Source organism: Mustela nigripes, chromosome 10, assembly GCF_022355385.1.
Source record: "Mustela nigripes isolate SB6536 chromosome 10, MUSNIG.SB6536, whole genome shotgun sequence".
Lineage (NCBI taxonomy): Eukaryota > Metazoa > Chordata > Mammalia > Carnivora > Mustelidae > Mustela > Mustela nigripes.
In genome coordinates, this window is record NC_081566.1 from 39,114,553 (window position 1) to 39,185,037 (window position 70,485).

General features: G+C 52.8%; 1 protein-coding gene across 1 annotated transcript; it reads left to right on the plus strand.

The window, feature by feature from the left end:
• Positions 1–8,619: 8,619 nt before the first annotated feature.
• On the plus strand, positions 8,620–58,980 carry PKP1 (plakophilin 1). The gene is made up of 14 exons (XM_059413077.1): positions 8,620–9,241; positions 19,287–19,393; positions 39,410–39,804; positions 42,198–42,342; positions 43,247–43,454; positions 44,279–44,456; positions 45,733–45,847; positions 47,488–47,643; positions 48,470–48,646; positions 49,915–50,068; positions 50,446–50,632; positions 51,247–51,331; positions 54,780–54,886; positions 56,073–58,980. The coding sequence occupies exons 1-13, from the start codon at positions 9,040–9,042 to the stop codon at positions 54,852–54,854; spliced, it is 2,184 nt and encodes a 727-aa protein (XP_059269060.1). The 5' UTR covers positions 8,620–9,039; the 3' UTR covers positions 54,855–54,886; positions 56,073–58,980.
• Positions 58,981–70,485: the final 11,505 nt, after the last annotated feature.

A 70,485-nucleotide genomic window follows, 5' to 3' on the forward strand; every position in this document is an offset into this window, starting at 1 on the left:
ATCTCGTGATTTCTCTTCGCTGCACTAAGAGCAAAAACTCTTTGTCCTGGACTACAAAGTTGGTTTCCACAGTTCCGTGCTGTCCATTATTGCCTGTTTTCCAGAAGGTCTCCGAATCTTGCCTCTGCTTTCACATTGCCCACCCTCTCCAGGCCTAGCCTCACCCCTAGCCGCAGTGCTGGAACGTGAACGGGAGTCCAGAAGTCACCGGGGGAGTCCTGCACTGAACCCTCTTGCCAACCCAATCCCAGTGATGCCTGCTTGGCTCACTGATTTCCCAGACGGTGGGGGGTGGGATGTGGAAGAAATAAACCTCTGCCATAGAGGCCCCCCAGAGTCTTTCTTGGGGCAGGAGGGCCTCGCAGGGCAGCCTGTCAAGGTCCAGGACTGACAGGTGCAAAGCATGTCTACAGGCCCCTTGGAAAGTAGTAAGGGGTACAGATTCCCCATCCTGACCACCCTGCCCCTTCACCTTCGGCACCTGTGGCAGCCAGTGGACAGCTAAGACCCGAGACAGTTGGAGGGTCCAGGTGTCATGTGACCGACCCCATAATTCCTCAAGAGTGCTTTGCCAAATGGGCCCAGATCCAGGCCCAACACCAGCAGGACCCAAAGTCAAGGCCTCTGGTATGATACAACCTAGAATGAGGACAGGGGTAGGTGGGAGCAAAAGAGTGCTGAAAGGGGAGTCTGGTCACAGGGATGTTAACAGAGCACACAGATGGAATGTAGACCAACAGGACAAATGTTTACTGAGCCATTGCAGTATTCAGGGCCCTGCAGGAGGCTTGCAGGTGATGCAAAGAGTTTACAGCGGGGTTGGGGGCTGCACTAAGTAGCACAAGAGAGGTACAAATTATACCTCTTGGGGGACAGATGGGAGGACTTTCAGCTCAGAAGCTCCGGGGAGCCAGTGGGGGGAAAGTGGGAACATCTGAGATGGGCTAGGTAGGCAGGATCACGATAGGACTGAATGCACAGAGATGAGACAGCAGCCTGCCAGGCAGAGAGAGCCAGCCTAAGTGACCAGTCATGGCTCCTAACTCAGATCCAGATGGTGGCAGCCTACAGATCTGGCAGCAGCCAGAAGCCCAGGGCTCTACTGAGCACAGATCTGGGAGGCACCTGGCCCATGGCTTGTGATTGGTTGCTCCTTATAAGAAGGAAGCTGGGCTGGACTGTTCTCAGGAGGCCTTGGCCATGGCGATGGGGCATTGCAGACAGGAGGCTCTGCCACTCAGGAGGCTCTCAGCTTGGCCCAAGGCCCCGGAGCGTCACGGCTCCCCATCAGCGCCCATCCACGGCCTGGCAGGCTGCCGGAGCAGCAGCTCGGAGCAGAAGCACCGTCGGGGGGCCAGCTGCTCTGGGTGTGGCTGCCCTGTCTGCAGGCGCGGGCGGGTGACTCATCAAATTACCATCAAGGCTGTGCGGGGCTGGGGTTGGGGCTGGGCAGGTGACACTGAGGCAGAGATGGGGAGAGCACGGCTACCCAGCACTTGGGGCACATACCCCATGCAGCTGCCAGCTTCGGGGCTCCCACAGCCTTTCCCTGGGCTGCTGCCCTGCCCCCCCCCCCCCACAAAGGCTAGCCATTCTTCCAGCACAGAGCAGCAGAAGGGGCAGCTCCAGGAACCACCGCCTACTGGGCTCCTCTCCTGTTTTGGCTTCCCTTCAGGCCTATCGCCCAACCACCTACCCCCATCCTCCCCCAAAGGGAGGAGGGGACTGTGCCCCCCATGGTGGGAGAAGCAAGACCCAGACACCCAGGCCTTCAAAGGGCATGTCACCGTGCCTCTCTGTGCTCAGCTGCCTCTTCTGACAAATCGAGTCCCTTCCACCTCTGAGGTTCTGATGTTTCCAAGGGCAATCATGGCAGAGCCACATTGTAGACAGCAGTACTGGGCCAGGAGGGGAGGAGAGATGGGGGCGATGGGAGAGAGGTCGAGCAGAGCCTGGCAGGAGGTATGGCCCAGCTCCCAAGAGAGGGAGGAATGTGTGAGGCTCTGAAGTTAAGGAGGAGAGGCGCACACTGGGAACCAGATAGTGTCAAGTGGAGGGCAGAAGAGAGGGCAGTCCGATAAAAGACCAGAGGCACTACAGGAGGATGGAAGGAAATTCTGTTTACCATTAAGCCCCTGCAGCGTACAAAGCACTGGGTAAGATATTTTATACAGGTTTATGGTCCCAAGAGCTCTGGGAGGTCAGTGTGACTAACCTAATGTTACAAATGAAGAAACTGAGGTACCGAGAGAGGTAAAGTGTCTTGTTCCAGGTAGCAGCATGGCAGTAGGAGCAACACTGGGTGCAACATTTGCTCTGCTGGCTCCAAAGCCCCATCCTTGCTTTCCCACGGTGCCTCCCTGGAAGGGCCTTGGGGTCTGCGCTCCAGGGGCTTCTGCTCCTGCGGAGAGCGGAGGGCTTCCCGTTGTCCTGAGGCTGGGACTCAAGCCCAGAGCCTCAGTCCTGCCAAGGGTTTGCAAAACAGCACTGCTGGCCTGGGGGGAGAGGACAGATGGAAAGGCAGGTCCCGGGATGCTCGTGTCAGGAGCACACAGCTGGAATTTGGGGTTGGCCGAGGGGTGGGAAGTGGAGCCCGTCTAGTGCTGACAGCAGACGGTTGGGACACGGCTGTGTTATTCATCACCTTCCCTCCCGCTCTCGCCGCAGCTCCACCCACCCCGCCCAGAGAGACCAGAATGGCAGCTCTGAGACAGTGGGTTCTGCCCTGTCGGGGAGCTCTAGGTGCACACCCTGCCTCTCCCCTTAGCTGGCCAGCCCTGCCTGCCTTGGACTCATCCAGGCCTGGCTCGGCCAGCCTCTGCACCAGACCCCCTGCTTTCTCATCTTCTCAGCAGGGCTGCCTGCCCTCCCTCCTCCTCTCCCTCCAGAGCAGAGCGGCCCTAGTGTGAACGTGCACAGGCCACACCCCTTGCCCAGGCCTCTGTGGATGGGAAGATCCAGAGTCACATGCTCTCGTTGTCCAATCAGGGCGCTTGCCAAAGGGCTTGGGGGCGTGGCCTCCGCTGTTCCCATCCCTCCATTTTCCCCATATTCCTGTCCAGGGCTGGGAGGCTCTCTCGGAGCACCCTCTGGGCCTTCCAGGCACAATGGTCTTGCGCCACGGACCTACTGCAGGCACCCACAGTCTGGTCCATTCGTGCCCCGGTACCCTGAGGGCAGCAAGGGTCCCGGATTCAGAACGTGTTTACTACAGAGCTTCATCCATTCAGATGCTTGGGAAGATGGCTTCCTGGGTGGGTTTCTCCCGCCATGACAGGGACAAGGCAAAGGCGTGTACATATCCTTACTTCCTGAAGTAAACGTCCCTTAGGAGGTGAGAAAGGCAGTTTCCCCGCACTCTCACGGAGCTCAGCACCACGGTCCAGGGGCTGCGCGTGCCTTCCCGAGAGAACCCCCAGCTGTGGAAGACGAGGACGGAGGTCGTCAGAGAAACTGGCCTCCGGAAAAAGCCAAAGGCTTGACCTGGGTGCGTTGCGTCTAAATCATCCAAGAGGCCCCATGAAGAACTTGCTCTGGAGCAAGAAGGGAAATTCAGTTCAACAAAACCCACGTGTCCCAGCAACGGGGACAGCAGGGAAAGGGAGCGGAATAGCACGCACGTGCCTTCCCTCGGGCCGCCCAGGCAGGTGAAGACTCAGGCAGGTGAGGACAGTGACGTGGGGACAAGAGCTTTAGCACAGGTAGGCACCAGGTACGAAGGGCCCCGGAGGAGGGTATTGATTATAGTCTGGGAATTCCTCAGCGGGGACCAATAGGAGAGACATGTTGACAAGCGGCAGGAAAGCAGGAGCTGGGAGTGTCTTGTCACCTCCGTGCTTAAGGCCTCTCAATGGCCTCTCATCCTTCTCAGAAAAAAGTTCAAACCCAGACAGCGGTCTGGAAGCTCCAGCATGATCCGGTGCCGTCCCCACACAGTGGCTGCTAGTGACACGCGGCTATCAAGCATGTTGAGACACGGCTGGTGTGTCTGAAGAACTGAATTTCTCATTTCCTTTCATTTTAATGGATTTAAATAACCTACTCAGAGGCAGAACGTTTCCCTCATCCCCACAATTTGTAAGGGACAGTGAGCCCACCTGCCTCTGTGTCCCTCTTGTGCACACCTCCTCTCCCTCCGCATATTGGGCCTCACTGGTCTGTCAGATCCAGAATGTGCCAGGCTCATGGCCTTCACACCACCGTTCCCTCTGCCTGGAGCACCATCCCCTGCTCCCGAGATGGGCAGCTCCTGTCATGCAACAGGGCTCTGTTCTGCACCAGCCTCTCTCTCTTTCGTGTCCCTCACAACACTTCATATCATCCGTAAGCATTTTGCCAGCTCATTTATAACTTTACTCTTTGTCTTCCCCCTTAGAATGGAAGCCCGGAGAGAGCAGGCCCCAGGCCCCAGATTGTGTCCCCAGGGACTGGCACGGTGCGTAGCCCATTTGGGCGCTCAGGACCTACGTAAGTGATTGGCTGAGAGGGCCCCATGCAGAGGAAGTCGCATGTGTGCAAAGGCAGAGGCAGGCATCTGCACGGGGCATGTAGGTGAAGGGTTGGTGGGGAAACAAAATGATAAGGGAGATGATTTAAGGATTGGGGAGGTGGCAGTGTGGTTCATCAGGGAGGGTTATAAGGTGCCTGAGTTAAGCCCCTGGGGAGCCTGCTAGCTGACCAAAGGACTGTTAGCTGTCCAACCAAAAAGGCTGGACACAGGCAGCTGGCCCCTTGGCCACCGTGGCTGTCCATGAAGTCAAAGGTCAGGAACACAGGTCAGTTACAGAAGAACTGTGGCTCTGTGATGGCAAGCTTAGGGATCCATAAAGGAAGGTTAAGGCTTCCAACTCCCTAGGGCTATCTGCAACAGTCTGAGATAGAGGGGGAAGCGGTCCAGTCACCTGTGGGGACTAGAACCAGAACAAGGAGAAGCTTCAGTCCAATCATTCGGAAGCAGTAGGGGCCCCAGAGGCCTCCTCTCAGCCTTCACCGGGCCCAGCCAGCCCCTCCTCCTGCCATCTCTAGATCGTAAGCTCTCTAAAGGCAGGACTTTGTCTTCTTCACCACTGGAGTCCCCATGCCAGGACAAGCCCTGTCACATAGTAGATGTTCAATAAACATTTACTAAGGGGGGTCTGGGTGGCTCAGGGGGCTTAGCTGACTCTTGATATCAGCTCAGGTCTGGAGCTCAAAGTCATGAGTTCGAGCCAGGATGGGCCTGGGACCTACTTAAAAATGCATCTGTAAATACATACACACACACATACATACTTGTTGAATATATAAATCCATACCACATTTTTTAATGAATGAAACCTGAGGTCACAGTGTGTCTTACTTCCAAGGGCACTGGAAGCCCTGCGTGTCAAAAGTGAAATCTGGGTCACGGGTAATGGAGGGAAGGTAGCAAAGAGAATCAGAACCCCATTCATGCTCATTCATTCTAACACCTTTGAGAATGAAAATGTCCTCATCTTGTTCCAGAATCCAATCAAAATTTACTGGCTTTAAGATGCTTTTCCCAAATCACCCCACACCTTCTAAACTCAAATTAACTCCTACCCCTTAGAAATTTTTAGTCATCTAAAAACATGGTCTGAAGGTCACCTGAAAGCATTTCAGAGCTCAGTTGATGTGACACGGTCTCACTGACATCCATCCTTCACCTTAGGACTGTTACCCTCGTCTCTGGCCTGGTTCTGAGGCAGGGTCCCACACGGGGTGAGGTTCAGGCAGGCAGAGGAGAGAGGTGATGGGAGAAGCTCTGGCCTGCTGGCTCAAAACCATGCACTTGGACCCCAACCCAATCCTTCCAGCCTGAATATACCTTGCGCGTCTCAGACCAGACAGTGTGACCAACCCTCTTCCATTCTTTCTCCCAGACAGGAAGTCAGACCTTGGTCCAAAGCAAGGCTTCACCACTGACTTAACATTTATAAGTGTGTTTCCACTTCTGCAAAATACTATCTCTTCAGGGGTTATTGGAGGATTATAACAAATAACAAAATGCCAAGCGAACCTGCTCTCAGCTTTGCAGATATTAGCCCTTCTCTGTCCACCACCGGGTTTCCCTTCTCTCTGGTGTGGAGTGGTAGGGATAAAGGAAACTTTGTTCAGAGGAGCTGGATTCTCCTGGAGTTCAAGATTCTCCTGCCTTACAGAGCCCCATGATTGACATCAGAACCCCGGAGTGTTAGGGCAAGGGCCGATTGGGTGAGCTATCAATGTATCCCCACTCTTTACAGACTTGGTGCCAGCCCAGAGGCAGGGACTTGTCCACCTTCATGAAGCTAGTTAGTGACCCAGCTGGAACCTGCTGCCAGGCAGCCTGACTTTCATGCCACGTGATGGAAATCGATCCTGTTAAAAGATTGGTCCGTGGAAGGCTTTTGAGCCCGCTACTTGTCACAGGGAAATCACCACCATGGGGTGCCCAGACTCTGGATCCTGGATGCCTGGGTTTGGCCCCATCTCTGCCACTTACCAGCTTGGTGGCCCCGCCCCCACCAAGCCTCAGTTTCCTCACCTGAAAAAGACAAATGATGGCCCTGACAGTGATTCCCACCATGTAGGATCACTATAAGGATTCAGATGAGATGGTCCCTGCAAAGGGCCCAGAACGATGCCTGGTTTATAGGCTTGCTGCTTGTGGAGCACAGCGAATGTTTGATATTACTATCAATATATCAAAATAATGTCAATATCAAAATAATAGAGAAGTATTCAGAAAAATCTGAACTTCATATCTGGAAACAATTTTAGAGGTGATCGGTTTTAACTTCCAGGGATAAGTATGGCCTTTCATAACAATATAGGCTGTGTCAATCACCTCCTTCTGGGCCCTTCCACATGACAGAGGTAGCAAAATTATCATTATTTAAAGACATAATTAACATTTATTATAGCTAGCATATTAGGTTTTAGATAGGCTAAATGCGTGATACAATGGAGTTGTATTTTTATGTGCTGTCATGCATACTTTATAGTACATTGGGGCCCTTATATAATCTGTGAGCACTGTACTTTAATGCTCATTTTATAGGACTTTTATAAGGGAGGTCAGATAGTGTGGAGGGAAGAGCAGTGGCCCAGGAGTCACCAGGCCTGATTAGAATGAAGGCTTTGCCGCACTTTAACTGGGTGACCCTGGGCAAGTTACTCCATCTCCTCATCAGAAAAATTTGGAGACTGGGCTGGATGATGTCCAAGGATCCATCCATCCCTATGGAGAGCCTATGGCTGGAAGCAGAATCTTAAAATTTTAAGGGATGATAGAGGTGTAAAGGTGTTGAACCTTTGTATCTATGACATATTGTTGGTCACCTCTCTGACTGATTTGATGCTAAGTTCTTATGAACAACAAACCCTCAATTATAAAACTATTTCTATTGGAAACTATGATCTGCTTTACAACATTCTGCTCGGCACGTGGCTACCCCATGCATTATGGGGAGAAGGAGGGACTCCCTGCGTGTAACACCCACTTCCCAGGGAATGAGCAAGTGACCTTCATGAGGTCCCTGAGACTGTCAATCTAGCTTTGCGATCCTTCATCCCATAATTCCCAGGAAGCGTAGCCTCTGACCGCTCCCTCCTCTGCAGATCGGAGACAAACTAAAAAATGAAGTATGTAAGCTGTGAGTGGCAAATACAAAAGACAGCTCAAGGGACAGCTGTGAGAGGGTAACACCGCAGGAGGACTCCCCAAAACTAAGGAGCTGATGGGCTGCTCTGCTACACAGTTCAGAAATGATGTCCAGAAGGAGACTCCTGAGTCATTAAGAAGTGTGTGAATTCTGTGACTGTCTTTTGCTTAAGGAGGAAAGGCAGGGTATGATGTCTTTTAGGAAGCGTTCCATCAACGTGGTTTTTTAAATTCTCAACTCCTGGTGGGGCTACCTGCTTGCCTGGGACCTCGCTCTGTGAACGTCACTATACACGTGCTCCCAGGGGTTTGTGTGTCTAGGAGAATGCACACAGAAGTCCCAGAATAGTAAGTCCGCATAGTGGGGTAGTTTTATGGGCAGGCAGCCTTCCAGGTTTCCAGGAAGGATCTGAGTAGGATACAAGGTACTTAAATTTACCTTAAGTTGGCTAGCTCTCATTCATCCATTCAAAAGTACTTTTTATTGAGCTCCTAATGTGTGCCAGCACCATTTTACAGGCTAAGTCTGGAGTTTCAAAGAGGACCCACTGTTCACATGGCGTTTTCCTCTGGCATGCCCACGCATGACAGGTGTACTTCTGTGGTTTTCTATCTCCAGTCTGGTCCTTGGGATTACATGCCTCTGCCCCCCCCCCTCCCACCCTCCCCCCTACACACACACACACACACACACACACACACACACACACACCATTCCTTCAGGTAGAAGCTGCCTAAGACTAGAATACCCCTTTGGACAGGGTCTGTACCTCATCCCTCGGCCTGGGAGTTCTCCCCACCCCAGGCCATGACCTCAGGACAGAAGAAGGTGGATTTCTGGCTCTCCCGGGGACCTGGTCAAGAAAGACTCCTTTTTCCTGGAGAGAAGTCTCCCTGGGTTCCTGAGCTGAGCACATACTTTCTCCATGAGCGAGCAGGGACAGGATAGAGGGGCGTCTCCCTGGGGGCCTCACCTCCTGCACGTCACAGGGGAGGGAAGCGAGAGAAAGGAGTGGAGGGCCCGGAGACGCCGAGGTTCCATAATCGGGACTCGCAGCCCTGCCCCTCAAGAGCGCTCGCTCCCGCAGCGGCAGCGCCCTGCAGCTCGGCCCCGGCGGCGCGCAGCCAGTGGAGTGGGTGGTGCAGGGCAGGGGCGGTATATCCAGTCTGACCGAGGGCGGGCCTCGCCAGTGCCAGCAGAGGGACAAGCCGGGGCGGAGGCGCCAAGAGCCGCCGCCGGGAGCCTCACCAGGACCACTCACTCTATGGCCCTCGGGAGCCGCTGAGCGCAGCAGAGCCGCGCCCGCCCGCTCGCCCGCCGCCCGCCTGCCGCCCGCCGCCCCTCGCCTCCCCTCTCGGCTCTCTCGCAGGCCCGGCCCGCGCCTCCCGACGCCATGAACCACTCGCCGCTCAAGACCGCCTTGGCGTACGAATGCTTCCCGGACCAGGACAACTCCACGCTGGCTTTGCCGTCGGACCAGAAGATGAAGACCGGCACGTCGGGCAGGCAGCGCGTGCAGGAGCAGGTGATGATGACCGTCAAGCGGCAGAAGTCCAAGTCTTCCCAGTCGTCCACCCTGAGCCACTCCAACCGAGGTAAAGGTTCGGCGCCCGCGCAACCTGGGCGCCCTGGCCCCGCGCCCCGCGCCCGCGCGGCGGGGACCCAAGGTGGCGCGCCTCCCGGGACTGCCGGGAGGCGAGGGACCGCGGGGTCTGCGCGGCCGGTCCGACGGGGTGCGGCGGCGGCGGGGGCGGGCGAGCGGCTGGCGCAAGCCCCAGGCTGGGGGCGGGAAGGCGGTTCGCGCGGCGAGGGGAGGGTCACGGCCAAGGCCGTCTCTCCAGCGCGCCGAGGCTGAGGACGGCCTGCGGGCCGGTACACCCGGGCCCAGAGTCGGGGAGGCTTTCTTACCCCAGGCTGTTCCGGGAACAGCACCCCCCGCCCCTCAGCTCGGTCTCCCCCGACCCCTCACTCCCCGCCCCTCCTTTGCGCTTCGAGTTACGCGGCGCCATCGGCAGGTAGCCAGGTAGCCGGCGCCCGGGCCGGCAGGTCTCCCGTCCAGGTGGGACCAGTGCGTGGCCGCCGGTCCGGGCGAGGGAGTCACGGTGGCGGGAGCAGGGGCTCAGGAGAGCGCAGCGGGACGGGGAGGTGCCGCAGGGAGCGAGGACCAGCGCTCGGAACGCGCAGCGCGTTAGCGGGAGCCTCACGCCTGGAAGAGGCGAATCTGGTTCGAAGGTCACGTCAAGACTAGTGCGCTCCGGAGGCTCCCCGAGGCCCGGAAGGGTGGCTGCGGATGCCCTCTTTGCTCAGTAGCTAGTGCAGAGGCTTTCTTTCCCACCGGATTCTCCCTGCCTCACTTGGCTTAAGTAGAAAGGAACAAGTGTCTAGAGGAGGGTAGGAAATGAGGTTGGCCAGGCTGGAAATCCCAGAAGGCGCCCAGCGCTGAGACCTCATGGTGAGCGCTTTTCCAGTTCAGGTGCTCAACCTGACCAGCCATCAATGCCCTGGTCCCCACTCTCGGTGGAGAGGTCCCCCACACCGGGAGGTTAGGAGAAAGGGACAGGACTCCTGAAACTCAAGGAGGAAGGTACAATATCTGGCAGGGAGGGTTGTGGAAAATTTATAGACCACATACGTTAATACAAAGGATTCCCATAAGAATTCCACTCAAACTAGCAAACTTTCTGCTTATTGGTGTGTTTAGGTAAATTTAGTAAATGCTAATAGAGATTCTACAGACTGCAAACCAGCACCGGTCAGCCAACACTTGTTTATGGAGCCAGGCCTCTAAGAGAGAGTAAGGGGAGTGGGGGGTAGTAAAGAGGAAGGAGGCAAAAGAGACAGACAGACCCCTGCCCATCCCTCACACACACACACACACACACACAAACACAAACCAGCTCACGTGTCCTACTCCGGCTTGGTCTCTCTTCCTCTCTCTCTCACTCCCGAGAGGCCCCTGTGTAAAGCTGAGGGAGAGAAAATGGCTGGCCAAGGATTTCCCTGCATCCCGAACCTAAAAGGTCTTTGCGGCTGTGTGTGCCCTTTGCCCTGGCCTGGACTCCTGGTTGCTCTCCTGCCACACTTCTGCTCAATGTCATCCAGACTCCGGAGTATTTGCTTCCTCTTTTAATTAGTGCTTTGGTAGCTGCTGACCAACCTTTTTTGGAAGTAGGTTTGGGATTAAAAAAAAAAAATGTCCCCATTTCTGGCCACAGCGCAGTCACAGCTCAAGACAACCTACTCTCTTCTTGGCACAAGACTTAGCTGTCCCTCTCCCACTCCCATGCCATCCCCCGCCACAGCTCCATAAAGATCTCAAAAATCCCGGATGCTCCAAACACCCCTTCTCCTTCCCACCTATGGGGATGCGGGGCGTGTGCTCTGTTTCTGACCTTGCCCTTTGATGGTAACACCTACTCGATGGGCTCTCCTTCTCACCATCCCAAGGTCCTCCAGGGGACTCCAGCCAGGTGAGCTTCGACTTCCTCAGCTAATGCCTCCCTCTCCAGAAACAGGCCTCTCCAAGGACTGACCCTGTAGGTGTGTCCCCTCTGCCCTCAGCTCTGGCGAGCTTCCCACAGGGGCAGTTTCCCCAGAGGCATCCTATGTGGAAGAGGCGGTTGGGTCACTTGGAGCTGGTGTTTCTGGTTTATCTGGCTTTGTTTTCATCAGATTTCCCTCCTCTCTTCATCAGAACCGCCCAGGCATTCCCTATTTGCTCAGTGGCCATTCCTGTTAACTTTTCTCTCTTTTTTTGTGTTGGTTTATTTAGCACGCATCTGCTCTGGTTGCTGGGAGGGGTGAGCTGGGAGTTGTGGAAGGACCATACCTGGGGGTCATTGCTTTAACCAACTCCCCAACCCCATCCCGGGCACACTAGAATTCTCCTTCAAGAGAGAAGAGTCTAATTCTCTAGGGGATTTGGTTCTCTTGGGACCCCAGAATCCCACCAGGGCTCCTCGGGTTGAGAACATCCACCCCGGAGAAGGCAAGTCACACCTCACAGGTTCCCTGGCAGGTTGAAACCTCTCCTTGTACCCCGTAAAGAACAGTAAGGAATCGGCCACTGGTGGTCCCAGCAATAGAACCTGCTTTTCTCCAGAGTCTGTCCCCAAGAGGGTTCTCTTCTGTCTTGTTGGCAAGACAGAAGTCCCCAAGTCCCAGTCCCCAAGGGCTGCGAGAGGAGCCCCTTGAAAGGAGCCTGACTCTCAACACCTATTTCCACCCATGCCTTCCCCAAAACCAGCAGATGTGATAAAGGCCTCGCCCTGGTCAGGACGTCCCCAGGGAGGGAGGAGGGGGCTCGGTTTGGGAGACCTGCAGAAGGAGGCTGTTCTGAACCTGCCTGCCCATCTGGGCCTTTTTCTGAACTGGCCGCTAAGTATTGCTGTCCTGTGTTTCCAGAGTGTCCTTGCGTCTGCACAGCAGGGCGTCTTCTCAGACTATGGGAGGCGGAGAAAACCGAGGCGATGATGGAGCTGTTCAGCCAAAGATTTTTTTTGCTAGGGTTTTCCCTTTGCTAGGGAAGATTTTCCCTTTGCTAGGGAGACTTGACCAGCCTGGGACGGGAAAGTCCCCACAGGTGTTTATCCTGAGCTGCCCTGGTGGGGGGGGGGGGGGGTCAAGGGTTAGTGCATCAGTTAGGCAACCCACACGGAAATATTTTCCCACATTCCGGTTCTTTAGAACATCACTCGGAACCTCTTCCTAAAGCTTAACCTGAATCTCACTTGGTCCAACTTCAGCGTCACCATGAATACACATCCCACAGACAGTCTAACGACACCGCCTTTCTTTTTTGTATCACTTCTTATTCCAAAGAAATCTCAACAGGAGCAGAGCAGAGTCATTGTCCTTGCTTGTTTCACTCCATGCTGAGACATCTGTGATTGCTCACTTTCAACCTTCTCCTTTCTTCTCTCTGACATGGCCAAACCTGTATTTCCCCCTCATCGGAGATAGGGTTGGGGCCACTCTGAGCCTATCCCCCACTTCGTCATGCTCCATCTGTCCCTCATAGGGCAGTTACTATTTAAGGCTGTCCTAGGGGGCAGGCTTGTGCTGGCTTGGTGGCCGTGGTGTGCACAGGTGAAGGTCCCTGCCTCGGGACCCGCCTTTGTTGGCCTTTCTGTATCCGCTTTTGGCTGTGTCTCGGCAGGAACCTCTGCCCGTGTGAGGTTCTGCTCATTCTACTGTCTTGAAAGTTGCCCGTTCCTGACCACAGACCATGAACGGACATCACTCCTGGGGTTGTTTTCTCGGGACCAAAGCTGGCATGGGAGAGGGTAAAGGGTGTCTGAGCTTTAACTTGTCCCAGCAGCGAAACGGCCTCATTAAACTGCAGATGAACCAATTCCTATTTCTTTACAATATATCTTGGCTCGAAGCTGAGGTTTTACCAGAATTTCCGTTCGCCTGTTACAACACATACAAAAATGCCAGGTATTCCAGAATGTTGTACAGCAAATGCTGTTTACCTGGACCCTGCTCCTTAGTTAAACTCATTGGCAGAAGTTTAAAAAAAAGAAAAAGAAAAAGAAACAAATGTTTCTCCCCATACGCCAGATTGTAAATATCAACAAGCCAATCATTTCAGGTCTACAAATCTGAAAACTATTTCTATCACGGGGATGGCCCCGAGAAGGTGTGTGATGTTTGGACAAAATAAGATGGAAGCATGTTAGCTATCCTCAGGTGATGTTCTTTGCAGATGCGCACTGCACATGCACACACACTTACATGCATATATACTCATAGCCATGCACATACGTGCATGTAGGCACATTCTTACACACACACAGACCCCACCTTGCAGTCTGTGCGAGGGCAGGAGTCCAGGCTGGTGTCAGGAAACCTGAGTTCTACCTGGACGGATTGCTAACTGGTGTTTGACCTTGGACAAGTCATTGCCTCTCTCTGGGTCTCTACAACTGTACGAGATCGGATTAGATCATCTCAAAAGTGTGCTATGATGGTAGCCATCTCTGGAAATAGATCCCATTACTCCCTCCCTTGGCAGACTGTGCCTCCACACTGTCTGTAGCTGTCCTACAAAAAAACTCGTCCCCTCAGTGATAATCCCATGGTTTCTTTCTTGTAAACATCCTAATATACCAGAAGCCATCCACTCTGCTGCTCTCAAACCTGACTATATGCTGAAACCATCTGGGAATTTTTAAAAAGGCAAATGCCTCCATCCCACCTCAGAGATTCTGATTTCACACACGTACACAGAGACAGGCATAAAGACGGATAGTCATCTAAGGTGGTGATTGCTGATGACCGTGTTTTAGTCTGGATCCCCAGCAGGGGAGCTGTGTCCTCTTCTGACCTTTGTCCACACGAATCCACCACCCTGCCCCCATGCCAGCCCTGTCCCCACGAGATGCTCCCACTCCCTGCCCAGGCCTTGGGTTTCGTGGTGGCCAGGAACAGAGGATCAGAAAGAGAAAGGGGGGCTGCAGCAGAGCTGGGCTCGAACGCGTCCCAGCAGAGCTTGGGGGAGAGCCCTGTGGCAGCATCCCTCTTCCATACACGTGCCCAGGAGAAGGGCAAGAACCACACCAAAGTGCCTGGTGAGGTTGCGCTGAACTCCTTGCCCTTCTTAGGCGTGGAAGCTTCCAGACAGGAATGTCGACAACACTCCCAGCTGGCCTGAGCAGAAGGAAATGGGAGGACATCTGGCCATTCCCCTCCCTTGGGCACCTGAACATTCCCACGGGCACCCTTTGTGCCCAATCTTGAACCTCCCAGAGGTATATCCTCCCAGAAATGTCTTCAGGCAGCTCTTCCTAGTACCTCATTTAAATTCTTCTGGTGATGGGTTTAGCCTTACTGAGCACCATGAGTAGAAGAAATTTCCAGGGGTGAAATAAGAGCATTTTCAGCGCTGAAAGATAATGAGCTTCCTTTCCCAAGTGTTCTGCGTCGAGGAGCAGATGGGCTTTACATCAGCGTAGAAGCCAGAAGAGCTTATGGGACATGGGCCTTATGGGACACAGACCAAACAAGAGACTCACATGCAGTGCGGCCTGTGCTGTGGCAAGGCCACCTGACCAGCAAGGGAGAGGGATCAGGGGAAGGAGGAAGTGGAGGAAAGCGGTTTCAGATGAACTCTGTCCCTGTGGGCAGCCTGTTGGTCAGGCAGGCAGAAGTCACGAGTGCCTTGTCCAGGCAGACCCTGGTCCTGGGGTCAGGAGTAGGGGGCAAGCAGAAGATCTCTTGCTCCAGGGAGTTCTCAGCCTCCTTGCTTTCTGGGAGAAGGGCCCATAAGCACATGTGCATGTACACACACACACACACCTGTGTACAGAAACCACACTGAGGAACACACAGGCCAGCACAGAGTGAGTGGAGCAGCTGGCCAGAAAGCCGACCTGGTTACGCTAGAGGGTTTGGAGTGCCCAGAGCTGGGTGGGGTCACCTCTAGAAGAAGCTGATTTTGGTGCAGGGTGTTGAATGCAGGGAGAGGGTTTGGCTGAGAAGAAGAGAAAGAATGTTTCAGGTGCGGTGGGTGTGACCCATTTGAGGGCTTGGAAGGTAGAAGAGGATGAGTCATTCCTGCAAGGGTTGGCCCATCCCCGCCAGAGAGAGAAGCCCGTGTATCCCAAAAAAGAAGTGGCCTTCCGTAAAGCTTTGGTAGCCAAGAAAGCTTGCACTGCCCCCTGGGACACCAGAGAGAACCAGACCCTCGTCATAGGCAACAAAGGCAAGCGGCATCCAGGGACACTGACGATCTGAGTGGTGGGTTTTTTGAGATGGCTTTTCACCCTGGAACGCTGACCCAGATGAGACAAGCTGTGTGGACAGAGCAGCTGGAACTGATGGTACGCTGGAGAAAGCAATACGTTCTCTGAGACCTTTGCTCTTTGACCTTGGGGTTCTGAGGGTAAGCAGATGCCTCCTAGGGTCAAGGCACAAGTTTGTCTGGCAGGCAGCTCCGCTGAGAAGCCGCCACCCTTTGCTTCTGGCGTGCGCACCCTTATGGAGGAAACAGTGGGAATGCGGGCGCTCGGCTACAAGAGTCCGGGGTGATTCTGTGGGGTGAGCTGGGTGCTGGGATCACCTCCCTTTACCCACCCCCCCCGACACCAAGACTCCTCCTCAAGGACGTAGATGTGCGTCTTCTCAGCTCCTCTCAGATCCTCCATCTTCCTGGATTACCCCACCCAGCAGGATGTCTTTGGGTGGGAGAAGGGCCTGATTGAGTAGCCTTCAAGGACCCCAGTCCCATGCTACAATCTGGGGGACATGGAGCCTCCAGGCATCAGGCACCGAAGCCCCTCGGCCATGAGGTGTGAACTGGTTGACAAAAAGGACCCACTTAGTCCAGGTTTGGCCCGGCCCCAGCCAGAGCCATGCCCTGTGCCCAAGATCCCAGGGAAAGGAGAGACATGATGCCTGCTTCAGTGAGTGCCCGAAGTACATGATGGTGGGTACTGTCACAGTCATGAGATGGAGAACCAACTACACCTGACAGTACCTCTGTTATAAGGAGGCGGTCAGCCAGGGGTGATGGGACCAGGTGGAGTTAATCTGGAAAGGCTACCTAGAAATGAGTTGTGAAGAAGTCAGCAGACTTGATAGAGAAGGAAATGCTGTCAGAGCTATTACCATCACTGTCATGGAGAACCCCCATGTTCTTGCTGTTGAACCTGAGTTTCCAAGGGTAATGTGTACCATGCAGACACCCTAGGGTCAGGAGAGGGGAGCAGCACTCTTATTAATAGAGCTTACCTCACCTCCTACCTGCATGTCTTTGGTCATCGGGCACAATGCAAAGTGTGAATCAAGTAGGTCACTTCTCTGGACTCCTCTTAGGCCTTACCAGAACCTTTGCCAGAGAAGCAGTGCTGGCTGGTGTGATGGCAGCCTCTTTATCACGAGGAAGCCAAGCAAAGCATCTTAAGGTGGTGATCTTACCCCCAGTTGCAGATGGATCTTAGGGATTGCCTTCAGAAGCCACGTGGAAGGGCCTGGAGGCCTTGGTCCCACCAGAAGTAAATGCCATAGCCCACACCTGTTATCACTAAAGTCACCACTCTGACACAAGGTCTGGCTTTTGGAAGCATAGAGCATTCCAGAGGTCTTATTCACCCCTGCCTCCATGGCAGAGAACTCTCTGCCTCCCACATGGAGGAGCGAGGGAGGCGGGCAGGCACAGGGCATGGAGGAGGTACTTCATCTGATGACCAAGAGAGTCAGTGATGTCACTGCTGACAGATTCCCTTTTGAGAAGAAGTGGAGATCCCATGGGAGCCTGCCTTCCACTGAGCCTCCTGGGTTATGCCTCCCCTAGCAGAAGGCCTCCCTGGGGCTCCATAGAACTCTTTGTCTGTCACCATCCCGGATTTTCCTTCTAAAAGCTGCTGGCTGACCCGCAGCTGTCCTTGGGTGAGACATCCCTGCTCCCGGGCCAACAGCCAAGTGACCTCTGGCCCGTGAAACCCTGGAAGGGATGATAGAAGTAGGCTGTATGGAGGGGAGTCAGACAAGACCAGCTGTCAGCTGCCTCAGGGCCCGACTGTGCGTGCCTAGGGTCCTGCCTATAGCCCCTTCCCTGGAGTAAGCTGGGTCTGGATCTCAGCCCATGAGACTGCTTCTAGACTCCTCCTGACAAAGTGCAGCCTTTCCTGGGCGGGCAGCTTCCCAAGAAAGGAAGAGGAACCAGCTGCCTGCACTTAGTAGGGAGCTCGGATGAAGTCAGAGGCTCAGGGAGAGTCCCCTCAGGAGCCAGGCCTGGGCCCGCAGGATACCTCAGGGAGGACCCTGAGGCAGGCAGCAAAGGAAGTGGTGGTGTAGGCTTTGATGTCTCCTCATCCTCCTTGCAAGCTTCTATGGATGCCATGGGGCACGCACGGGTCCCTGTAATCACACAGCCATGGAACGCTGGCGCTGTATGGGGCCTTCGGGGCATAGAGAGGCCAACCCCTTCTTTCTACAGAAGCAGCTGAGGCCCAGAGAGAACAAGTGACTTGCCCAAATGTCAGAGCCAAGACCAATGTCAACAGCTCTGCGCTCCCAGGGCAAGTTATCTCTGCCACAGCCGATAACACTAATGGCCTGTTGATCCTCCATGATGGCAGGGGAGGGGATGGGAATCAGGGCCGCTCACCCCTCCTGTGTGCAATGGGGCAGTCCTCTAGGTGGCTTCAGACAGAAGAAATGGCACCGAGCAGAGACACCTGGCACATTCCAAAGCTGCCGCCCTCCCCACCCCTGGTATTCCCTCTCCCAGTACTCCCCCCCCCCCCCCCCCCGCCACCCATTACCCTAAAAAGGCTTAGGAATCTGAGTGGGTGTGGCAGAAGGGAAGGAGCTAATTTGGCCAGGTAAGATCACTGTCAAACCCTTCCCACTAGACGGGGCTTCTGACCCTGGAGTCTGACCACCACTTCTGAAAAGAAGTGCCCATTCCCCTTAGGAGGCTCTCACTGGATCCCACTTTCCGTTTTTCCCCAGAAAGCTCATCATGTAAAAAAGTGTAGGGCAAGCCTTGCTCTGGATGCCTAGGCCACAGAGCCCTGGCTTCCCCCTCATGCCGATCCCAGTGTAGGGAATGGTGGGACAGCAGGCAGGATGTGACTCAGGGTCCAGACAGCAGAGAAGGACGTGTTTAGAGGTAGAAGAGATCACCCTGGGCAAGGCTGGACAGAAGAGGCTTCCCCAAAGGGATGAGATCCCGAGCTTGGCCTTGGAAGATAGGTGAGATCTGAATGTTGTGGCCGAGAAGGGAAGGCAGACTCGGCCAGGGGCATGTGTGAGCAAAGTCATGGCTCTGTCCCAGTCAGCTGTGTTTCAAGGACAGTAAAGCAGCCAACAGACCAACTTTTGCAGAATTGGGGGACTGTCCTTTAGGGCCCACCTGGTGAAGGGGAGAAGGGAAGGCAGCCCCACCAGGAGCCCAAAACCCAGTTCGGATTTCTATGATTCAAAGCCATTTTGCCGCTAATAACCCTAATGACACTCTGTCCTCTTACTGAGCCTGTCATTTGTGGGTCTCCAAACACTCTGAAAACATTAATTAATCCTCACTGGGGCCTTTGAGGTTGGTGGCCACCCCCCTTCCCCATCTGGAGCATGTAGGAGATGAAGGAAGGGACAAGAGACCGTGTCATCACTAGCAGCGGTGGACTGAGATTTGGAACCAGAGTCTTGCCCTGAATTGGCTTCTCATCAGCTCTCACTGGTCTGTGGCTCTGACCCCAGAGCTCTGGACCTGGAATGCTGAGATCCTGCCAGTCCTACCCCAGTGGGGAGCTTATCCTTGTGGAATGTGGATTCGTGATTCCCCAGAACCGAATGGCGGTGCTCCATGGCCCTCCCGGCCAACTCCTGGCTTGTAGGTGTCAACGACCCCCAGCAGCAAGGAGACATTCAGTCGGCCCAGGAAGGGCTCGGCCAAGATTTGCAGAGCTGTCCCTGCAACAGTCGGCCTGGGCCCTTTCTTGGCCCTGACCGTGGAGGAGGTAGAGTAGAGAGACAGAGACAGCAAGCAGATGATGTATTCGTTATTCTCTTCCTTCAGGAGCTCAGCCCTGGTCTCTTCCATGGGGCATGGTGGACCCAGATACTGTGGGGAGGAGAGGCGAGTGAAGAGCATGGCCACCCCTGTCCTAACCCCCTGCCTTTGTCCTCAAGGTTCCATGTACGATGGCTTGGCCGACAATTACAACAACTATGGGACCACCAGCCGGAGCAGCTACTACTCCAAGTTCCAGGCGGGGAATGGCTCATGGGGATATCCGGTAAGGAGCTACTTCCATTCAAAAAGACCCAGAATGTTCGTGGGGATGGTTTAGGGTTTGTGGCAGAGCAAACCTGTATTGGTTGCTGAGAAAAGTGACATGGGGTGGGAAGGGGCTGTGCTGGTCCCTGAGGTGAGGCCCAGCAGCCCCTACCAGGTCCGTTTGCTTGCCCATTACTTCGTGGATGGCTCTCAGTATAGTTTGCTGTTTGGGCTGATTGGATATTTCTAGATGTCTCTAATGGGAACATTTTAGAAAAAGCATTTTTAAAAGGGCATGTGTTTTAAGTCCATTTTCTAGAATGTCTGCTATGATATAGATTTGAGAGGGGTTTGAATTCTTAAGTTCCATTTATGGATTAACTTCGAGATCTTGAGGAAAATCCTAGAGGGGTCCTTCTGCTCAGTATGTGCCAATGACCAAGGACGCTGCTCTAGAAGTCCCCTGGAGCTGAGAGAGCTTGTCCCCTGTAGTACATGCTGGAGTGGAGTGTTGAGTTTGTAAGTTGGACAGGGGCACCTGGCCAGCTCAGTTGGTAGAACATGCAATGCTTAATCTCGGGGTCCTGAGTTTGAGCCCTATGTTGGAAAAATGAAATAATGTGCATGAAAAAAAAATTGATGATCATCAGTCTTAAGGTTATTATTATTATTTTTTTTTTAACTAACAAAGGTAGAGTTATTCTAGATCTTTTAATCCTGGCCCTGTCAGTTTCTTTCTGTGTGATTTCCAGCTACTATGCCCACCCATCCATTACTGAACAAATATTTATTTAGCCCTACCCCTGCACCAAGGTCAATGGTAAATGTTCTGGTTTAAATATACAAGCCACTGTAGGAGTTTTCCTCTTCTTCAATATCAGAGGTATTGGGCTAAATGACACCTTCTTTTTCTCTCTGTCTCCAAAATCTGTGACTTTCACTTATTTTGCTAATTCCAACATCAGCCTGTATTGTTCTTGGGAATTCTTTTGTGAGACGTTATGCAGATGGAGCAAAAGGCTGCTTTTCCATAGGAATCTGGGGCACTGTCTTCTTGGGGCTCCAGGCTTCAGTGGCATTTGCTTTGAGTTCACATTGTTTACAAGTGTCACCCCTGAGTTTTGGGGTCCTGAGCAAGGGAGAGGGTGGGTGGTTTAGGAGTCAAGGGTTCTTTTTGTTGTCAATTTGATCCTTCCTTTCTAAGTTCTTGCTGGGGCTAATTGGGGAGTATTCGTTTTTCTTGTATGCTCCAGGTTAGGGACCAAGGGAAAGAGTTAACCAGGTTTCCTGCAAATTTATTTCCCTCCCATTTTTCTAATTTTTGATGTCAGTTGATATCCTCACTACAACATATAGACAGTTGGCTGAGCCCAGAAGCTGACAGATCAAGCACAGATGTAGATAAAGTGCTTTGACATCAAGAATGATGACCAGACCAAATCTGACTTAGAGAAAATGACTTAGTAGAAAGGCTTATATGAGACCCTGGACTGCACCAGCAGTATGAATGAATAATCCTGGATGGTACAGGTCTTTACATATATATTTCGTTACAAATCAGAGCCTCTAAAGCTTAGTTGGGTTAGTCCAGTTTCTACCACTCCATGGCTCTGTGACTTTAGATAAACTTCTTAACTTCTCTGAGTCTCAGTCTTCTCATCTGTAAAATGGGAATGAGGATATCTGTGTGTATACTTCACCCACAGGTTGATGTTACGTTAACAGGGAAGTGTTATCAGATGGGCAGTGTGAGGTCATTATACGTGGAAATTTGTAATCAAGAGCTGCAAAGGAATTCCTTCAGAGGTCTTTCTCTAGAAAAAAAATCTCCACATGATCCACGTTTGGCATTTCTTCTAGTTAATCAACTCTGTCTTCAATAATCTCAACAGCCTCTGATGCTCCCAAACTGCCCCCACCCCTCCCTGCGCCTGTTTTCTGACAATCCACGAAAATTCCTTCCCTTTCCCGCGCCCTAAGGCCCAGCCCTCCTTGCTCCTTCTTCGCTGGCGGGACTTCAGACATGACTCATGTCAGGGTAGCTGCTGAGGCACGTCCTGTCTCCTCTCAGCTCAGGAGAGGCTATGGGAACGGTGAAGAGCTGAGCACACACGAGGATTTGGCAGAGGGAGGGGGCGAGGTAGGGAGGAAATGGAATAATTGATATTGGAGCCAGGCATATAATCAGCCAAGGACGGGGCAAAACCAAGTGGGGCCAGGACTTAGGGAGAAGGAGAGGGGGACAAAAGGTAATAGAGCTCAGTGGCGGTGAGATAATCTACATCTGAGGGATTTTCCCATGGCTGGTACAACTGGCACAGGACCATTTCCTCCCCCTCCCTTCTGGTGAAACCAATATGGCGGCACAAGTCAGGGAATGAGAGGAGCAGGCTGTGCTTCGTCTGCACAAGCCTCGTCAGCAGGTTTCAGAAGTTGCTGAAAGCTGCTGAAGAACCGTTTTCCCTCAGATACTTCATGTCCACGCCGTCAGCCAACTTGCATTGAGCAACTCCGGGGTAGGGCAGGGAGCGAGACGCGCACTGTGGACGCCCAGCTGAGGAGACTTGCTCTTTGCCCTCAGTGAACTTGTAGTCAAGTTGGGAGAAGCGTGGAGGTCGGAGGATAAGTCGAATGCAGGCAGGAGTTTCTCTCCTGGACTACTGCAGCAGTTCTGCAGTTGCTCAAAATATTTCCAGACCCTCTAAGAAAAAAATTTTTAAACACAACCATCAGTGTCATTTTAGGAGCCGTATAATATAAGAAAACCAGCCTCATTTCTTTACTGGCATGACCTGTGTTTCACCAGAAACAATATTAGCCACTTTGAGCCTCTCACTCCCCAGATTTAGCTCCAGTTCCAAATATCAAATGAACTTCAAATAACAAAGATCGGTCACCATGAAGTATATATGTTATTTAAATATGCAAAGGATCTGCGGGCAGTTCCCAAACAAAAGTTCTAAAAATCTTTAAAAAGTAATGGTGTTACCTTATGATTTGATCTTATATTTTATATCAGCAATAGTCTTCTAATTTAAATAGATGTATAACTTTACCTTTATAGTTGATGATCACTTATATCAAAAATTAAGAAAACTGAACAGAGAGAGTCTTTTTTTTTAAAGATTTTATTTATTTATTTGACAGAGATCACAAGTAGACAGAGAGGCAGGCAGAGAGAGAGGAAGTAGGCTCCCTGCTGAGCAGAGAGCCCAATGCAGGGCTCGATCCCTGGACCCTGAGATCATGACCCGAGCCGAAGGCAGAGGCTTTAACCCATTGAGTCACCCAGGTGCCCCAGAGAGAGTCTTATCATAAAATAAAACTTAAAGTTAGTCTGATACACAAAAAGCATCAAGGACTTTAAAGAAAGGGGAAGATTGATACAAAGAAAGTCATCGACCCAGTCAACTCTCTATCAGCCATTCCAACCTCCTCCTCCTTCAGAGACGTGACAGGAGCCCCAGGATGGCACAGACCTCAGGGAGAGGGAGGATTTAGGGGAGGTGGAGCAAAGGATGGGGCAGTTTTTTAACCCCGCTGCTCAGTATCTCGGATCAACAGACTGTGCCGTGCTCTGGTTCTCAGAACCAGACTAGTGAAATATTAGGGCCCCAGGGAAGCTGACACTTTACAGCGGAGGATATCCAGGTCCGGAGAGGGTATATTAGCAAGAGTCACATAGCCACTTAATAGGACAGCAGACTAGACCCCTGGCTTCCTAACTCCTAATCTAATGGAGTTTTGCTCTCATTACTCCAGACTTCCGATAGTCTCTTTATCTGAGGTTTTTGTTTTGGTTTGGTTTTGGTTTTCGCAACTCAATATTTTAATACCACAACCACGTTTTAGGGACCTACAAGAAACCTACAAGTTTAGATCCCTTCATTTCCTCCCTCTCCTGTCCCCCAGTCAAGCCTACTGTTTCCCTGAGCAGCCAGTCTCACTCAAAAGCAGGAGAGCAGCCATTTTTAGCTTCCTAAACTCAAGCTGGAATCACTCAGCTCTAGGGCCTAATGGGGGTCAGGGCAGAGGCGCCAAATAAAATGCAATAAAATACAATACTTGGGACATATTTACACTAAAATGTTACTTGTTGTTTACCTGAAATTCAGATCTGGTATTTTTATTTGCCAAATCTGGCAACCCTAGGTCAGGGTATCTTCCCACACATCCCCCATATTAAAAACAGGACTTCCTTAAGTGGTCCTCTCCTAGGCCAGAGACGCAAACAGAATTACTTCAGGCCATAGCCACTGGTGAGAAAGTAGAAGCTGTTTGACTCCTATTAGGGGATCTTGTAATGGATCCCTTGAATACCTTCCTCTGGGTCAGCTGAGACCAAGTTGAGGGGAGTAGAGAGCTCGAGGCCCTGGAAGGCATAGCCCTTCCATTCCAAAGCTGAAAGTGGGTTCCTACAACAGGGCTTTGTCCTAGCTGAGGCAAGTGGACAATTTTGATTTACAGGGAATGTTTCTGGATTAAGATAATTATCTCCTTTCCTACCATCTCCAGCTTGAAAAGGTTTTCCTACTTACAAATCAGGCATTCAGGTCTTCTGGGAGGTCACATCAAGTAAAATGTTCTCCGGTTAGGAACTGAACTAGCCCCTCCCGCCCAGGACCTGATTTCTAGGAGAGGGAACCCATGTGGGCATCGTCAGCCAGGAGGTCTGGACTAGGGCACACCTGGGGTGCTGCCATATTGAACCATTCATCCATGCTCAGTTACATTCAGCCCCATGCTCCTCAGGGTGAGAAACCCCAGGAGTATAACCAGGGAAAATTCTGCTTTTGTCCTGTTTATGGTCCCTATTACTCTACTTTAATCCAGGATTCACTGGCAGATCTTTCTCCTGAACCATTCTTAACTGAACTTGCCTAACTGACGTGCCAGTATTTGATGATCTACCCATGACAGCGTTTTGTGGACATGTTAGAGACCCTGACCCTGAGAAGAAGTGATCCTGCCCAACCCATACCTAAAGCCACCTGGGTGACCCGCTTTTACAGACAGAGGGTTGAAACTGCATGAAGCTTCCATAGGGGATGGGAAACCCAATCACAGTGTTCTCCAGTTAGCCATGTGGTTGGAGTGTCCACAAAAGCAGGGCCCTGAGCCAAGTACTCTTACAGAGGAGCTGCCAGAAAGAAACATGACAGGATCCTTGCCCTTGAAGTAGAAAAAGAGACCATCTTCACCAATCCACAGTTAACACGGTCTGTCCCCCACCCCCCCAAAAAAAAGCTTGGTGTAGAGGAATAAGCCTTGCCCTTTGGCTAGGAACTTCAGATCTAAATCTTGGCTTTGCCCCTTAACTAGCTATGTGGTCTGGACCGGTTCTTAACCTGACTGAGACTCAGCTTGCCCATCTCTAAAATGGGTAGAAATTCCTGTTCCAAAAGGCAGCATGGGGATATGGCTCTGGCATGTCCGAACTTTAAGGGGAGGCCTAGATTCTCATCTCAGCTGGGCTGCGACCAGCTAAGGGATCTGGGGTGGTCTTCACCTCTCCAGACCCTGGCTTTCCCATCTAGGGAGGAAGGCACATTGGGATTAGATCCGAGACAAGGACGCATTCAGCTCCAGCTTCTCAGATGTGACTGGAGAGCTGAGTAGCCACAGGTCTCCATAGCCAAAGCCTACATGGAGGTCTCCCCGAGAGCAGGGGCAGGTCCTCCCGCTAAGACCCCCACCTCAGGCCCCTGGAAGGATACTGGCTTCTGCACTTCCTCCCCGCTTTCATCTGAGCATCTCCAAGCACCAGGAGAACAGCAGTTAATTAACCCTTGCAACAGGACGGAAAGGTGATAGGACCTCATTTACTTCAGCTTCACAGAGAGGAAACAGACACAGACAATGGCTCTACCTCATAAGGACCCTGATGTAAAACTCAGTCTCTACCTCCTCCCCTGCTCCCATTTCTCAGCTCTGAATGTCACCTGAGCCACCTGGGTTCCTTTGGCTGTGCCTGCCGGGCCTCTGTTCTTGAAAAGTCCAGGGGAAGAAAGATAGAGGGGATACAGTCTCCTTCTCCCAAGCGGGCATGGCTCCTGCCCCAAAAGGGAGTGATTGATGTGTTTGCCAACTCAGTGTCCCTGCTGCCAGCCCGTGACTCACTCCCACTCGGCCCTAGGAGATAGGAGGGTCCCACGGGGCCCCAGGCTCTCACCCAACAAGAAGAGACAATGATCCTACTTGCTGAGGGACAGAATGTGCCCGAGAGAATAAGGCGCGGGAGCAAGAGCGGGCAGGGCCGGATCCCGGGCCACCCCTCCCTGTGGAAAGCAGTAGCTTGGCTTGTAGTGTGTTTTCACAGACACCTTGCTGAGGCTAGAGACACTCCTATGGAAGAAGCCTGTGGCCCACACCTACATCTGGAGTGTCCCTCAGGGAGGGGCCCTCCTTCCTAAACTATAGTCTACCAGAAGGGCTCTGCTTTCCATGTGAGGAGTTCCGCTGCCTTAGAGTTGGAACTTAAAGGGAGGGGGAGGGGCAGAGGGAAGGAAGAAGCCCCATCCTGGCCGTGGGCTTCTCAGAACATCACTGCCCTGGGGACTGTTGCTAAGATTCGGGGACTCCCTGGCCGGGCCTCAGGCTGACCGTCAACAGACAGCATCTCTTCACAGCTCTGATGTCACAGAGCCCATGGCCTTCCTTGGGAGAGAGGAATCGAGGAATGCCTCGCATGTACACACCATGGGCTTGCAAAGAGAGGGGACCGTGGTTCCAGCAAGTACATGCCAGCGGTGTCCAAGGGTGGGCTCCAAGTGGAGAAAACCAGGCCAGGCGCCAGAGGAGCTAAGCTGAGCTTGGAGTGGGTTGTGAAAGGAGAGGGGGCTGCCCCTCACAGAGAGAATGTGGGCGGAGGACAAACTCTCCTAGGCCTGGGGCTCGGTCTGACAGTAGCGTCTGGGCCCTCTTTTCTGACTGACCGCCCCCAAGGAGGGCAGCTGTATGCATGTTGCCAGCTCCAGGGGTCTCGTAAGCCTCCCTGGCCTCCTGCCACCGATTCCTGGGGGTGTAGGAGCTGCCATGCCCCCTAAGCTCAGCAAGGCTGCTGCCCACCCCTGCCTTGTGCCCCTGAGGAGCACCAGACCCAGAATAAGGCAGTGAGGATCCTCATGGGGGATGGGAGGCCAGACAATTTGGCCAGAATGCTCAGGGACAGAGGTCAGGGTCAGGGTCAGGGACTCAGTGGGGCAGCCAAAGAGGTGGTGGGCAGCATCGGGCTTTGCCAGCCCTGGACACGGTCAGCCGCTGGCCCTCCTCAGACGGTGCCTCTCTCCTCAGGAGAGACGGCAGAGCCTGGTTTACATCTTCCTCCAGCTCAGTCTGTCAGCGAGCCCCCGGAAGTACTTCCATTCGGTTCACGGAGAGCTCTGAGGTGGGGGTGAGACGCCGCAGTGGGCACTGTGAGGCCCCTGACCCCCTGGCCCCGTAGAACGGAAATGGCTTCTCCGGAGAAGGAAAGCTGCATGAGTTGGTCACTATTCTCACCCTCTCACACTTAAAGGAGACCCTCTGGGACTTTAGAGGGAAGATCAGAAGAACCAAGGATAATTGTAAACTTCTTTATTTTTTTCCAGAAAAAAAAAAAAATTAGCAGAGTTTTGTTTGGGTCCTGGTGTTTTGTGTGGCTTGATTGTTTTTTTTTTTTTTTGTCCTGGCAAGAACTAATGTACTCAACCAACAACAAGTCTTTAAAGTCCTGACACTATAGTTAACAACAACTCAAGGAGGAAGCAAGAGCGTCAGAGAGGATAGCATTCAGAGTGAGCTTGAACCCCTGCAGGCCTGCATTCCCTCAGCTGGAAGTGGGTGGGGGTCTCCTTCCCCACCTCCAGCCCCTGCAAGATGGGGCCCCAGTCCCAGAAGGAGCAGGAGGTCTGGGCAGGACCCCCCCACCCAGGTTCTGGGGTGAGCGGGCAGGTGACACCTGGCCAGAAGGCCACCGGGCTCCCGCCTTCATCTGCAGCCGACTCCCACAGGGAAGAACTCCGATCTCCAGCATCCCTGTCCTCACTAACCCCTTCAGTTGGTAAATCGAATTTACCCCCAGTGCTCCTGTGTTTACTTCCCCACTTGATTCCTCCGTCTTTGTGAGATCGGTAGGTGTTCTCCTTCTTCTGATGTTCTGTGCAGGGAAATCAAGCTGCAGAAAAGTGCAGGGACTTGCCCGGTACCCCACAGGCAGACTTGGCAGAACGGAGTCCAGAGCCCAGTGAGCTGGAGTGAGTGAGGATCTCCTCACCCGCCCGCCCGGGATGCTGCAGACGCTCCCAAGCCGGGAAACAGGGGGACCTGAGGGGGATCCACGAAAACTCAGCCCTGGGTAGATCTTCTGATGCCTCTTTTCTGGTTTGAGAGTTTTCCTTTTGTCACAGAGCTCAGCGAGACGAAGGCAGCGGCATTTCCCAAGTGGGTGGAAGAGCTCTCCCCACCCTTCGAGAGGGTGAGGCTCAGCATTCTCCCCCAGGGCCCTGGCAAGTCTCTACGGAGGCCTTCCTGCCCCAGGAGAGCCAGCTCAGCTGAAAAACAAAATCAAATCAGGTGGGGAGTGGAGGAGGGGAGGGGTTAGAGACGCAGCTGGGAGGAGAAGCAGCTCTGGGGCTCTAGACTTCCAGTCCTCTCTCCTTCTCCCCGGCAGGCCGCCCAAAGGTGTGGCGTGAAGGGGATGAAGGTGGGGTTTGTGGAGTTTGTTGAGAAGCGCTGAGCTAAGTTGGGAAGGAGGCTGTTTGTGACTTCAGTGGGGGCTGAATCCTAGAATGCTGAAGTCAGAAGAAGCCTTTATAGGGCCCTCTGCAGCTGAGGAAACAGAATCAGAAAGGTGTGGTGACTGCCCAAGGCTGCACAGCCCGACACGAAGAAACAGAACTGGGCCCCGGATCTCCCTTGGACTCTTGCCCAGAGCATCTTGTCACACTGTGGTCTCTGGGTACCCTTGCCACCATGGGCAACAGTGTTTCCCCAACCTGGGTCATTTGCAATCTGCTGTTACAATTTTTATGAAATCATTGACCAACTATGATTTATTGCTAATGTGCTTACTTTTAAATTTCAAAGGAAATTTTGAAAGGAAAATTTATATCACTAAAAAGTGGAAAAAAAACACCCAATATTCTTTGCCATAGATGGTTAACCATAACTTATAACCAATAATAATAAATAAAATAAAAACAAATTTATTTAATTCCTGCCAGAGAAAGCCTTTTTTTTTTTTTTTCCCTTTCTGCTCAGAAAAGGGAGGCTGGCAAGTATTAAAAAAACATGCTGGCACCAACCTAGACTTTCTCCTTGTGGTGATCAAATGGAAAAAGGAAGCGCTTTCCATGCGCTCTGATGTGGGTTATTGTGGTGCCTTAAATGCTCTGACGTCACCTCACAATCACCAGCAGTGCCTAACCCACCCTTGGGGAGATTCTGGGTCACAAACTCATCGTGCAGGATAATTTGCCTAAAGCTGGTCCAGCAGGTCAGGTAAAGCTGAGAGCCAAGGGAAAAAGCTACAGAGTACATCCCCCTCCCCAAGGTGACCAGCCACATGCCAGACTGAACAGTTTGTTTTTAACGGAACATTTTAAAGATAATATATTTTTTTAACCTTTTGACCCGCCTTCACCCATTTCTCCAGCACCCCCCTTCCCAATTCTGGCAGCCACCAGTCTGTTCTCTGTATCTACAAGCTTGGTTTTTGTGTGTTTTTTTCTTGGGTTTTGGGGCCTGAGGGAGATGGATTTTAGATTCTACGTATAAGAGAGGTCATATGATAATTGTCTTTCTCTGTCTGACATAATTCACTTAACATAATATCCTCCAGGTCCATCCATGGTGTGGGGAATGACAAGATTTCATTCTTTTTATGGCTTCCTAATACTCCATTGTGTGTGTGTGTATATATATATATATATACATATATATATATATATATACACGCCACAATTTCTTTATCCATTTATCCATTGATGGACACTTAGGTCATTCCCATGTCTTAGCCATCGTAAATTCTGCTTCAGCGAACACGGGAATGCACATATCTTTTCAAGTTAGTGTTCTCATTTTCTTTGGATAAATGCCCCAAAGTAGAATAACTGCATCACACAGTAGTTCTATTTTTAATTATTTAAGGAAACTCCATCCTGTTTTCCACGAGTATGCATTCCCACCAACAGAGCACAAGGGTCTCCTCTCTGCATCGTCACCAACATTTGTTATTTCTTATCTTTCTAGCCATTTTAACAGGTGTGAGGGGATATCTTGTTGTGGTTTTGATTAGTATTTCCCTAATGATGAGTGATGTTGGGTACCTTTTCATGTACCTTTTGGCCATTGGCATGTCTTCCTTCGAAAAATGTCTATTCATATCTGCCCATTTTAAAATCAGATTTGTGTTTGTCTTTTCCTGCTGATTTGTCTGAGTTCTTTATATATTTTGGGCATTAACTCCTTATCAGTTATATGATTTGCAAGTATTTTCTCCCATTCAGTAGGTTACCTTTTCATTTTGTTGATGGTTTCCTTTGCTGTGCAGAAGAGCTTAGTATAATGTTGTCCCACTTACTCATTTTTGCTTTTATTTCTTTTGCTATGATGTTAGATTCAAAAAACTATCACCAAGATCTATGTCAAGGAGGTTACTGTTTTCTTCTAGGAGTTTTACGATTTCAGGTAAAGATGATGATTCTTTTTTTATTTTAAAATTTTATTTATTTATTTGGGAGAGAGAGAGAGTGAGCCCAAGTCAGGGGAGAGATTCCCAAGCAGACTCCATGCTAAGTGCAGAGAATGACCTGGGGCTCAATCCCAGGACCCCAAGATCATGACCCAAGCCAAAATCAAGACTTGGACACTTAACATACTGAGCCACCCAGGCACCCCAAAGATGATGTTTCTGACTGAATGTTTACAGTTCTCTGAACTAATTGATGGCTTGGTCAGTGCTAAACTTTGTGGGATTGCTCCCTGGGGCCAGCCAGGAGAGGGTCCCTGGGAAATCCTGGGCCTCCTCCACATCTGCCTACAGCCCTAATCCTCTCTTAGAGGCCCCATGATGTTGGGACCAAAATGGGGGTGCTGTGAAAGGAAGCCTGGGAGAGTAGTGGGGCTCAGGACTAGCGAATGGCCCAGCCCTCCCTTTTCCTTCCTGACTGCCCCTGAGGCTTGAAGCAGGATGGCCCAACTCCCTCAACGTGAAGAAGCTCAGTGAGATTTGGCTAATTCCAGGAACTCCAGGCCCAGCCACAGTCACCGGTCTTGACATGACCCCCTGCTTTCCCAGCCCAGTCTGTGTGTGCTCAGTGGTGCATTGGAGCAAGGCTTAGTTGAAAGGGTATCAGTCACTTTTCTGCACCTTCACTCTTGTCGTCCTGGCCAAGACAGACCAGTTGTCATGACCCCAAGGTCTCCTGGCCCACTGGTGTCCCTTGGAACAGAGGGACGTCTAGCTCAGGTCTTTGGGCAGTAAGGTTGTGTCACACAGCTAAGGAGCTATACTCTTCCTAAATGTCTCTAAGGATCTCCCATAACAGGCCAAAAGCAGGCGGCGGAGACCTCCTATATATGCAGCCCCTGGGCAAGGAGCTTCCTAGGAGTTCAGAGCCAGCAACTAGCCAGAGATACAGGTGGCGTTCCTGCAGAGCACCCCCTAGCTGCAGGGGCTCTTGGCCATGTAGTCTTCCTTCATGTCACCAGGCTCTGACAGCTGAGTGGCTGGAAGACAAACACCAGGAGGGAGGTCGGAGACCTGAGTCTTGAGTCACGGTCTGCCACATCTTAGCTGTGTGGCCCTAGCCAAGCCTCGAGTTCTATGCACTTAATAAATGCTCACAGAGAACACGAGGATGTCGCCATCTGCCCTGACACTTCACTGGCAAGGCACAAGGCAGGAGTGCTGTCCCACAGGGGTCTCCAACAAGATGATGAATGGGAAGCTCTTTGCATTTGATTGAAAGGGTATCAGTCACTTTTCTGCACTTTCAGTCTTGTGGTCCCGGCCAAGACAGAGCAGAGCGTCATGCCTGCTAAGGTGTTTTTACAATAAGTTCAGGAACTTCCAAAGATCTTCCCGACCACAATCCACTGCCAGCAAAGTGATGTGTGTCTGTGTAGGCGGGTGTGCATATGGGAGCACACACGGGCACACAGGCCCATCTTCCAGAGTGGAGCTCTACCACCCGAGCCTGGGGAGAGCCAGCCGCACTCTTCCTCCTGCCAGGTGAAATTCTTGGCCTTCTCAGCAGTGGGAGTAGTTTCCTTCCACTAGCAGGGTCTCCAGGGAGCTCTGTTTGGAGCCAAGTAAGCATCTGCCCCTGAGGATGTTCCCACCTCATGGCCTTTGGCCTCCTCTTCTTAGGTCTGGATGTACCCTGTGGCCTCATGTGTGGGAGGCAGTGGTTAAGAAGGCTACTGAGCATCCCCAGACCTTCCCCAGTGCTTGCATGGGGTGGGCGGGTGCCCAGCTTAGTGGGATCTTCCTGACTCTCAACTATGCTCTTCAAGGAGCTGATGTGTTCTCGCAGATTCCAGGAGTTATTTCACATTGAAACCTTATAGGGCTTCTTCCCAGGATGAACAGCTGCTAGGACGATGGGGTCAGCCCCTGGGTTCAAAAGGCAGAAGCTGTGGCCACAGAACAGGGGGCTCTTGGAGGGCAGGATAGTCATGCCTCAGACTTATCTGAGCATGAGTCTGTGAAAGAGAGGTGGCCGAGGTTCAGGGTTCCTCTGCCACGGGGCCTGTTCTCACTGGTAGTAAACACCTGCTGGGGATTTCTTTTTCCAAATATGACACAGAGTGTACACTTGAAACATAAGTCCTTGTTCCCCAAACCCATCCTGGGAGTTCCAGGGCCTGAGAAAAACCCATTGCTCAGCTGTGAAGGGGGAGAGGTTCTGGAGAAGATTTTCAGAAAATCCACATTTCCCCCCAGGCTAGCAGTGAAGCAGGGAGCCGGGCGTGGAGACAGAGCTGGGTGGGGGGCACCACAGTGGTCTGTTTGGACAGCAGGTATCATGGAGCACCAGCTCTCTGCAAGGGGCTGGGTGCCCAAGCACACTCTGGGCCCAGTTGCCTGATAGCACCAGGAGCCTGGGTGGGCCTGACCCTCCCACCAGCCTGGGATGCAGACTTGGAGCCTGGAGCCCATCAGGACAGGATGCCTCTTTCACCAGAGCTGTGAGCTCCCTGGAGAGAGCAGCGCCATCTTGAAAGACCCACAAACCACAGCCTGGAGTTGGCGATTTTTAGGATCTTACCTAGTTGGGCTGCCGCTGTCCAGATACTTTAGAAAACTTGTTCTGAATCACCCACTAGTTTCATACTACCCCCCTGATCAATGCCAGCTCCCAGCTTCCACCTCTCAAGATGACAAGGGACACTAATCATTACTAAGCAGATCTCTGATGAATTCTGCACTCCCACCAAAACTTTCATGGGTTGGGGTTCTATATATACAGGATATATATTATAAAATATATATACGTATAGAAATATATATTTTTATATAATATATAAAAATTTATATAATATATAAAAATTTATATAATATATAAAAATAATTTTTATACAATTTATTATATTATATATAATAAATATATATATTTATATATATTATATAAATATTTTTAATATAATATTTTAATAATATTTATTTATATTATAAAATATAAATATTTTATATTTTTATATAAATATTATGTTTTATATATAAATATATAATAAATATATGTATTTATATATATAAATATAATTTATTATATTGTAATTTATATAATATATAAAAATATATAAAATATATTTTTTATATAATATATAAAAATATGTATTTTAAATATAATATATAGAAATATATTTTTAGTATTATATATTATATATATAAATATATATTTTAATATAATATATACAGTATATATTAAAATTCAGGTGGTAGAAGCTGCCCAACACCTGACATCAGGCTGTTTCCAATTCCCGTTGTGCCTCGACTGAGTAGACACCCACCAGCCCCTGTCCTTCAGTTTGCAAACTGGAGTTCCTTCCTGAGTAGGCACTGCAGGACTCAGGATGCTGGGGATGGAATCATGGGAGAGCTCCTCCCCGCCCCGAAGGGCTCCCCAGCAGGGACCCACCCACCACCACAGCCTCCAAACAGAACAGGTCTGCTCTTTGCCTGGATGTCAGGGTTTTGTGAGTGGTGCGCAGCTCTGCTCTCCACATGCTGCACAAAGCCACGTGCCAAAGAAAGAAAGGAGGACTAGCCCAGGGTAGGACCCGCTGCTCCCCGCCAGAGAGGGAGCAGAGCTCAGGAGGAGACAGGGAACGGCATTCCTCCTGCCCAAGTCCCACCTTTGGTGACTCAGGCCCAGCAGCTCTCTGCTCTCGATGCCTCCAGCTGCTGAGTAAGCAGCCATCTCTGCCCACACCCTCTCCCCCCAACCTCCTGTGCCCTGGGGCCTGAATGCCCCCTCCTGGGCAGCCCTTGCTGAGAGAGGACCTGTGCTCTCCAGTCCCCCCAGAAGAAGAGGAGCAGAGCTGCCACACGCATTGTGAAGCTCCCTCTCCTCCCCGCCACCCCCATCCCCCCGCCCCTCTGTGACTGGCCAGCTGTGCCCAGTCCTGACCAAAATCCCAGGAAGATGGAAGAGAGCATGTCTACTGCACCAGGGCCCGCAAATGGGCACTGAGGGGGGACCAGTAGGTACAAGGGGAGTAGCAAATGGAATCTGTCCTCAAGGCATTTTCAGTGTGAGTCCCTTCTCAGGAGGGGCTTCCCCCGGCCCAGGAGACAGAGGACCCCATGCAGTTGTGTGTGCGCCCCGCGCTCTCATGAGCAGGGCGTTGGAGAGCGCACTGCTGACGGCTGCCCTGCTGGGCACTGCGCTGGGTGTGGGACTCAGAGGGAAGAGCAGGGTGTGTCCTGCCGGAGAGCCGGTTTGGCCAGCCCCACCTTGCTGGCAGAAGCTTGGTTTCAAAATGGGCTAATAGCTGGGGACACAGACACTCTTTTCATCTTGGTCTGCCCAGCACATGCCTGACTCCTTCTGTCTGGTCAGCCAGAGCTGGAAAGGAACTCTCTAGGCTTGGCCAACCAGCTAATAAGGCCTAGGTCAAGGAGCAAAGGGAAGAATCCTGGACCCGCATAGCCTGAAAAAGCCTCACTGGGCCACCCTCACTGACTGGCTTGCCTCATCCAGAACCCCTCTGCCTTCCTGGCAGCTTGTTTCATTGTCAAGGACCCCCCTGTGGCCCATGGAGGCTGTGGGAACCCCAGTGCCAACCAACGGCCCTGATTTCCATCGCTGGCACAGATTCCCGTGGCAAGTCAAGGCCCTCCTTTGGGCACTTCTAGTGAGGCCAGCCCTGCTTGAGGGCCCTAGGCACAGTGAAGGGTGTCTTTTCCCTGGAGAGCTTGGGGAAGATGACAGAAAGCATTAGCGACTAAAGAACACATAAGGTCACAACCAGTGGGGGTGTGCAGTTGAAGAAGTCTGGCTCTGGGCATGACAGAAATCTGAAGAAGGGGCCTTGGTTGAGTCAGAGCAGGCTCTGTGCAGATGACTGGGGAAGAGGTCTTCGAGAAACATAGCATTTGGGAGGAGGGGCAAGGAAAGCTATGCAGGATGGAAAAGAGGCTGGGCAGAAGCAGGATGTGGTCAATATCACCAGACGGCATAAAGGGATGTATTGGGGAGGGAAGAGGTGACTGGACAGGCAAGGGGACCAAGCTGATGAGTTCTTCTTGCAAGAAGCAGAGAGAGGAGCACCTGGGTGGCTCAGTGGGTTAAAGCCTCTGCCTTCGGCTCAGGTCATGTATCCCAGGGTCCTGGGATCAAGCCCTGTATCAGGCCCTCTGTTTGGCAAGGAGCCTGCTTCCCTTCCTCTCTCTGCCTGCCTCTCTGCCTACTTGTGGTCTCTGTCTGTCAAATAAATAAATAAAATCTTAAAAAAGAAGAAGAAGAAGAAGAATCAGAGAGATACTGTGGACTTGTAAAGCACAGAAAGCTTTGTCTGAAGAAGGTCAAGTGGATGGCACCAGGGCCCCAAGGGCTGGGTTGGAGGCTGGCGGGAGGCGCTGGAATTGTCCAATAGTGACCTGAGGCTTACTGGGGCCACAGTCTGGGCAATGGGAGTGGGAAGGGAGGAGTCAGAAAGGAGTCTCAGTTGGAAGGACAGAAGCATGCCATCTCTTCCTAAATGACTGGTCACTGTCATGTCCCATGATCTTGGGCCAACAGGAGCTCCTCCAGTTTCGGGGCCTCTTCAGACTGAATGAGACTTTCAAGAGGAAACTGACTATGTTCAGTTCTTTGAGGCCCTGGGTCTTCGGCTGTGTTAGTTTAGTCACCTTCCAGGACTCAGTTTCCTTGCCTGCAAAATGAGGGGGTAGGCCTCTGAGCACTTCCTGACATGACAAGGAACAGGAATATGGTCTAGGGAGCATTCAGCAGGACATAAAATGCCACAGTTTTCCAAGAACAAAGGGAAGGAGAGAAAATAGGTGAATTACAAGACCTAAGTCATTAGAGAAGGGAAAGCAGAACAGGGCCTGGCTAAGAGAGTCTCCTCGCTCAGGGCAGATCTCTCTGTGCCACCTGGAAGGTAGTTCCAACTGTTGACCTCCTGAAGAGCCTCACTTGTCTTCCAGGTGGAGTAACATGTCTCCCTGGACACACCCTGGGCCCCCCCACCCCCAGCTGTCCAGCCCAGCCTACTCTCTGGTTGAGGGTCATCTCTGGCCCCAACAATAGTCAACTTTCTAGCCTCTGGAATGTTCTGATGTGTGATGCATGGACCAAACAAGGCTAGAGTTTCCCAAGGAAGCATGAGCTAACCAGACAAGGGGCGTGTGTTTGTGTCTCACTGTCCTTTGTATTCAAAGCAGAGGATGCTGCCAGCAGATCACTATCTGGTTATGGGGGTGTGCCTGGGAGACCCGGCACTGGCAGTGAAGCTTTCCCACCTGCTGTGGGCACCTGGGTGCTCACTCCCCTCGTGTTTTCTGCTCCAGCTGCAGCTGCTCGCTCAGGACCTGGAAGGGAGGGTTTGGAAATGTGTGGGGGCATTCTTGCTAGTCATGATGACTGCAAGGCACGCTAGCATTAGGGCTCGGGGGCCAGAGGCAGCGCAACATCCTGTCGCGCTTGGGGGAGCCTGCACAATGAAGAATTGTCCAGCCCCAAATGCCGACAGTGCCCACGTAGAGAAACACCACGTCATTCCATTCCGTCATGGAGCCATACAGGAGGGCCTCACTCCTCTTTCTGAAACCTTCTGAGGCAGGTTCTGTGGCCATTGGGTGAGACTAGTGTGGGGCTCTGAATACCCGTTTCCTGGACTGGCCTGGACTCCCAGGTCCGTCCCCGTCAAGTGTCAACCTGGTGGCTCCTTAGGTCTGGCTGTGGTGAAAGGCCACCCACGGTCGGATCCCAGGGATACAGATATCCGAGGGATACAGATGTGCCTACTAAACAAACATTTAGGTCACGCACTGTCCTACAAACATTCATTCACTGGACTCTCCCCATACTGGGTACAATTATAATCCCAGTTTTACAGATTTAAAAAAAAAAAAAGGAACTGAGGTGTGTTGTGTTCAAGTGAGTTGGCCAAGGCCCCCCCATCGGGCCGTTGACATAGCCAGGGCTTGGCCTCGGCAGTGTAGCTCCAGAGCCCGTGTCCTTGACCACTGAGTCTGCCTCTGCCCAGGGAGCTGGACGAATGGCCTGGAGTCCCAAACCTTCAGCCTGATGGACAGCAAAGGGGAAAGGTCACAGGCAAGGAGGCTGGTGACGGCCTGCTTTGTCTAAGCTTTGGAGGGAAACCCCGACCCCCGGACTAGGACAGGGAAGGGCCTGGCAAAGAGGAAGTGTGGTCCCCACTTGTCCAAGTAACAGTAAAGTGACGGGAGTCACCCAAGGCTCTCCTCAGCCTCCAGCAGCCATAACACAAGGAGCTGGGGTGGGGCTCCCGGGAATGGGTGATGCCACTAAGATGCGGCTGTGCGGGGAGGGCAGGAAATGCAGTCCCACAGGGTCAGCCCTGCCTTCTCCACCACACCTGCTCCCCGGCGGGTGCAGCCGGCGCCCTTCCCCGAGGCAGCCCACCCTCGCGGAGACTTGGCAGGATGGCCCATTGCTCCTTTTCCCAGCACAGGAGCGGCCCAAAGCCTCTGTCAGTCTTCATCAGCATGATCACACGGTCGCTGGGTTGGGTCCAGGATGAGCGTTTGTACTCCTCATCAGGTGTCTGGGCTGACGTCAGGAGTGTCATTTACTGAGAACAAGAGAGTTCCTTGTTGCATTTCCATTTAAGGCTTAGCCCGCCATGGGAGTGCTCAGCCTGCCCTGCTATCATCACCTTCCCCCACCTTCCCCCACCCCAAGAGGATGGAGGGCTGAGGCGTGTGGCCATGGGCCTGAAGCAGGGGAGGCCTAATCGCACATTTTGTGCAAGGTGCACATTCCGTGTCAAAAATGCTCAGAAAATTGCCTCCCTCCCTCCCCTCTGCCTGTTGCTGTTCATTTCTGCCTCCCCAAACACCTGCACACCTGTTCCCTTTGGGGTGGGCTGGTTGGACCCAGTTTAGGGAAGAAAACTGTGCCCCCCCCGAATGCCCAGCTGAGCATGTAGGTAGAGGAGATGAGAGCGCCATTGTCAAGGTGAACAGTTTGTGGCTTCTGACTTTTGGATGCCACTTCTGACTGGGACCTTGACCCATGGGTGGTTTCCTGCTAAGACTCTCCCGGAGCGGGTGCTGAAAGGGGATGGGCCAAGAGAAGGCCCTCCCCAGCCTTGGGTGGCTCGATCTGGTGTGGAGGAGAATAACCCAGTTGTCTAACCACCTCCCTCCCCCTTCAACACACACACAGGGGGTGAGGCAGGCAGCCTCTGGGCGGCTAGGCTTGGCCCTGGCTCATCCCAGCATAGGTGAGGTCCAAGTCAGCCCCTGTGTGGAGACACTTCATCTCCACAGGCCCAGTGTTACCCTCTAGTCTGAGGACAAGTCAGAGCAGGCAGACCCACCACCAGCCTGGGAGCTCCTGGGAAAGTCCCCCTTCGACAGATCCGTTCCGAGCTCCTTCCCACAGAATCTCCAGCTTTGTAGGCTCTTCCCAGGGAGGCTGCATCCCCAGGTGAGCTCTCACAGAGCCCCTGGGGGTTGCCTCATTTCCGTATGTTTTCCTGTCAGACTGAACCTCTGCCTAGCCTCTCCCTCCTGCAAGCCTGACTAAAAACCCAGGAAGCCCCCCTCACACCCAACCCTAAGCCCCTGGGCCTAACTCCATGCACACCGGGGCTCTTGCCATAGAAGGCCCAGGAGCAGAAGCATTTTTTTTCCCTCTGGCCTGCGAGGGGTTCCCCTGGAGGGCCTGTTACCCTTTGCTTCTTGCCCAGCACAGGGGAGGCAACATGAGGAGTTCAGCAGGGAAATAACAGTGGTGAACAGTCCTGGCCAGAAAAAGAGACGTTTCTCTCACTCTGAGTACAAGTGGACAAGGAAGGTGGGCCATGTTGGAAGCTGCCGGTATCTGGGAATGGCACAGCGCCACAGGGCAAGGACTTGGGGACGCAGGGGCAGGTCCGGTGTCACCCTTCCCTCCTGAGTTAGAAGTCCCCGTCTTCTCTGGGCCTCCGAATCCCCACCTGGCCAGGGCCATCCACGTAGGACTGGATGAGTTCCTGCACCCCCATAGTAAGAAATGTGTTTTCCAGCCCAGCCCAGCCCACAACACAGCACGCGTCTCTACCTCACGCCTTGCACTCTGAGGGCTTCCGTTCCAGCATCTACCACGCTGTCCTGGTTTTTTAAGCGAGAGTCACAAATCGGCTAAATGGATTTCACAATCCATAATGGGTCACAACCTGCGGTTTGAAAAAATAATATGTCAGATGATGAGGCCAAGAGGCCTTCCACTCTGAACGTCCTGGGGTTCCATGAACGTTATTACGGAGGCCAGGGAGGATGGGGTCCCGTGGCCAGCTGGATCCAGAAGCCCCGGTCAGGAATCCCCACTGAGCCTTCCCTCCTTTCTCTGACCAGATCTACAACGGGACCCTCAAGCGGGAGAATGACAACAGGCGTTTCAGCTCCTACAGCCAGATGGAGAACTGGGGCCGGCACTACCAGCGGGGCCCCTGTCCCACGACCGGCGCGGGCAGTGACATCTGCTTCATGCAGAAGATCAAGGCGAGCCGCAGCGAGCCTGACCTCTACTGTGACCCCCGGGGCACCCTGCGCAAGGGCACGCTGAGCAACAGGGGCCAGAAGACCACCCAGAACCGCTACAGCTTCTACAGCACCTGCAGCGGCCAGAAGGCCGTCAAGAAGTGCCCTGTGCGCCCACCCTCCTGCACCTCCAAACAGGAACCCATGTATGTCCCGCCCATGTCCTGCAACAAGGACCTGTCCTTTGGCCACTCAAGGGCCAGCTCCAAGTAAGTGCTGCCCGGCTGGGCAGGGGGCCAGGATGGGGGGTCAGGGTGGGGGCAGACTGTCCGCCTGGCTGCACACTGATGATAGAAAGGACCACCTTGGTCCCCAGAGTTCCCTTGTTCCTGCCTGGGGGCATTCCTGGAATGGACTGAGGAAGTCTTCAGTGTGAAGGGGGAGACAGAGTCCAGACATTAACACAAATGCTTGGGGTATGTAGGTTCTAAAGGGTCACAGGTTATGAACAGAGTGGGGCTAATTAGAGAAGGTTAGCTAGACCAGTGGTGCTCCAAGCGTGTGCCTCAAAATAGTAGTGACAGCATCACCTGGGAACATTTTTGCGTTGTCCCCAGACCTACTGACTTGGAAACTCAGGGAAAGGCCTGGCAACGTGTGTTCTAGCAAGCCCTCCAGGGGACGGAGAGTTTGTGACCTTAGGCATGCAAGTCTCTGTCTGTGTTCTGGAAGAGCAAAGGAGTGTCCCCAGATGTGGCCAGTGGGCAAGGGGGCCATGTTCCACCTTATAGGACAACAGACAACCAGGACAGACAGACATCGAAACTGAGGAACTGGATCTAGAGCTGAAGAACAGAGGATCTCTCTTGTCCCTCGACCCTGAAGGCCCAGGGAGAATGAAGGAAATGAAGCACGTGTCCTGTAAAGATCCACAGGCCAGGGTGGCTTGGGGATGGGACAGGGTTCTAGGGGTCATTGGGCCTGCCCTCCAGGGCTCAGAGCTCCATAGACCTCTAAACTGTTCCTTATCACCACCTAATGGTCATTTATTCATTTATTTGGCAAACATTTACTAAGCATCTACTATGTTTCAGGGTGTGTGGTAAGTGTAGGAGACACAGCCAGGAACACACAGCCCAGAGCTATCCTAGAGCCACACACTCACCTGATAAACTTCTCTTTAGAGCTCCAGGAGCTTTGCTTCGTCTCTAAACCTCATAGTCCCTTCTAGACAGGTGCAGGAACTCCCAAGGAGGAAACAAGGCACAGAGACGTTAACTCACCTGCCCAAGGTCACACAGCTGCTGCAGCACCCTGTGTTCTTCCCCAGTCTGTCGCACTGTTTCGATAATAAGCTGAACTCCATTGTAAAGTTGGACCTCTTCTAACTACTCGGAGGCCATCAGGGATATTTAGGATGAGTTGGAGAAGGACTAAGAAACCCTTTCCTATGGAGCAGGACTCGGGGCGGCAACAGGCCCTGGCTTATTGCCCCAAACCAGAGGCCCTGAGAGGACAAGGTCTGGGCAAGACACGGAAGGGGATGTATGATGAGCCATTTCGAGCTGACGTTTGACTGGCAAATGAGACATTTTCTCAACGCGGGGCAGGAGGGCTGCTGATAGAAAACCAGAGAGCTCTGCTCCATGGGAGATTTTTCCCAAAATGGAGTTAGGATGCCACGCTAAAGCCACGAATATTTAGTGAGCATTTACTGGCAGGACTGAGCCCGGTACCCATGAGAAGGCACCTCTAGAAGTGCTGAGGAGATTCCTGGTGGGGTGGGGCTGGCTGCCCCAGGAAGGACTGCCCCCCGGAACTCTCCCCCGCTGTTGGGAACCAGGACACAGGCAGGTGGAAAGGGCAGCCCGAGAGTTGACATCACAGGAGCTGGAGAGGTTCCTAGAAGAGAGGTGTCCTTTCCCTGGAATGTTCAGGGAAGCGGGACTTCAGCGAGGCACATGTGTTATGAAGGGAAGGGACACGGCCACACCTGAGAGCCATGTGGGTGCTCAGTGGAAAGATGAGTCTTGCTGGAGCCGACCTCATGAGGGGCTGGAGCGTGGGCCAGAGGGCAGAGCAGAGCTAAACGATTAGATTGAAACGTGAAATTTTTTTTGTGGCTCAAAAAGGTTGACTATCAGCCATTTCATACGGTCCAGCTTAACCCGTGCCCTTGGATATTAGTCTAAGCAGTCTGCACTTGAACCTGCAGGATGGAGAAGGCACTGATGGGAACAACTCAGCAAACTAGGTTTTAGGAGTGCTAGTCTGGTAAAAGGGAGGAAATTTTTGGATGGGGGAGCTTGGAGAAGAGAGCCAGTTGTGGGGGTGTCTTGCTGTAGTTCCAGTGAGAGTGATTATGGCCAGAAGGAAGGCAGTGGCTGTGAGGGTGGGAAGAAGGAGCAGATGTGAGAATTGTTATGTAAGAAAATTAGCTGGACTTGGGGAGAGATGGAGGCATTGATGGTTGGATAGAGAGAAAGGGAAAATGGAGGAAGGATGGATGGATGGATGGATGGATGGATGGATGGATGGATGGACGGGCGGATGAAGGGGTGAGTGGGTGGTTGGATGGACAGGCTGTGGCAGCTTGGGCACATGGGGGGAATTCTGAGCCCCAGTCTACCCTGGAGCCCACCCCACTGCCCATTGCCCACAGGATCTGCAGCGAGGATATTGAGTGCAGTGGGCTGACCATCCCCAAGGCTGTGCAGTACCTGAGCTCCCAGGATGAGAAGTACCAGGCCATCGGGGCCTATTACATCCAGCACACCTGTTTCCAGGATGAAACGGCCAAACAACAGGTAGCTGGCTGCACACCTTCCTCCCCCTGGAGGCCTGGGCAGGAACTGGGCGTGTCAGCCTGACCCCATTTAGAGATGGGTGGGGGCATTTGCGCTCGCTCCTTCTCACCCGGCCTGGCTGCCCGGGGCGAGGAGCGTGCTTGGCATCGCCTAAGATCACAGCTGAGCATCTTAACCCTCTAGTGAGTGGACATTAGTCAAGCGTGTCTCCCCTACTGGTCACATGGAAGAAATAGTCATGGGTTCAACAGACATGCCCTTTCTCAGATGCCACTAGAAAACATGACTGCTTTCCATCCTTCAACTCCCCTCCCCACCGTCTGTCTGTCTGTCTCTGCCTCCCTGCCTCTCAGTCTCCATCTCTCTCCCCCTCTCATAGCTGATCCTCTTTCTCACCACGCGTTGTTCTTGCCTCCTGAGCCTGGCTGGTGGGAAGGACGCCTCTGGGGCTCTGCAGCTCAGCCCAAGGGTGTAGTGCCCTAAACAAACGGGTTTTCCAAAAATTCCATGATCCACCCGCATCCAAATTCCTGCCAGAGGAGAAGGAGTTCCCCTGGGAGGGTCTCTCTTACGTCTGTCCTGGTTTAGGATTTTGAAGTATATTTTTATCTGTCTCCTCCTCTGGTCCTCACTGCTCTATTTCAGAGGAGGAAAGTGGGGCTCAGAGCAGAGGGGCGCTTTCCTGAGGGTCTCCTGGCGAGGAGGTGGGGGAGCTTGCCTCTGAATCCATCTTGGCTCCTGGTCTGGCCCATTGCTATGATTCCAACCTGCTCATTCATGTTGGTTGGCTTGAGTATTTCTGAACTGACAGTAGACTTTGGGTCTGAGAAGACTCACCTTGAGCAGAGCCATGAGATCAGCCTCACCTCCCTAACTGGGCAAGACGGCCCCCTTATCCCGACAGGTCTATCAGCTGGGAGGCATCTGCAAGCTGGTGGACCTCCTCCGGAGCCCCAACCAGAACGTCCAGCAGGCTGCGGCCGGGGCCCTGCGTAACCTGGTGTTCCGAAGCGTCACCAACAAGCTGGAGACCCGGAGGCAGAATGGGATCCGAGAGGCTGTCAGCCTCCTGAGGAGAACTGGGAGCACTGAGATCCAGAAACAACTGACCGGTAGGGAGCCCCTGCTGTGGAGAGCTCGGGGCTGGGGTTGGCAGGACTGCTGGCTGCAGTCCCAAGATGGGGTGTGGGGCAGCCCCTCCAGGCTGGCTCAGAGCACAGCCATGCAGACTTGACCTCAGGCTGAGGTCTTGGGAGCCTCCATGGTACTGACCTTGGCCAGATTAGTGGTGTCCAGATGGTGCATACCTGCAAGGGGTCAAAGTCTTTCTGAAGATAGAATGCAAAGCATGGAAGGCTAGTGCCCAGACAAGACCCTTGTTCAGCAGAGGCTGGGATCTGTAGGTGACAGGGAGAAAGGGAAGTCAATGAAAGCAGGAACTAACAGTTCTTAACCATCTTCCTGTGTCCAGACAATATGGTAAGCACTCAGGTCAGGGGCACAAGAGACAGAAGAAACTATGAAACCCTCAGACTGGATGGGGAAGATGAGGCCAGGCACAGAGTAACCAAGATCAGTATTTCTGGAATAACTTTTAGGAAGAAAATAGAATTAGAAGACTCTGCATGCTAACATTTATATAAAAAACCATGAATCAATCCAGTGTTTCTGATCACCTTCCCTATTCATAATTTTGACCTAGATAAAGAACTCTAGATGCTCCCTGCTCTCACAGAACCTGCAGTCTTGTTGAGACGCTGGGAAGTGGGCTCAGGAAACAATCAGACACTAAGTGAAATAAACCAGGCCTACTTAGAAGGTGACCTTTTACTAGGATTCATTTGCCAAAGCAGGCTGGAGGCTGGAGGGTGGTCCCCTGTTGCCTGGAGTCTTCCTTGGCCTGGCATGTGTTGAGTTGACTGTCCCCGACCTCTAGGGCTGCTCTGGAACCTGTCCTCCACTGATGAGCTGAAGGAGGAGCTCATCGCCGATGCCCTGCCCGTGCTGGCGGACCGGGTCATCATTCCCTTCTCCGGCTGGTGTGATGGCAACAGCAACATGAGCCGGGAAATGGTGGACCCTGAAGTCTTCTTCAATGCCACAGGCTGCTTGAGGTGAGAGAAGAGTATGCCCATGGAGTCTTTTGGCCCCAGCCCTGGGCTTTGCCCAGGCAGCCCCATCTCGGGCAGGACCAGCCAGGGAAGAGAACATAGAATGCAGTCTGCCTGGCACTGGTCTTCACGGGCAGACTCCAAGAAACGGAGCCCCAGTATTTCTGATGTCCCTGCACCCAGATAAGGATCGGGACTCCATGACCTCCTTTAAGGGACCGCAAATGACTTCTTAGAAATCTAAGAGTGGAAGTGCCAGATCTGAATACCCAAACTGCTTCAACCATTTCCCTCTCCTCTGTTTCCCAAAAATCCATTTCTGGTACTATCTTGAAGAGTGTGCTTTTAGACAAAAGGCGGCTGATGGGCTCCTAATGAGTCATTTCCCAGCCATGGTGCTAACTGCCACATTCATCGGCATGAAGATGGCACGGCTCTGCCCAGAGTCTCCTGCATCCCCCCTTGGCAGGGAGGAGGGATGCGGGTACGCTCGCTCCAGGAGTGCAGTTACAGGCTGGGTTGTGGGTGCTGGTATGGAGGTGAAGCCGTAGAACGGATCTCCTTTGAGGATCATACCCTGCTCTGATGGCGTCTGTCTATTCCAGCTCCTGGATGCTGCAGAGTGAGGGGTGCGGTGTTTCAGCTGGGGCTCCTCCCTGTCAGCCTCCAGCAGTGGGCTCCAGTGAGCAAAACTGGGGTGTTAGGGACCTGATGGGCTGCAGGGCTATTGGTGGCAACAGGAACCACACTTGGCAGGCACCAGGCAAACAGGCCCGGAAGGAGCCCGCTGCTGGGGCAGAACACAGCTTCCACAGGGACGGGGCATGTGGCCCCAGCCGAGCACCCCTCAGCTCCTTTCCCAGATCTAGCCCCTGGCCCCACAGAGAAACCGGGCAGGGGAAGCTTCCAGCCCCCGTTAACAGGTGCCCACTAGTGGTAGCGCATGTGTCTTGGGGTGCTAGCTGCATTAGAGCCCTCGACGGTCATAAAAGTTACAGGCCTGGGGCCCAGGTGGGCGGAAGGAGGGGTGGAAAGAGCTCAGTGCAGATGAGAGCCCGACCAGCCTCCGCCACGATGGGGCGGAATGGCCTGAATTATCTTTCCTTACTTCTTCCTCGTGCCTTTTGCTCTGCTCTCGTCCTACCAAACCTCCAACCTCATCCCCATCCCCTCGGGCCCCCTTCTGCCACCTGCTCTCCTCCCTGCGTGCCCCCCAACCGCTCTCCACCCCTACCCCTCCTCCCCTGCCTCCTCACCCCCCCTCGGCTCTCTCCCGCAGGAACCTGAGCTCTGCCGATGCGGGCCGCCAGACCATGCGAAACTACACGGGGCTCATTGATTCCCTCATGGCCTATGTCCAGAACTGCGTGGCCGCCAGCCGCTGTGATGACAAGGTGAGCGCACCCAGGCAGCGCCCCACTCCGGCCCTGGACCCCAGTCCTCCTCTCGGTACAGCACTCCAAGGCCCAGGGCCTCCCCAGAATCAGTGAGGGCAGCTCCTTGGGCTCTAGGTCCTGGCATTTTTCTCTCCCAGGCTCCACGAGGCAGGTCTGCCCTTGAGGTGGCCTTTAAGGTATGGTCCAGTGACAGGACAGAGGCCCAGAGACGGGCCGGTGAAGGGGACGGCTGGCTGCAGAGTGCTCTGCTTGCCGGGGAGAGTGGTTACAGGGCAGCTCCCCGTCCCTCAATTAGAGGCTGTGTGAATGGGGACACTTGGTGACATCTCTGTTCCTCAGTGTGCACTTTATTCCAATGGAGATGATCATATCCTGTCTGCCTCCTGGGTTGGTTTAAGGCTCAGTTAGTTCATAAGCAAGACTCAAAGTGGGCCTGTGGCCAAGAGAGCGCCCCGTGAGCCATTACTGTCACTAGTGCCAAGCCCAGCAGACGGCCCCGAGGAGCCCCACTGATACCCCAGGGATCCTACCTGCACCAAGGCTCCCTCTGCTACACTGGTTTCCCACTGCCCCCCAGTGAGGCCACTGGCCAGACTGCCCTCCTGTCCCCTTTGAGCTTTGGGACACACTAGCACACATAGACAGGGAAAATCATGGAGGGAAGAGGAACTGAAGGCTGGATGTTTCCATCACGGCAGGACAGCAACTTGGGAGAATAGTGAGTTCCCACAGTCCCCAGGTGACCAGGGGACTCTCTGCACACCATGGGCTCTGGGTCTGGCATACAGTTTCCCAGCGGCCTGCTCCTCCCCTGAAAGTAACAACAGGGCCTCAGGAGAGAGACAGTCCCGTGGAGGCTCAGCCAGGTCCCAGGGGTCGTCATGTTTTCTTTTGCTGCGGATGCAGCATCCCCTCTACCTGTGTGACCCAGACCCAGTGACTCAGAGTCCCTTAAATCCTAGCAGGGCCATTGGACGGTCAGTCTGCTGGCCCAAACAGCAGCCTGTTAACTGAGGACAAAGGCAAAGGCCTAGGAGAAGCTGCCACAGCCAAGTCCCAGGTGCGGGTCTCACTGCCTGTGTGGACTTGGGATGGTTCAGCATCTCTGCTGCTGGAAGCTGAGGACGAGCCAGCTACAACACAGGGCAGGCGTAGGGCTTTGGAACCTAGATAAGTCCAGCGGCTCCCGAGGGAGAATGTGTGAGAACAGAGGTGTGTTCTTCAATAGCCCAGCCCGACCACTGGTACCGTGGCTGTCACGCAGAAGTGGTGCCGCTCTCTGTCGTATCCTCCTGTGTGGGGGGCCCTGTGACAGGTACTTCCGGGTAGGCCTTCCCAGGAGCCCTGTGAAGCAGGTGACTTCAGTCCCATTTTGCCACTGAGAAAACCGGGGCCTGGAAGGTAAAGCAAGCCCCTCCAGTTCACGCAGCTAGGAAGCAACAGACCTGGGTTCGAGTCCAGACCCCAGGGAGCATGACAGTGGGAGGGAGATTTTCACGCAGGCCCGTGTTCCTCTTTCCTGAAGCCACTGAGGGGCTGTCTCTCTCTCGTGAGCAAGGGCGGTGGGGGAGCCCGGGATGCCATCGGGGTGTTGGGGAGGCCCGGGCTCAGGTGCCACACTTCTGCTTGGCCCCCAGTCCGTGGAGAACTGCATGTGTATCCTGCACAACCTGTCCTACCGCCTGGACGCCGAGGTGCCCACCCGCTACCGCCAGCTGGAGTACAACGCGCGCAACGCCTATACCGAGAAGTCCTCCACGGGCTGCTTCAGCAACAAGAGCGACAAGACAATGGTGAGTGATGGTGATGACAGAGTCAGGGCCTGCTCCCCACCAGGCAGCCCGCTGGACTCAGCTGCCCGGCGCCTGCTTTCCTCTCTCCCTCAAGCCTGAAACCAGCAAGAAGGGCCAAGCCCAGGCCGAAGCCCTGGTCTCAGGCTGGTGTCGCGCTCCAGAAGCTGAGTAGAGGGCATTCGTCTGGTCTTCAGAGGGGATCTGTGTACTTGAGACTGTAAGACCTCAGACTACCCGGAGGTCAAAAGCTCCTGCCCTCCATTGGCAGAGCTTATCCTCTCTTACCTGTGATTGATAAGCTTGACCCCATCTTGTCCATTTCCCTGGAAGGTTTGGAGGAGCCAGGACTCTAAGCCCTCTCTGGCCTGGTTCCCACCAGATCCCAGGCCTCCCAGGTCCCCCAGAAGCAGGAGGGTGCTGTGGAGGGAGGGTCAGTCTTCCCCACTGGGTACAACTATGGAAACTGGGCTCTGGGCCACACCTGCTGGCCCAGGGTGGGTCCGGCTCGGAGTCTGACTCTGGGAGGGGAGGAAGGATCATGGTGTGAGACCCAAAAGCAGCTGGAAAGTTTGGGCAGAAGGTGGCCAGCAGCACACTCCCCGGGATCCCAAAATTGTCCTCTGCCTCCCTCGGAGACCGCCCGAAGGAGCAGGTCCCCTGTCCTACCTCACTTCTGCGGAGCTGCCGTAGTGAGAAAAGGGACACCAGGAAGGTGCTTCCCCGGTCCCTCCTATCAGGACCCAGGACCCTAGAGCTGGGAGGCACACAGAAGGCTTGGGTTGGCTCCCTTCCCAAGGCTCCCTGCTGACCTACCCTTTGTCCTCAGAACAACAACTACGACTGCCCCCTCCCGGAGGAGGAGACCAGCCCCAAGGGCAGCAGCTGGCTGTACCATTCAGATGCCATCCGCACCTACCTGAACCTCATGGGCAAGAGCAAGAAAGATGCCACCTTGGAGGCCTGCGCGGGGGCCCTGCAGAACCTGACCGCCAGCAAGGGGCTGGTGAGGAGTGGCCCCCGCCCCACCCCCATTCCTCCAACTCAGCGCAGGCTCGGCTCCCTTCCCTGTTCTCCCATGAGCACGTCCCCGGTCTGAGTCCTAGCAAACACCTGTGGCCTGCAGAGCTCGGTTCTGCCTGCACGAATAGAGACAACGTCCTATGTGATATGGGGGAGATGAGGGAGGAGAAATAGCCCCGCCCTCTGGGAACTCCCAGGCCGTGGCAAAGCAAACCCACTCCTGCAGGATTCTGTCTGTACCCACAGAGCCCCCTTAGCGTTGTGATTCCTGCCCCCACGCTGGCCCTGTCTGGGGTGGAGGACAGGGATGAAGGGTATGTTTGTGGTGGGAAGAGTCTCTTAGGTGTTGAACTGGCAGAGGGAAAAATAGAGGGTTTGGAGCATGAACAGATCTAGAGGGAAATGTGGCAAGATCAGCAGAGATTTTGAAACCAAATATAGTTTGGAGGACACGACGGAATGGCCCTGAGCCATAGGAGGCCTGTTGCAATCAACAAGCATTTAGATGGGGAGGCAGCCAACAATCCTTCATCTTTACTTAGGACAAAAGAGAATCAGTTGGAAGCAGGACCAGGGTGAATTGAGGTAAGGAAGGAACTTTCTTGACTATGAGAGGATGGGTCTAGGGGTCTTCAAGAACTCCAGACCAGCCGGGACCAGATTACAGCCAGGATGGCTTTGTTGCTAGAGCTGGCCTACTTCTAGGGGCCCCTAGATGGTATCTCCAGGTGGGCATGGACCCTCTCCTACCCATCTTTGTCCTAGGCAAGTACCCAACAAATATGCGTTGGTTTCCCCGGAGGTAGAAAAGTTGGAAGGTGGTTCGATGCGTCTTTAATTGACAAATATCACTGACCACGAGGTTTCACGCGAGCAGACACAGCTGGGACATGTCAGGAAGGCAGAGCTGAGACCCACAGCTGAGCAGGGGTATCTGACCCTTCTGTTAGACTGGGAGCCGATTCAGGGCCCCGGGGAGCAAGGGGTCTGAGACTACCCTCTCATCACCCATCTTGCCTCCAGGCTGATCCGGGAGTAGAGCTCAAGGTCAGGAGAGGTCGGGGTGCATTTCTGCCTGGGTGCTCTGTCTGTTGCCGGCGCATGAGCAAATTTGTGTCTCTCTTTGTCCGCACTTCCAACACGGAAGAGAAAAGATTCTGGGTTTTTTTTCATTTGGGATTACCTGGCTTGCTTCCACCACAGTGCCTGGGAAGCCACAGGCTAGGTCCTCACTCGGCCCTTCTTCCTCAGATGTCCAGTGGCATGAGCCAGTTGATTGGGCTCAAGGAAAAAGGCCTGCCCCAAATCGCTCGCCTCCTGCAATCTGGCAACTCTGATGTGGTGAGGTCCGGAGCCTCCCTCCTGAGCAACATGTCCCGCCACCCTGTGCTGCACCGCGCGATGGGTAAGCACCCTCCACAGCATCTGGTCAGCCCTCTCCCCGGGGCCACCAGCTAGGACTTGGCAGAACCCCGCTTTCCAGAGCCTGCTGGAAGGTCCCCCTCTAAATTTTCCCTCACATTCCAAGAGGGGAAACTGGCCCACGAGGGGCATGGAGGTAGGAAAGGGCAGGTCCCCTGGAGATGGGGGTCTGGGGTGCAGGTGCGCAGAGGTCCCATCTGGGTCCTAACCCCTTACTTGGAGCTAGAATGGAGGCTTGAGGGGTCACCTGTCTAGGAATCTGGTTGAGGGCAGCCGGGACTCTGGCCTCAGGAGGGAGCCCCTCAGCGCCTCTCTCCCTCAGTCATCTGAGCCCCTGCCTTCCAATGCTTTCTCTCTCAGGGAACCAAGTATTCCCAGAGGTGACCAGGCTCCTCACCAGTCACACTGGGAACACCAGCAACTCAGAAGACATCCTGTCCTCAGCCTGCTACACTGTGAGGAACCTGATGGCATCCCAGCCGCAGATGGCCAAGCAGTACTTCACCAGCAGCATGGTCAACAACGTCATAAACTTGTGCCGTAGCAGGTGGGCGGGGCAGCGGGCAGTCTCCTCCCCAGCCCCCCACACCCCCTCACCATTCACCCCACGCAGGCCGTCCTATGACTCCCTGCAAAGTCTCAGAGGCAAGGCGGAAGCAGTAGCTAGAATAGACAGGAGAGCCAGGGTGGGGTGGGGGCGGGGGGAAGCTTGGGTGCAGAGAAGTTCCAGAAGCCAGGAGCACTGTGGGGCTGAGTCCAGCAGGCAGGTCCTGGGGCTGCACAAAGGGGACAGAGGCAGTGCGTTCTCCACTGCGGGTCACCAGAGGACACTGGATCCTTAGAGCATCAGCAGGAGGCATGGAGCAGCAGACCCTACATGGGGGAACTTTATTCTGCTCCAGGGGATTTTCTCCTCCCCGGACAAGGGCTGGGGGACCTTCCCCCTTACAGCCTGCAAGGAAAATCCTAGGATACCTCTAAGTGGGCAGGGCCGTGGGGTCCTGCCCACTGCGCAGAGCGAGCCTGATGGGGCTCCTTTCTCAGGCACCTCTGGGGCCTCCCACGTCTCTAAGACCTGAAGGGGAGGGAAGGAGGGAGGAGGGGGCTCATTCTCACGCCTCCCTGAGTCTCACCTCACAAATGAACTTCCTGCCTGCCCAGTGCCTCACCCAAGGCTGCAGAAGCTGCCCGCCTCCTCCTGTCTGACATGTGGTCCAGCAAGGAACTTCAGGGAGTCCTCAGACAGGTAAGGGCCCACACTGTTGACCCCTCCCCAGGAGACCCTCCTGCACTGCCCCTGCACGGAATCAAGTCCGAGTGGGGCAAGGAGAGAGAGGCAGAATGGTCCGCCCCACCCCATGGGGGAGAGGGAGCTATACTCCAGACAGAGAGAACCAGAGCTAAGAGACCAATGTGTGTGACGATGAACTTGATCACACTCCGAACAAACCCCTAGGCTAGAATTCTGGGAGGATGCCTAGTGCCCAGAGGGCAGAGGGAATTGAGAAAATGTGATGTGCTCTGTGGCTGCAGAGGGGTTTGATTACAAACCCCTTGAATCTCTGTGAGAGTTTGCCCTTAGCACTGGGGAGCCATTGAGGATTTTAGGTAGAGAGTGTCATGATTAAAGCAACATTTGGCAATCTCCCTCATTGCCAGGGGCAGGGCAGAGGGGACCGAAAGATGCTGGGGCAGTTGGATTTGTCCAGTGGTGACCCTCACTCCTCTCTGTTCTCAACGCCTCCCAACCTCATCAAACACAAAGTCCTACCTTGGGTCTTAGTTCACCAAACCTCTCCACACCGGCCTCTCCCACTCCTGTGTCACCATTCTTTAGACAGAGACGTCAACAGTGCTGAGGCCAGAACAAGGACAGGATGCAGAAGAGACAGACTGGCCAGACTGACCATGCTCGAGTGCAAGCCTGGAGAGCCTGTGGTCACATGCGCAGAAAGAGATCGGTTGGGGAGAGGCCAAGTAGGCTTTGTGGGGAGAGGAAGAGCAGTTCCAATTTTAAGAGGTCAAGTCTGAGGGGATTGGACTGGGGTGCGGGGGTGGGACCTGAGGAGAGAGGCCAGGCTCCCACCAAACAGGAGCACAGGGCAGGTGGAAGCCCCAAGAGCAGGCAGGACCATCATGGGGCACAGGTGTGTGGGTGAGCCTTGGAGAATAAGGGCAGAAGCTTGGAGAAGACCTTCACCTAGGGGACAAAGATAGCGAAAGACCAGGAGCCAGGAGGAGCTATACCACCTAGCCAGGAGGGGGCTGCAGCCCATGTAGGAGGAGAAAGTCCAGGAGCGGGAGCAGGTGAGTGGCAGTTCCGAGGACCACTGAGGCAGCTGGCAGGACGGAAACCAGGGAGGCCCCTGAATGCGGCGATCTCAAGTCCCAGGCCACAGTAAGAGCACTGTTGGCAAAGCAGGGGGAGCCCTTGGGGCCCCTGCCATGGGCACGGAGGGATGGGGAAGGGGAGAGGTGGAGGTGGGCAGAGGGGAGAACCGCTCTCCTCAGTGTGGCCCAGAAAGGGGAGAGAAAAGGCATGGGTAAAAGGCCCCTGTTTAATGACAGAGGGGACCCAAGCATCTCTGTCATGAGATGAAGAATGGGCAGAGCAGGAGACAGTGAAGGGGCAGGAGGATGAGGAAGACCACAGAACAGAGAGGCCACAGAGGGTCAGGGATGGCCTGATCATGTAGGAGAGGAGATGGGAGGACACCTGCCCTGGGGCAGAAGGAGGAACTAACCCTTTCTCCAGCAGGGCAGGGAGACAGGAAGGACCAGGTGGTCAAGGTCGACTGGGGAAGTCTGAAGGCCACAGCCAGTGGTGGTCCATGTCCTCTGTTGGACAACCCAGTGCTCTTTCCTGGCAACACCACGGTGTGGGCAGGCTTGGCCATATGACAGCTGCCAGAGAGACTCCATAGAAGGGAGGCAGGTAAAGAGACTGGGTGAGAACTTCCTCAAGCTGTTCCGTAGTGGTCCAGAAAGTTCAGCTCACCCAGAAATACTGACACGACACCCACCCTAAGGCCCCCAGAGAGTCCCCTTGCCAGCATGCTTGTGTTCAGTGTCAGTGGGAACCAGCCTCGTCATCCAGTCCCTGTGGCTCCCTCTAGCCAAGCTTCACAGCAGCTTGGACATGACAAGGGTCGTGTTTCTGTCCCCAGAGCTCCTGCACTTGCACTGCCCCCTGGGTCCTTGCAACCACAGTGAAGCCAACCGTGGGGCTTGGTTGCACCCCACAGAATGGGAGTTTGCCTTGATGCTGTGGGTCAGGGCAGGAGCAGGGCTGGGACCCAGGAATTCCCACTCTTGGGCTCTTTCCACCAAATCCAGCCAAGCTCAACAGGAACGAGCAAGCCGATCTGTAGGGGAAAAACCAACGTCATATGATTCAGGCCCAGACCAAGTAGGCCTCGGGCTTTGAACCACCTGGTGTCTGGATCTCTCATGTTCCCACAGGCCAGTGAGAGCTGACAGACTCTCAGAGCCCTTCTCAAGGACGTCTGGGCCCTGTCTGCTATCCCCATGCACTCCAAAGCATTTATTGAGCACCTGCAGTATGCTGGGAGACATAACAGAAACAAGATTCTGTCACTCCCCAGCAGGAGCTCAGGGACTGGTGGGGCTGCAGGTGGGAGAGCAGACAGGTAACCCGAGCCCATGGCACGGCGCCTCCTCGCTACCAGCACCAGACGCCTCTCTGGTGGACATGTCCTCGTTGCCGAGAGCTCGGTCAAGACTTGGGGGAAAAGAAAAAAAAAGAACAGGGACAGTCAGAGGGAGGAAAAACAAACAGCTTTTCTTTTCTTTTTTTAAAAAAATATTTTATTTTTATTTACTTGACAGAGAGAGATCACAAGCAGGCAGAGAGGCAGGCAGAGAGAGGAAGGGAAGCAGGCTCCCTGCTGAGCAAAGAGCCCGATTCGGGGCTCAATCCCAGGACCCTGAGATCATGACCTGAGCTGAAGGCAGAGGCTTTAACCCACTGAGCCACTCAGGCGCCCCACAAACAGCTTTTCTAATCTGACTTTGGTTATCGTTCTGTGTAGAGAGTAATGAATAAGAGCTTAAATCCTTATGCCTTAATTCAGATTTCTGAGGATCTGCCTAGGATATTCAGAAGCGCTGGTGGGAGCCCAGACACCAAGACAGTTCACTGACCCATGGATGTCAATGGCCTTATGTTTGGTTGCACATTTAATCGGGCCAGGTTTAGCCCAGACACACATATCTAATGAATCCAGAGGGCTCTGGCTCAAGGCCAAGGACACTCTGGGAGGGCCTTGTCTGGCTCAAGGTCAAGGACACTCTGGGAAGGCAGTGTCTGGTTCAAGGTCAAGGACACTCTGGGAGGGCAGTGTCTGGTTCAAGGTGAAGGACACTCTGGGAGGGCAGTGTCTGGCTCAAGGCCAAGGACATTCTGGGAGGGCCTTGTCTGGCTCAAGGTCAAGGACACTCTGGGAGGGCAGTGTCTGGCTCAAGGTCAAGGATACTCTGGGAAGGCAGTGTCTGGTTCAAGGTCAAGGACACTCTGGGAGGGCAGTGTCTGGCTCAAGGTCAAGGACACTCTGGGAGGGCAGTGTCTGGTTCAAGGTCAAGGACACTCTGGAAGGGCAGTGTCTGGCCCCATGGGAAGTCACATACTCTCACCCTAGAGTGTTTCACGCAGTCGCCGTTTCTTTCCCCTGCAGCAAGGCTTGGATAGGAACATGCTGGGAAGCTTAGCCGGACCCAACAGCCTCAGGAACTTCACCTCCCGATTCTAAGAAGGGGCTGCCCCAGCAAGTACAGATCGCAGGTAAGGATCGGCTTCCCCAGGGCAGAGGCACATCCAGGACGCCTGCAGCAGCCTCAGCTGGTCTCAGAGGGAGAGGCCAGGCCTGTGCTCCCCAGGGGCACAGAAGAATCCTTTGATCTGACAGATAGCCTAACTGTGGCCAACACAAGGCCTATGATGACAGCTGTATAGCTACTCGGTCAGGGCGCCGTGGGCTGTCCCATCACAGTACATTAGGGATATATGATGTCCTGATAACATCAGCAGGCCAGAGGTCTGGGCAGAACTTCTAGGTAAGGCTGTGTAGGTTACACACTGCACAACCTAGGTGGTGCCCTACACGTGGATATGGTATGAATGCCCCCCGCCCTGCAGTGATACAATATGTCAGTCTGGGTTTGCACACCTACAGCTCACTTTCTTATCCTTTTCATAATTCACTTTCCAGTCTGCACGTGCCTAATGTGGATAAGCTTATTTCCAGCTGTTGATTCCAGGGACCAAAAACTCAGAACCAGTATCTATGACAAAGGCCTGCAAGCCTTAGCTTCCAGTGGCATCACCTGGTGCTTCCTAAAACACATACTCCTGGCCCCAATCCCAGCAGTTCTGACTCTGGAAAGTACATTACTAAACAATCATCCCAGGAGTTTCTGAGGCAGGTGACATCACCAACATTCCCTAGAGGGTCACCAGAGATGGCCTTGGTGGGGAGCCATCGCAGAGAGTCGGGGGCGAGGACAGGGCCTCCTGACCTGAAGGGAACTTCTCAGCACCCTGGCTCTGTGCCGGCATGCCATCACCTGAGAAGGGTCCTGGTGGGGGAGGTGGCTGTGACTGTGGTCCAGGCGAAAGTAAATACATCAGACACCTTCTCCTGGCAGAAGAGCTTCAACAACATGAGGATGAGAAAAGAGAGAAGAAAAAAGTCAATAGATTCTCAGCGAGGGAAGTCTGGATCCTCAGCGCTGTGCGGGGCCCAGTGCTGGCCCAACAGGGTGGGCGTGGTGGGAAGGCACAAAGCCAACACACTTCTGGTTATCAAGAGCAACCTACAGATGTGTCAAGGGCGACTGGGAATGCCCTGGCTGGCCTGGGGGCATATCCTGGTGGATGTGGGTGAAAAGGGGGGGGCAACATTGGCTAGACCTACTGGTGTGGGGGTGTCTCCCTGGAAATGCTGACCGGATGACCTCTCCTTTTCCAGAAATGATACAACCCAGTGGAGACGACCTCAGGCCTTGCTGGAAGGGTGATTCTTCGCACCCTGTGCAGTTTTGGAAAAGTTCCACTGCAATTGAAAGCAAACCTCAAAACTGTGGCTGATGGAAATATTTTTAGATTTTTTTTTTCCTTGGGGGAACTGGCAGGCAAGGGGGGTTGGGAAGGGTGGGCGGGGGGACTTTCCTTGACTTAAAGGGGCTTATGTTTCATGTCAATACTTCTTTCGCTGAGAAATGGTATGTATATATATATGTATAATGTAAGTGTGTGTGTGTGCACGCGCGCATGCTTGTGCGTGAGTGCCTAAAAGCACGACCACAAACTTCAAGGAGCTAAGTAAGCCGCTTCTGCCGCTGATGAGGTGGCCAAAAGGACTCTCACTCTCCCACATTTCTTCCACGACTTGTGCTCTTGGTTGAGCTGTCCGTAGTTCCCAAAATGTGTCATGCCAGGGCAAGGGGCTCGTACCAGGGTCGGGTCCACGAGAAGCCTCGAGGGAACCATCCCTGGGGCAAGGGGAGGTGGGAGGGGGGCGTAACTGGGGCCGGGGTCCTGCCGGGAGGGTGGTTGGCAGGGTTGTTCAAGTTCAGCTCATAGGAAACTTTAGTTGTCTGATCACGCCTCCCTTCCCGTAGGGCCACAGGACCTGGGGCTGGATGGGGTTGGGGCTCCAGGGGACGGGCAAGGACAGTCACGCTTGCTTTGCTATCTGAAGTCTGCTCTGGGGGCGTAGGAGCCAGAGGGATGGGACTGGCCACGGTCTTGGGCTGCACACCTGTCAGAGGGGGCTCAGCCTACAAAGCCCCAGCCTTCGAGGGCTTGTCATCTGTTTGTTTCAGGAGAAAGAAGGCAAAATGGTGCTCAAAGCCAAAGAGCTATTTGGAGAATGGCTGTTAGGTCTTCATATCCCTGGTGGGGAGGGGGACAGGCTGTGTTGGACAGGCAGCCGTGCCAGGCTCCTGTGGGACAGCTGGCGGCTTGGAAGTTAACCAGGAGCTGACTTCCCTGCTGAGACCCAAGAGAGGGAGTGTTCTGGGTCTCAGGACACTTGGAAGGTGGAAATTTGGATAGACCAGGAAAGGAAGCTGTCACTTCAGGGCACCAACAAGCCCCAGCCCAAGGCTGATCCTACCTTCCCCTGAACCCCAGCCTTCCCATCTCCACTGTCTTGGGGAAAAGCACAGAGGATGTGATAGAAGAAGCTTGTCAGGGGCACCTGCCACCCCAACGCCCCAGACTCTTGTGCATTTCAGAGAAGTAGTAATAGAAGGACCTCCCAACTCCCTAAGGGAAAGCTCGCTGTCAGCAGCCCTCGGTGTACGCTATAGGGTAGAGCAGAACATGGGTTCCCAAGGCTTCCTGACGTCTGCCTCCATCTCCCATACTAACACTGTTGGTGTCAGCTAGGAATTAGCTGCCTGGTCCACAGCCTTCTCTAGAAGAATAAAAGGTGCTTCTCACTCTTCTTTCCTCCTCATCAGCCTCCCAGGCCCCCTGCTCCCCACCAGGCTCTACCCCCCATCCAACCCCGCTTCTTACCCCAGCAGTCAAAACTGAAAAGTACCCTTCTGGACGAAGGATGTGCCTGCTAAGGCATGTAACACACTGCGGCCAGACCTGTGATAACGGGCCGTTTAATCAGTGTCCCCTGCTGCTGTGGGTCCACGATGCCCTCCCCCCTTTTTGCTCATGATGGAAGGCCTCCTCCTGACTCCATCTCTCTCAGGGGCCACATGGGAGTGTGGTCCCACCAGGCCGTCCTGGGCGTAGGTTCTAGGATGACTCCTCTGGTGACCAGGGCTCAGAGGAAGTCATTTCTTTAAAAAAAAAAAATACATACAGAGCACCAAGATATGCCAGGCAGTGTTGTAAGCCCTCAGCATACATCCATGAACAAACAGACCACAGCCCCGTTTTCGTGCAGCTTACATTCTCAGAGAGGAAGGAGGACACATGGGGTACTTGACTGTGGGGATCCCCCTCCCAGTGTGAGTGGATTGTCCAGTCAGGGCGTGAGGGAAAGAGCCCACGACCAGTGAGTCTGTGGTGAGTGGCCCCCAGGGAAGTGCCCCTTCCCTTAGCGCTGCCCTCACTTCCTGCCACTCCGATCCTCGGCTGGAGTGGAGTGGGCCAGCTGGGCCCAGCCCTCTGCCTTGGGGAGCAGCGGGCTAAGATGAACAGTTAGGCCAGACCTGATTTTGTATTCTCTCTCGTGCTTTCTCTGGCTGGCCAGCTGGACCCGACACCTGGGCCTCTGACCCGTGGCTGTCCCTTTGGAAGAGACAGCACTGAGAGAGTCCTGAGGCTGCATTTCCTAAAGTCAGGGAGGAGGGGTTTGCCCAGGGATGGCTTGGTATCTTCCGCCCACACTGGCCTCACGCTAGCAGGGCTGACACCCCAAGCAAGGCATTCTAATTTGGGGCCAATGAGGAAGGGCATAGACCACTCCGTCTCTGCCTGTCCTGGCCCTGACCCCAGGATCTCCTGTGCTTCAGATAGATCTGGTCATTGACTGCCAGCAGCCTCTCCAGGGGGGCGGCCAGACCAGCGTCGCAGACCCCATGCTTTCCCTCATGATGCAGTGAAAGGTTTTCTCCAGATATGGAGACAGTGATAGTCTCTCTTGTCCACCCCCAGAGCCTGGCTGAAAGGTGGGATGGCCAGGAGGAGGAAGGCTGGGAGGATGGCATGGGCAGGGGGAGATGGGCAGAGGGAAGCCCGAGGGGTGATGCTGGAGGTATCCTGGAACCCATCTAGAGCCCAGCCTTCCCTTTGCCCCATGTTTGTATAAGGACCTCACGCTGGCCAGGCCCAGTTTCCCTGTGTGATGCACTATGTATTTGCTTTTGTGGAAATATAGGAAATCAATAAATTGCTGGCATTTCTTTGAACTTCTTCAAGCAGTGGATTATTTGGGGGTGCCGTTGAGGAAAGAAGAGCTGCTTACTCACTCCCAGGCTCTACTCTCACTGAGCCTGTGCCAGGCTAGGACTGAGCACCACCTGAGGGAGACGGGGACCACCACGAAAAGGTGCCTGCCCCATGTCCGCACATCTGAGCCCCACAGGGGCTCCATGACACCAGCACCCTCCCTCCAGTGGGAGAGAGTACGCCCATATCACAGAGCTTGGAGAGGGGAAAGGCGCTCCACCCATGAACGCACCAGGCACAGCAGCTGCAGGGAAAGGAACTTCAAGGGCATTAGAAGAACCCAAGTTTATTGAAAGTGCATCCTACCTGCGTCCCGTATGGGGTGCTTGGAGCATCACAAAAGCAGAGGATGCAGTGGGCCTCGGCCACAAGAGGGCCATACACCATAGACCATACACCATAGACACACATGGGGAACTTTCTAAGACACAGCTGGTAAATTCCAAGTGGTGGTCTGGACATAACCACTGTAGGCCATCACTGAGTGTCAGGGCCCTCTGGGTGGGGAAGGCTGAGAAAGCTGAGGAAAGTGTTAAAGAGGAGCTCTTCCCAGCCCAGGAAGAGCCCAGCTCTTCCTGTGGTTCCTGGCATGGGCTCTCTAGAGATCCATGACCCTGACTTTCTGGGCCATCTCTGGGCTCCGTAATGGTCAGGGCAACCAGGAAGGAGAGTCTGCACCTCAGCGCAGGGAGAGGAAGGTGGCCTGTCTATGGCCTAGATTGTTAATACACTCAGTCTGAGGCCCTGGAAAATGCCTTGAGACCTGAAGACATGTATTGGCTCTGAGGTGTGAGCTCCAATTACAAATTCAAAATCAAGGAATGTCAGATGGTTAAGCTTTCCCTCCAATAGTGCACACACACAAACACACAAATTACATGTGTGCTGCTCTCCGAATCTTTGCAAACTAACACCCCATGCAACCAACACCCCGATCAAGAACGAAACGTTACCAGCACCCGAAGTCCCCACTATCCGGACTTGTAACACCGAAGAGTCATTTTGCCTTTTTGGCGTTCTGTATGAATGGAGTCGGGCTGTAGCTTGCTGTGACCAGCTTCCCTAGCTCATGGGCATCAGGTTCATCCATTACTATCATATGTCACCTTCACAGCTGTGAACTTGGGAGTCCAACGCAGGACAACGCTGCAACGCAACATACGGTCTGACAGCACCATCATGGTTATATATAGGATTTCTAAGCATCTGGAAGTAATGTACGGATTAGCCATCTCCCTTCCCCCACCTCCCTTCCCCCAAAGTTCCCACATGTGGCGTGATCACTGGGAAATTAAAACTAACAGCAAAGAAGTTTCACTTGATGTGGGTGTGGGTGCATCTAATGTGTTGGCATTGCAAAGGGCTCCAAAGGTCCTGCATTGGCCATCCCTGGCCAAGAGAGTGACAGACCCCTTGCTGGCCCCTCAGGCGACTAGCCTATGAACAAGGGAGGGCCCTGCGGTCCAGGAGCAGAGGGCAGGACAAAACTGGGGAGCCACCGGGAGCAACTGGAAGCTTAGATGGTGCCAAGGGAAGAGTCCCAGGGTCCTAGAGAAAGACTCTCCCAGACCCCCATGGGCAGGCTGCAGACGGCTCTCTGTCCCTGAGCATTGAAGTCATTTCCTCCTGTCCCTTTGCGGATGGCCTGGCCCACGGCCCAGATCCCCTCGGTAGTCCCAGCTACTCTGGAGACAAAGCAATCTTTGTGCCTCACTTCTCAAAATGCAGGTCATTCTGTTGCCTCAAAGAAAGAATGAAAGAAGTTGTTAAAAAACAATAGTCTTTTTAATTAAGGGGCCAAAAAATCACCCCGTTAACCTTAAGGTATTCATTTTCTGTTTTGAGCTTTGCCTCATTCTAGTGAGACAAGCAGAGCTCTGAGTATTACATTCCAATGTGTAGATTAAGAGAAAAATTGTCTTACCCAGACTCACGTTGTTAAGTGTGTGGCAGAACCACAAGCATCCTCTGTCCCAGCCCAGGCGTGTGCTCTGATCGACTCCCGTGAGCCTTCCCAACTGTTGGGGGCTTAGGACAGGATAAGACCCCGATACAAATACAGGACTGTGCACATTTCAGCCCAGTGGCCCAGAAGCTTACGCCACCTTGAGGCACGCTAAGACTGCTCGTCGTATGAGCATGGGTTGCTATGCAGACGTTCTGATGAGTAGAAAGTTCTGGTTTGTGGCATATCAGGTACCTGAAACCACGGTGGCGATCATCTAGTCTGGGGCCACCTGGTTTGGTAGGTCAGCATATGGGGCCAATGAACCCCAGCAGGCCTGCCCTACCCTAACCGGTCATCCTTCAGACACCTGTGTCTTCATCAGCAAAGTACAAATGTCACCAAGTAGTACGTCTACCCTCGCCTCAAAGGCGATGAACCCCACAGATGGCAGATCAGCAGACACATTCCATGTAAGAAAGGGCTGCCTGCTCCCAATGTTCCAGGCCCATGAGTCAACCATTAAGAAGTTTCATGACCGGAGAATTTTAAAAATTTTCCATATTAATCAAGGCTCAAATCTCTGGGCTGTAATCCTACCCCCTCTACACAAAACCATTAAAATACTGCTCTCGATACCTCACTCAGAAAGGAAGCTTCCACCAGCTCTCCAAGGCCGAATGCAGCCCTGGTGGGTCATTCTGGATCCTCCCAAGCTCACATTCCTGCATTCTAGGACCCAAAGTTTTCCTGGGGGACAGCTGGGCTGTGGGGCACAGGTGTAGACCTAGAGAGGAGTAACCTCATATTAATTATGCCATTATGTTTCGTCTTCATAGCGATGCCACAAAGCAGGTTTGACCATCCCCATTTCACAGATAATGAAACTCGGGTTCAGAGAGGCCTAGTTATTTGTTCAGGGTCACACAGCTAGTACGTGATGGACTCAGAATTCGAACCAAGTCTGAGGCCGTCACCGCTCTTCTCCCCCGTTCACTATAACCGCATTTATTTATTATTTTTTAAAGATTTTTATTTATTTATTTGACAGATCACAAGTAGGCAGAGAGGCAGGCAGAGAGAGAGAGGAGGAAGCAGGCTCCCCACTGAGCAGAGAGCCCAATGCGGGGCTCGATCCCAGGACCCTGGGATCCCTCTCAGGACTGTCCTTTGACCGTAGTTCCTGCTCTGAGCCTCCGTAACCTGGGTCAGAGGCTAGAGCAAGCACCTACCTGTGCCCTGGACACACACTGCTCACTTTTTCTTTTTTTAATTCAAGAAACTCCTGGGTAAAAAAATTCTTGTCCTCCAAAAAGACTCTTGAGACAAAACTACGAGTCAAACCCTACCCCCGCCCCCTGCGACCTCACTGGCTCCTCCAAGCTGATAAAAAGCCATTTCGCAGACAAGTGGCCAGTTCTGACTCTGAGAGAAGCCCTTCTTGTCCAAAGTCGCCATCTGTTTTTCCTTTGCCAGCCCAGAGCTGGCCCTCCCGGGACCCTGGGCCTGCCTGAGTTTGGGGCCCCCTTGGGGCAGAGCCTTTACTCTGGATCTCAACAAACCAGAGCTCCTGGATGGCTGGACAGTCCGGCAGAGGGGGAGCTGTAGCCCCCCCGAGCCAGGGGCTGGAAGGCAGGCTGGCAGGGAGCGGGACTCAGGGGACACCCCGGCGTCACCATCCAGCAGCTGGGACCCACCCTTTGGAACTGGCCCTTATCAGAGTCTCAGACTGTCAGAGTTGGGGGGGACCTCAGGATTCCCCTTGTCAGGTGATTTTCACATAGTTTTCAGCCACAGAACCCTTTCGGTGAGTTACATCCTACATGGAAGCCTGAAGCCCCCAACAGCTAAGACCTAAGCAGCCTTTTTGAAGGAGCTCCAACTGCCCACCCCTGTCTTCCTGGGAGGGGGAATCTTCAGAACCCCAGGCTCCAAGGAGCTGTTGGAAAATCTCTGGTCTAGTCCAGCTCCTGGTTTTGCAGGTAAGGAAATGGAGATACAGGTGGGGTCACACAGAAGCTCTGGTAGCAGAACCAGGTCTAGAGCTCGGGTCTCAAATAGCAGGCCAGATCCTTTCTCCTACACTGCCCTCGCCTCCCCCACTGGACCACATGTACCTTCTGGTGCTCACGCCGACCCCCCAGTGCTCTGCTGGAACATAGCATGACACCCACCCTGGGTAACTGTAGCAGCCCATCGTCTCCTCCTGCACTAGACTGTGAGCTCCTCGAGCGCGGTGATCCCCAGCACAGAGAAGAGGCTAGACAGTGCGCGCATACACACACATACACACACACACACACACACACACACACACACACACGGCCGCATGCTGATTGGAGCATCTGTGACAGCACCTGGCACCACGTGGGCACAGAGCAGAGTCTTTGGTGTTTTTGCCACTATATGATTAAGGAGGACCTTTCTTTTAGTCCCAGCATTGGTGACCAGGACACAGCAGGGGACAAATTGATGCCAGGTGTCCCATATCTTAAAGAGAATGTAGAATAACTGGAACCAGACACCAGACATTTTGAGGAAAGATGTGAGAGCTTTTAAACCATAAGACAAGGGGCACTTCGGTGGCTCTGCTGATTAGACATCTGCCTTCGGCTCAGGTTATGGTCCCAGAGTCCTGGTGTCTTTTTTCTCTCATCACTTTAAAGATGCTGTTCCAGGGCACCTGGGTGGCTCAGTCCATTAAGTGGCTGCCTTCGGCTCAGGGCATGATCCCAGGGTCCTGGGATAGAGCCCCACATCAGGCTCCCTGCTCAACAGAGAGCCTGCTTCTCCTTCTCCCTCTGCCTGCCGCTCTGCCTACTGTGCTTTCTCTCTGTGTATCAAATAAATAAATAAAATCTTTCAAAAGTGAAAAATAAATAAAGATGCTGTTCCACTATCTTCTGGCCTCCATTATATCTGCTGAGACTCCAGCAGTCACACATATTACTGTTCCTTGTATATATCATATCATTTTCCTTGGTCTTGCTTTCCAGAATTTCTCTTATCTTTGTGGCTTTGGGTGATTTGACTATAATGTGCCTAAGGATGATTTTCTTTGCATATATCTTGCTTGGGGTGTGCTAAGCCTAATCTTTCACCTTGTTTAGGGAAATTGGGGCCATTATTTCTTCAGTTATTTTTATGTTTCTGTTTTCTCTGTCCTATCAGACAGAGAGGACAATTACCTGTATATTAGTAGGCCTTTATATATTTTCCCACAGATCATTGTCTGTTTATTTCTATTCTCTGTTCTTCAGATTAGTTCATTTTTAGTGACCTATCTTCAAGTCCACTGACAATGTTTTCCATCATTGTAAATGTGCTGTTGAGTTCATCCAGTGAGTTTTTATTTTACATACTATATTTTCCAGTCTTAGAATTTCTATTGGGTGCTATTTAATACTCTATATTTCTTTGATAATATTTTCTACTAATTTCTATTTATTTATTATTTACAAGTATTTTTTCCTTTATATCTTTGAGCAAAGTTATAATCTTTACTTTAAAATCTTTGATTTTAAAGATTTTTTATTTTAAAGATATTTTAAAAGATTAAAAAATTAATTCCACAATAAAAAGATAATGCAGTATCAGAGCGGGGTAACAAATAAAAAAAAACAAAATAAAATAAAATCTCTGTCTGCTGGGGTACCTGGGTGTCTCAGTCGGTTGAGCATCCAACTTTGATTTTGGCTCAGGTTGTGATCTTAGGATCATGAGACTGGGCTCCATATCAGGCTCCACATTCAGTGAGGAGTCGGCTTGGCATTATTTCTCTCTCTCTCCCTCCACCCCCTCCCCCCAAAATAAAAAAACAAATAAATCTTTTTTAAAAATTAAAAAATTAGGGGCGCCAGGGTGGCTCAGTGGGTTAAGCCTCTGCCTTCGGCTTGGGTCATGATCTCAGGGTCCTGGGATGGAGCCCCACATTGGGCTCTGTGCTTGGCAGGGAACCTGCATCCCTAACCCCTCTCTACCTGCCTCTCTGCCTACTTGCGATCTTTCTCTCTGTCAAATAAATAAATAAATAAATAAAGTCTTTTAAAAAATTAAAAAATTAAATCTTTATCCACATTCATGATCAGTCTCCATTTGTTGCCTTTTCTTTCAAGTACAGGTTACAGTTTCTTACTTCTTATTCTGTTAGTAAATTTGGGTTGCATTCTGGATTTTATGAATGATAAATTGTATACCTTCTGGATTGTGTTATATTCCCTTGAAGAGTATTAATTTTTTTTTTAAACAGGAAATTAACTGGCTGGACTCAAATTCCCTTTGTGGTGAGCAGCAGCTAAAATCTCTGTTCAATTCATTTAGTTTTGTTGGGCTGTTTGGATTCTTTTCCACACATACATAATTCAAAGGTCACCTAGAGGTTTGGGCAGAGTTTACATTCAGAATTTGTGGAACTCTCTCTGTGACTCTCCTTTCAATTTTTCCCTCCTCTGCTTTCCAACTCCATCAAATTTTTGCCTCTAATTCTTCTATCCAGTAAGACTATGAGCTTCTACTCAAGCTTCTGACAGCCTGAATGGAGCCAACTACAGCCGACCATTGGGAGGAAAACTATAAAAAGAGAAAACTTACTCAATGCATTGTTATTCTTCTTAGTGTTAACTCCCCTGCATTTTCTGACTGCTTTTTTGGCCATGCTTTAATACCCTCATGTAGTTGTTACTTATCATATTTTGGGCAGTTTTAAGCCATTACCTGCAAGAAAGATGATTTGATAGGCTCTACTCCACCATCACTGCAAATGGAACCTTCTGACCATCAAATTTAGTGACATGAAAGCCATTGGTGCCTCGATAGGAGCAATTTTGGTTACATGGTAAGAGCAGAAACTTGACTAGAGTGGATTCTTGAGAAAATGGGGAAAATGAAATTATGGAGAGTAAATATTTACAGTTTCATGAATGGTTTTGTTGTAGAGGGAGAGAGAAACCAAGTCATTTCCAGAGGTGGATGTGGTGTCAAGAGAGGCCATTTTGTAAGATAAAAGCATGTCTTCTGTGTTGATGACAATAATCCAGCAGAGAAGGAAAAGTTGATGATACAGAAAAAGAGGGAAGAATTGCTGGCACGATGTTCTTGAACAGATGAGAGAAGATAGGACCTGTATAATGGCCTTGGATAGATTATGGACAGTTTGTCTACACACGCAGTGGCAGGTGGATGGGTAGATGTGGGGGAGCAGGCCAGTTGGAGTTCCCTTTGTTTCATTTCCATGTTCTCAGCAAGATAGGAAGCCCAATTATTATCTGAGAGTGAGGATCGAGGGGGATGTATTAGATACTTGGGAGACGGGGAGGAGGCATGAAAGAGTTTTCTAGGAAAGTAGAAGAACTAAGGAACTAACAAAATATAGTAGGAATGCTGAGTAGTGCTAAGAACCCTCTTGAGGTCAATGTCATGAATTTGAAAAGAGTCAGCGTAGGCCTGGATTTTCTACACCCACATTTTGCTACCACACAGCTGCTAGTGTAGAATAGGTGAAGAGTATTTAACCAGAGATTTTTCCAAGAAAGTACAATGAGGCAAAAGAGGAGTAAGGGAGTTAAGGCTGCATATAAAGGAGTGACTAGAGATGGCCTGAGAACTTTAACCTGGGCAAGTAAGAAGAAAACATGAGGGCTTTGAGAGTTGATTAAAGTTAAGGCAGTAGAATGAATGGATTATGGGGTCTGAAGAATTATGGGAGTCAGAGGACTTGAGGAGTGAGCTGAAAGGTAGGAAGTCATAGAGCATATTGCTTGAAGTGGAAAAGATGCAAAGTGTCATCATTGGTAACAATTAGACGAGCTGACCGTGAGAGTGCGTAGCTAAGACAGTACAGAGGAAGAATCACCAGTGGACAGGAGATCAAGGAACCAAGAGGCCAGGATATTGGAAAGATCATACTCCCGGACATTGAAATCACCAAGAATTTAAACAGAACTCATATTGAGAAAGTGATGGTGGACTGGAACTAAAGTCTTCGGGGGAATGAGGGAAATGGCCTGGGGGTCTCTACGTGACTGCGCCAGTGGATAGTAGCTGCACAGGTTGATAGTGTTTAACGAAACTGAAGTCAAAGTCCAAGGCAGCCCCAGACTTTCTTCTCTCCTGGATTCTACCTATAGTAGTGTCTAGTCAATGCACAAGTATCTTCTGGTGATAAAGATGAGCTCTTCGGGCGCCTGGGTGGCTCAGTGGGTTAAGCTGCTGCCTTCGGCTCAGGTCATGATCTCAGGGTCCTGGGATCGAGTCCCGCATCGGGCTCTCTGCTCAGCAGGGAGCCTGCTTCCTCCTCTCTCTGCCTGCCTCTCTGCTTACTTGTAATTTCTCTCTGTCAAATAAATAAATTAAATCTTTAAAAAAAAAAAAAAAGATGAGCTCTTCCCCAAATTCTCTAAGAAAACAACTTAGAGCCACTAAGAACAAACCACTGTTTGAGATTACAGTGAGAAGGGATCCATACTTCACTGCTGGTGGTTCTGAGCCCTGTGGGTCCAAGTGCCCAGCTGGTGGGCAAGCTAACTCCCAGCAAGGCCACGGGCAGGGGCCAGTGCAGGGAGCCCAGCAAACACACTTCATTGTCAGTCCACCTGTTTATCTTGAGAAGAGAGCTGTGGAGTTTGGCAGAGGGGTGTGGAGTGCACCAGGCGAGAGAGAGGGAGGCAGAGGAGAAGGTCTGGGGCTTTGCTAGAAAGCCAGGACATTGCATCTGCTTCTGCTGCACATTCAGAGAAAATGAGGCACCAAGAGGAGAGAGCCCAGAGAGCAAACCTCAGACCTTTCACGGCTGCCCTGAAAGCTTCTTCCCAGCTTGCCGGCACCTCCCTAGGCCTTCCTTTCTCTACTCAGAGCTCCACCAAGCTTAAAACCAGCTTGAACCACACATATTTTGGGGTGTTTGCTTCTGAGAAACAAAAGACAAAGGCTAATGAAATCACCACCTACCCACTCATCCGAGCAAGAAACGCTAGCCTCATCTTTAATACTTCCTTTCCCATCTGGGCACCAAGCCCGTGACGGCGCTGAGATGTCACCTCCTCTCCATACCCACCACTGCTGTCCTAAACTGGGCCCCTCGCAAGCCTGGTCTTGACCATTTCAAGACACCCGCTCCTCCAATCGGCCCCTCCAATTCTTGCTCCCCTCACAGACCTCCCAGCCACCAGAGCGCGCCGCCATGAGCCCAATCACTAAAAGCAATGCTGAAGAAATCCTTCCTCTGTGTAAAAACATCTGCCCGCTCCCAATTTTCTGCAACTAGAATTCTTAGCCTGTCACCCCAGGCTTTCCCTGGCTGGTCCCCATCCACCCTGTCTGTCTCTGGCTCCCTCCCATCCACTTACTCTCTCCACTCCGCCCATGCAAGGCATCTCCCCGAACACGACATGCCTGTTTAATCCCACTGTCCTTGTGTGTGTCTCCTGCCCAGTGCACCCTCCGCCTAGCTCTGCCTGTCAAAATCCAGTTTATCCTTTGAGGCCCAACTCACATGTCCTTCTCTCTGCGGGGCCTGCGTGTTTGCACCTGCGCAGAGGCCCCGATCGGGTCTTGACTTGCACACGGTTCTATTTTTGCCCTCTGTGGAACGCGGAGTTCCTTTGTGGGCAGCAACAGTGACTTACTCATTTTTATGTCCTTACTCCACACCTAGCCCAGTGTCCAGCAGGGAGCATGGGCTCTGGCCTGCATAGACGCGGAATCAAAGAGGATTCTGGGTTCATCTCACGTTGCACGGGTCTTAAAAGCTTCCCAGGCCTTCCTCCCCTCTATCTGATTTCAAAGGTCCACACTGATAGCCTCCAAGTTGGCCAAGCGCCCTCTGATCCTCTCCAGAGAAAGTCCCCTCAAAGCTGTCCTGGCTGTTAGAGGTGTCCCTCCCATGGCTTGCCCTCGCTGGTCCTTGGCTTCCCTCCCTGGGGCCTCCAGGCAGTTCTCTCAATATCTGAGCGCTGCCATCCTGTGCCTCTGCGTGGTCTCATACCCATCCTACGACTTCTTCAGGCTCTTCAGACTTTGCTTATCAGGCATGGGTTAGCTTCCCTTCACTGTCTGGGTCGCCCTCCTGGATACATTTCCCATTATCATCATCCCTGTTAAGAACTGGGGCTATGAATGGGGTCTAGGACACCGGATGTGGCCTGAGTGGTACCAGGACCGGTGGAATGGGACCTCTCTAATATGAGGCTCACATGTCTAGTCTACCTAGTCATCCAGCCCTGAAATCCCAGGGTTCCTGGCTTCTCTGAGCTCTGGTCCCTTGGAAACTCCCGCAGAGGTCTTTCTTGACTGCAGGGGGCCCAGACCTGTGGTGGATCCTATTCTGAGTTTCCTCAGGGAGCTGGGACTCATAAGAAGCCAGGAAACTGGGCATGTGTTTGCTGGTATTTGGAAATGGGATTCTCCAGTGTGGACGGATCCAGCTTTGGAATAAATTTATTCTCAGGTAATTTAGTTCCAGCTGGGGAAGTGATCAGAAGCCACAAAACATGGTGTCTCAGTATAATCACCAGGAAATCCCAGCTCTGCCACAGAGTCACTGGATGGCCTTGGGAAAGCCTCCTCACCCATTTCCTCTCCACTAAAATGGGGTGTCTAGGGTCCTGTGCACTTCTGCCTCTCTGGGCTTATACCTGATGATTCTCAAAGCATCAGGGTTCTCCAAGACTCCTTTCCCCAGGCTCCCCGATTCCCCCAAGGTCTCCACGAACTCCAGACTGTGGTCCCAGCCTTCCCCAGCTCCACGGCAGGGGCCACGGAACCCACACTCTGGCATTGCTGTACAGATCCCCACACCGGCCCCACCTCGGCCTCCTCAGCCACACTGTGCCGGTTGCAAGAGGCGGGAGGCCGAAGAAGCTGGTGAGTCAGGCTGTCAGAACTGGCCCTGCCAGTTCCACGTTCCATCTAACCACGGTGTCAGCAGAAGCCCAGGCCAGGTTTGGGCTAGAAACCTCTTCCAGCCGCTGCCACACATTCTCCAGGTGGGCAAGGCATAGAGCTTTCCTGCAGAAGCCCAGGTCAGCTGCTGGATTTGCTAAAGCTCTTCCCTCCCTCTCTCTCCCTCAGGAGGGAGTCACACCTTCTTTTATAATGGCCATCGGGCCCATGGGAACAGCATTTTCCCTGCTGGTGGGGACAGCACGCCAGCTCCAGACGAGGCTGGTAGACTTGGGGGACACCAGCAGTTGCGATCCGGAACAAAAGCTGGTGAGAACAACGGGCCCCATGGACTCTGGGCTAATTGACACTGCCTACACCCACTGGGGCCGGCCGGACCCCCCACAAGACCCTCCCCTTAGCCACCATACTCAGTTTCTCACCACAGAAAATGGAGGCAAGGGACTCCTTAGCACCAGAGAGCCTCACATCAAGATTTCAGTGTTTGTGTATCTGTGCGTGTGCGTGTGTGTGTGCAAGTGTGCGTGTAGAAGGGAATTAGGCTAGCATTTCCCAAAGGTATTACCATGGGACATTTATAGATGTCAAGTGACAGAATAAGTCTACATTTTAGACACTCTGG

Coding starts and splice junctions, on each gene's coding strand:
- PKP1 (XM_059413077.1), top strand. CDS start 9,040: ATGAACCACTCGCCGCTCAAGACCGCCTTGGCGTACGAATGCTTCCCG. Junction 9,242..19,286: donor CCTGAGCCACTCCAACCGAG/GTAAAGGTTCGG, acceptor TTTGTCCTCAAG/GTTCCATGTACGATGGCTTG. Junction 51,332..54,779: donor TTCAGGGAGTCCTCAGACAG/GTAAGGGCCCAC, acceptor TTTCCCCTGCAG/CAAGGCTTGGATAGGAACAT.